This window comes from Acipenser ruthenus, chromosome 37, assembly GCF_902713425.1.
Source record: "Acipenser ruthenus chromosome 37, fAciRut3.2 maternal haplotype, whole genome shotgun sequence".
Taxonomy (NCBI): domain Eukaryota; kingdom Metazoa; phylum Chordata; class Actinopteri; order Acipenseriformes; family Acipenseridae; genus Acipenser; species Acipenser ruthenus.
The window spans coordinates 805,913-876,536 of NC_081225.1; the positions used below are offsets into that span (position 1 = coordinate 805,913).

Sequence of the window (70,624 nt, forward strand, 5' to 3'; positions counted from 1 at the left end):
GTTGGGTTTTTATTGGAGCAATCTAGGTAAAGTACCTTGCTCAAGGGTACAGCAGCAGTGTCCCCCACCTGGGATTGAACCCACGACCCTCCGGTCAAGAGTCCAGAGCCCATCACTCCACACTGCGCATACAGCTTTGAAGAATGATTAACCATGACTTCACTGGCGGCCTCGTTTGAGGCCCCAGGCTCTGACTCTTTATGAAAGTATATATATATATAAAATTCAGCACATTCAAAATATTTATTGCCTTGTCCACAGCGCCCCCTGGAGTTCGACACCACCGCTGAATTGTCTAATATATATATATATATATATATATATATATATATATATATATATATATATATATATATATATATATAGACAATTCGTTTCAGAGCTAGTTTTTATGTAGCTGGTAGCTGATCTGCACGAACCGATTATTCAGATCGAGCTCCGTACGCGTATTGATCAGGCTGATTCACCATTCAGAGTGAAATAATTAACGGCTGCTTTAAGAACATAAGAACATAAGAAAGTTTCCAAACGAGAGGAGGCCCCATTCAGCCCATCTTGCTCGTTTGGTTGTTAGTAGCTTATTGATCCCAGAATCTCATCAAGCAGCTTCTTGAAGGATCCCAGGGTGTCAGCTTCAACAACATTACTGGGGAGTTGGTTCCAGACCCTCACAATTCTCTGTGCAAAAAAGCGCCTCCTATTTTCTGTTCTGAATGCCCCTTTATCTAATCTCCATTTGTGACCCCTGGTCCTGGTTTCTTTTTTCATGTCGAAAAAGTCCCCTGGGTCAACACTGTCTATACCTTTTAGGATTTTGAATGCTTGAATCAGACCGCCGCGTAGTCTTCTTTGTTCAAGACTGAATAGATTCAATTCTTTTAGCCTGTCTGCATACAACAGGTTTGGGTTTGTGATGATCGCTGATTTGTTTTACTCTGTGGAGATCAGCGATCCACACAAACCCGAGCAGCTGTTTTTTTTAATTCACTCTTAACGGTTAATCAGCCCCGATCGACACCAGCGACCCTCGTCTGATTCTCAGCACCTGATTTCTGTGCATCCGGATAATCCAGTAATTGCTTCGTGCCGCGCTAGCTGGAATTTAAAAAAAAGTCATTGAAAACGCATCTTTATCTTAAAAAAAACAAAACATTATTTCTAGAATAATGACCTGCATTATAGATTTTTTTTTCGGGTTTGCTGTTTTAGTTTGAAGTATGAAACAGTGGATTATAAAGACGGTTTCGTTCTTAACCCCCTGAAGGTTCAGCAGAAATCCAGCGGTTGTTCTTCCAAAAGTTTTCTTCTTTTAAAAATCCATTTTCTAGCGACTCGAGGATCCCGAGGAGGAAAACTGACCCGTTCGGATGACCGGCCAGAACCGACCCGTCAGTACATCCGAAACCCGGTTTGTTTTCACGTGTCCCGTGAATATTTAAGATTATTATTTTTTTTAAAATCCCATTTTGACTAGTTAAACAAAGTTTGAGGTCCTGCATTGTGGTTCGTTCTTTTTTTCTGTTCTGTACTGTACAGTGCTGAGCGATACTTTTGTATAAAAAGCGCTATATAAAGGCAATAAATAACATAGAAATAAATTTAGGAACAACATTCCTTTAAAAACAGTCCTTAAATCATTTCAGATTTTGTTTTTTGATTGAATTCTCCCCCCTTTAGTTGTCTTCACTGTTCAATAATAAACCAGGACTCCAGCATCTGGATTTCCTCAAGAACTTTATTCACGTTTTTGATTTTTATGGCTCTTTACATTACAGGCACGAAAATCAGAAATCAGAAAACAAAACAAAATTAAAAGCAATGAACGAGCAATAAATAAACCAGGATCATCTGCATTGAAACTACAAGACCAAAAACACACGGGCGCGGATCACTGTGGATCACAGAGCGCTTCTCGAATGAAGAATCTGCGTTTGATAGCTGCTACTGACGAAGGCATCCTCTCTCTCTCTCTCTCTCATTTTTGTCTTTTAACAAAACCATCCCTCATTAAATGATGCTTTGATCTGATCATTCCTCCTCCAAGTAGCTGCTCAGGATCATGGCATGAATCGGGATGCAGATCGTAGCGGGACCTGCATATCGCGATACTGTATCGTATCGTGACATCAGTGCGTCACGACACCCCCACTTTTAATGCAAAAAAGTATTAGGCGTGGAAAGAAAACTCCTATTGCACAGCAGTGTCACCCAGTCCAGGTTTTACTAGCAGCTTGATCAGCCCCAGTGTGTCTAGCTAACAAGCTCAGGTGTGTCTTATTATTAAACTCCCAGTGAAACCAGGAATGGATCACACTGCTATGCAATGGGAGTCTTATTTCCATCCCTGCAACACTACTACAACTAATAATAATAATAATAATAATAATAATAATAATAATAATAATAATAATAGGCATGGAAATCACTCCTATTGCATAGCAGTTACACCCAGTCCAGGTTTTACTACCAGCTTGATCAGCCCCAGTGCATCTTGGTAACCTGGTTTGATTCACGTTTTTATTCTCTTGTCGACGCAGATTTGCCTTCGCAGCGCTGTGAACAGGGCTCTGCATGGCAGCAGGTCCACATGTGTTTATTCACAATGCAAAACCAGCAGCAACTAAACCCCCCCCCCCCCCCCCCCTCAAGGGTCTGCTCCCACAGCGCCCCCCTCTGGTCGCGATCAGAACTGCACGGCCCCCGGCGGGATGTCGAACATGGCGGGGTCAAACTGCTGCCCCTTGAAAGGGGAGCCCTCGGCATCCCAGCCTTTCTGCAGCATCTCGTGCACCTTCTGAAACACACGGGGAGGAGAGGGGAGAGGGGAGAGAAGGGGGAGGGGGGAGGGGGGAGAGGGGAGAGAAGGGGGAGGGGGGAGGGGGGGGTAGAGGGGAGGGGGGAGGGAGAGAGAAAGAGAGGGAGAGGGAGGGAGGGAGAGGAGGAGGGAAGGGGAGAGAGGGAGGAGGAGAGAGGAGGGAGGGACAGGAGGGAGGGACAGGAGGAGGGAGGGGGAGAGAGGGGGAGAGGGAGGGAAGGGGAGAGAGAGAGGGGGGAGGGGGAAGGGACAGGGAGAGGGATGGAGGGACAGGGGAGAGAGGGGGGAGAGGGAGAAAAGCACACAGGTTAAAATCAGTCTCCTGTGGTCTGCTAACACTTTAAACTGCCTGTGTTATAACTGCTCCTGTTACTCTCCTGTTAGTCTGCTTCCTCCCCATGCTTTATCAGCGCGTGTGCCCCCCCCCCCCTCACCAGCTCGTGGCTCTGTGGCTTGCCCTGCAGCTTGCGCTGGTAGTCGAAGGTGAGCCGGTCCAGCACGGCGTGCTCCTCCTCGTCCACGGTGGCCACGCTGCGCTCACGGTTGATCTTGTTCACGTCAATCGCCTGCTCGCCCTCCAGCACAGCCTGCCACCAGCACTCCCCCACCTTACTGAGACTCACCTGGGGGACAGAGAGAGAGATACCTGTCACCAGCGCTCCCCCACCTTACTGAGACTCAACTGGGGGAGAGAGAGAGAGAGACAGAGAGAGAGAGAGAGAGAGAGAGAGAGAGAGAGAGAGAGAGAGAGAGAGAGAGATACCTGTCACCAGCGCTCCCCCACCTTACTTAGACTCACCTGGGGGAGAAAGAGAGAGAGAGAGAGAGAGAGAGAGAGAGAGAGAGATACCTGTCACCAGTGCTCCCCCACCTTACTGAGACTCACCTGAGAGAGAGAGAGAGAGAGAGAAAGAGAGAGAGAGTAGTCAGAGAGAGAGAGAGGGAGAGAGAGGAGTCAGAAAGGGAGAGAGGGAGAGAGAGATTCAGAGAGGGAGAGAGAGATTCAGAGAGGGAGAGAGAGAGAGAAAGATTCAGAGAGGGAGAGAGAGAGATTCAGAGAGAGAGAGAGATTCAGAGCATGCATTACTGGCGGGCTTCCCTGCAGCAAATCCTTCAGCTGTCTTCAACCCAGCTGCACGCTAACTTCACACAACACTGCGCAACCTTAAAGGGTTAAAACACATAACAATAATAATAATAATAATAATAATAATAATCATCATCAAGCCAAGAAAGCATGCAGAGAGAAAACAAGAGAAAGAAAAAGTGTGTGTGGGTAGAAGCAAGGTGCAAATTAACAGGAGATGAAAAAAAAGAGAGAACCGGGACCCTTCTGAGCCGCTGAAGTGATAATGGAGACGTGGTTGTATTTCTGAAAGGAGAATCCGCCCCCTTAAAAATCAAACCCAGAATTATCTCCAACCCTTCGCCTACAGCCCCTTATCCTTGATTCCCCCTCCTCGCAGCGTTGCTTGTCCAGGGGGAAGGTGACCCTCAAGTGCCACCTGTCCTGCCCGCTGGGTCTCCTTTCTGAACGATGGGAAGCAGGCTCACCAGGACGCACTCCGCGGGCACCAGGCTCCACAGAGAGTTCTCCGTGTTGATCCTGTGAGTGAGTCTCCCGTCCATCAGCACCCTCTCGCTGCCTCCCTCCAGCACCGCCACGCGCAGGGAGACACTCTGGATATCCACCAGCACCTAGAACCCAGAGCGGCACAGAACGCTGATCAAGAACCTGCCTCAGTGTGTGTGTGTGTGTGTGTGTGTGTGTGTGTGCCAGTCCATGTGCATCAGTGTGTGTGTGCCTCGGTGTCAGTGTGTGTGTGTCTCGGTGTCTGTGTGTGTATGTGTGCCACTCCGCGTGTCTCAGTGTGTGTGCGTCTCAGTGTGTGTGTGTGTGTGTGTGCGTGCGCGTGTCTCAGTGTGTGTGCGTGTCTGAGTGTGTGTGTGTGTGTGTGTGCGTGCGCGTGTCTCAGTGTGTGTGTGTGCGTGTCTGAGTGTGTGTGTGTGTGTGTGTGTGTGCGTCTCAGTGTGTGTGTGTGTGTGTGTGCGTGTCTCAGTGTGTGTGCGTGTCTCAGAGTGTGTGTGTGTGTGTGTGCGCGTCTCAGTGTGTGTGTGTGTGTGTGCGTGCGTGCGCGTGTCTCAGTGTGTGTGTGTGTGTCTCAGAGTGTGTGTGTGTGTGTGTGTGTGTGTGCGTCTCAGTGTGTGTGTGTGTGTGTGTGTGTGTGCGTGTGTGTGTGTGTGCGTGCGCGTGTCTCAGAGTGTGCACGTGTGTGTGCGTCTCAGTGTGTGTGCGTGTCTAGCCGTCCTCACCTGCCGTCCCTTGACCACGTCCTTGGGGACGGGCACCCTGATCTCCAGGTCCGTGTAATCCTGGGACCAGGTGTAGTTCTCCCGCACTGCTCCGTTGTAGCTGTCTGGGTTTGCCTGGAACAGCTCCTGATCCCTGAGAGACAGAGACACAGACACACAGACACACTGGCGCTGAGACACAGAGACACGCTGGCGCTGAGGCAGAGTCGTGTCACACACTCCCTACTTCACTTACTGATTTCTTCATTTTTATTGTGAACTTTAACACAGGGATGGGAATCAGACTCCTCTTGCACAGCAGTGTGATCCATTCCAGGTTTTACTAGCAGCTTGATCAGCCCCAGTGTGTCTAGCTAACAAGCTCAGGTGTGTCTGATTATACTGTGAAACCAGGCATGGATCTGACTGCTGTGCAACGGGAGTCTTATTCCCCTGCCTGTAGAATCAGGCAAAACGATATCTATATTTAGGGCTTGAACTTTTCAGTTTTTATTTTCCAAATCTCTACCTCCCTTTAAATGTTAATTAGTCGTTGTTAAGCTGTCCTAATCAAGAGAAAGGTACTAATTAAAGACTGGGTTTCTTTGCCACAAATCAAGGAGATTTTAAATGCTAGACTTGTCTGTCGGTGTGCACTCCGGATCTCGTACTTTATACAGAAAAGAAAATTTGTAAAAAATAACAACAGCACAGCGATAACAATGCAATTAGGATCGAAGACGAGCGACTGACAGAATGTGTCTCGTCTGAAATAATGAAGCGAAATCAGAAATCAGGGTCGGGTCAAGACACGAAGGTAAAAACAAGTGATGTTGTTTTGTAATTAACAGTTTTAGCTCCGTTTATCTCTGCACACACTCACTGTTCTGGGTTGGCTGCGTCTGGCTTGAGTGGCTGGGATGAGACAGCGCCCCCTTGTGTCCCGGAGGTGTCATGGTCGCCGCTGGCACTGGCTGCAGGGTTGGGCGGCTGTTCTGACTGGGAGTGGGACTGGGGCTCTGCCTGTACTGGTTTCTCCTGCTCCAGTTCAGACTCCTCGGCTGTGGACTCCACTTCCACCACCACCTCCTCCTCCCCCACTGCAGGGGGCGCTGCTCTCCTCTCCTCCTCCTGCTGCTGCTTCCTCAGCCTCTCCTCCGCCTCCCGCACACTCCTCTCGTGGTCCTGCAGCGCCACCCTCTCGAAAGCCTTGAAGGTCTGAAAAATAAAATGCAGATCTAATCGTTTCTAGAGCTGTGGCTTCAGTCTACCCTGACCAAAACAGACACAATTCCCAGGGATGGCAATAAGACTCCGGTTCCAGCTTTACAATGCTTCCCTATGCTTTACCAGACCTCTCTGTGCTTTACCATGCTTTCACTGTGCTTTACCAGACCTCTCTGTGCTTTACAATGCTTCCCTATGCTTTACCACACCTCTCTGTGCTTTACAATGCTTCCCTATGCTTTACCAGACCTCTCTGTGCTTTACAATGCTTCCCTATGCTTTACCACACCTCTCTGTGCTTTACCATGCTTTCACTGTGCTTTACCAGACCTCTCTGTGCTTTACAATGCTTCCCTGTGCTTTACCACACCTCTCCGTGCTTTACAATGCTTCCCTATGCTTTACCAGACCTCTCTGTGCTTTACAATGCTTCCCTATGCTTTACCAGACCTCTCTGTGCTTTACAATGCTTCCCTGTGCTTTACCAGACCTATCTGTGCTTTACAATGCTTCCCTATGCTTTACCAGACCTCTCTGTGCTTTACAATGCTTCCCTATGCTTTACCAGACCTCTCTGTGCTTTACAATGCTTCCCTGTGCTTTACCAGACCTCTCTGTGCTTTACAATGCTTCCCTACGCTTTACCAGACCTCTCTGTGCTTTACAATGCTTCCCTATGCTTTACCAGACCTCTCTGTGCTTTACAATGCTTGCCTATGCTTCACCAGACCTCTCTGTGCTTTACAATGCTTCCCTATGCTTTACCAGACCTATCTGTGCTTTACAATGCTTCCCTATGCTTTACCAGACCTCTCTGTGCTTTACAATGCTTCCCTACGCTTTACCAGACCTCTCTGTGCTTTACAATGCTTCCCTACGCTTTACCAGACCTCTCTGTGCTTTACAATGCTTCCCTATGCTTTACCAGACCTCTCTGTGCTTTACAATGCTTGCCTACGCTTCACCAGACCTCTCTGTGCTTTACAATGCTTCCCTACGCTTTACCAGACCTCTCTGTGCTTTACAATGCTTCCCTACGCTTTACCAGACCTCTCTGTGCTTTACAATGCTTCCCTTCGCTTTACCAGACCTCTCTGTGCTTTACAATGCTTCCCTACGCTTTACCAGACCTCTCTGTGCTTTACAATGCTTCCCTACGCTTTACCAGACCTCTCTGTGCTTTACAATGCTTCCCTACGCTTTACCAGACCTCTCTGTGCTTTACAATGCTTCCCTACGCTTTACCAGACCTCTCTGTGCTTTACAATGCTTGCCTACGCTTCACCAGACCTCTCTGTGCTTTACAATGCTTCCCTATGCTTTACCAGACCTCTCTGTGCTTTACAATGCTTCCCTATGCTTTGCCAGACCTCTCTGTGCTTTACAATGCTTCCCTATGCTTTACCAGACCTCTCTGTGCTTTACAATGCTTCCCTATGCTTTACCAGACCTCTCTGTGCTTTACAATGCTTCCCTATGCTTTACCAGACCTCTCTGTGCTTTACAATGCTTCCCTATGCTTTACCAGACCTCTCTGTGCTTTACAATGCTTCCCTATGCTTTACCAGACCTCTCTGTGCTTTACAATGCTTCCCTATGCTTTACCAGACCTCTCTGTGCTTTACAATGCTTCCCTACGCTTTACCAGACCTCTCTGTGCGTTACAATGCTTCCCTATGCTTTACCAGATCTCTCTGTGCTTTACAATGCTTCCCTATGCTTTACCAGACCTCTCTGTGCTTTACAATGCTTCCCTATGCTTTACCAAACCTCTCTGTGCTTTACAATGCTTCCCTACGCTTTACCAGACCTCTCTGTGCTTTACAATGCTTCCCTATGCTTTACCAGATCTCTCTGTGCTTTACAATGCTTCCCTATGCTTTACCAGACCTCTCTGTGCTTTACAATGCTTCCCTATGCTTTACCAAACCTCTCTGTGCTTTACAATGCTTCCCTATGCTTTACCAGACCTCTCTGTGCTTTACAATGCTTTCAATATGTTTTATTACACGTTGCTAACCGCCTGTCCACAGTAAAATTTAGTTTAGTTTTTTGTGTCAGGTTAACAGAAATGCAATCGATTAAAAAAAAAAAAAAAATCTAACATTTGAAACTTTGCAGACGCTTCCGGTGACTCTGTGTTGTTAACGCAGTGAGAGATGCGTGCCGAGATCAGAGAACGTCCAAATAATAATAATAATAATAATAATAATAATAATAATAATAATATTAAGTAAATGAAAAACAGAACAATCCATTAAAACTCAACTGTCATTTCATTTACGAGTGACACCGTCCAAACAAAACTGAGGCCAGAAAAGTGTGTAAAAATGAGCGCGTCTTAATTAAAATGCGCATGTCGTTACTAATGTAGAGAACACGCCTGTACTAATAGCAGATGCGCATTGTAATATATTATAAATATCTTTACTAGTACTTTATATATCTGTTATTTCATTGATATCATGGTTTATGGATGACACACCTGCAGAATATCGCTTTTTCAAAATGTTTAAATACTTTTAATATTACTGCCGCTGGCGTTTCGTTACCTTGAGCACCATTTTCTCGGCTATGCCGGGAGGGAAGCCCATTTTGTCGGCTGGACTCGTCAGAAGTCGGTAAAAGTCGGTTTTTCGGTACAGAAACCCGAAATAAACCTGCAGGAAATTCTGGATGTCTCCGACGTGCTGCAGGATCCCCAGCAGCGCCGGGTCGTACAGATCCGTCATGAGCGCTTGAGAAGACATGTCGCTGAAAGAGCCGGGGTTTAAACTCAGGTATATATATATATTAATATAGAAGCAGACTGTTTACACTGCGGGACTCGCAAATTATCCAATGTTGTTTTTTTTTGTTCTTTCCTTTTCTTGGGTACTTCACCCTAAAACGACCGTGTAGAAACAACTAACAAATAGATCAAGGTACCGGGTCTATCTCTTTATAATCTCGTTAATATATATATATATATATATATATATATATATATATATATATATATATATATATATATATATATAAAATTGTGTTTCTAAATAATCCTAATTGACCAGAGTACTTTTGTTGAGACGGAATGATTTACAGGTTGCACACGGTCAGGGTAAACTACTGTCAATGGTAAACTAATAATAATAATAATAATAATAATAATAATAATAATTGCAGATGTCTGAAACAATGTAACATTCAGTGAATGCAGTTAGGTCGTGTGTTCTTACAGCGCAGATTTCCACAGTTCTGCGCAGACTCTCCGGGGCTGCTGCGTGACGTCACTCATCTCCACCCACAGCAAATCCGTGCAGATTCTGCGCAGTTTTGAGAAGTTACTGCGGGGGGGCTGGCGGGTCGATGCAGCGACCAGGAGCGACATGCAAATGACCAACACAACTATTTCATTGAATAGTGTTCATTTAGGAGATCACTCTTACTAGTTAAAAATAATGTAATTGTATGTAAAAATAATGTGATATCTTGTAACAACTGTAAGCCGCCCTGGATAAGGGCGTCTGATAAGAAATAAATAATGATAATAATAATAATAATAATAATAATAATAATAGTTAATGATTCCCCCCCCCCCCCCACACACCTAATTTAATGAGATTTCAAATAATAATAATAATAATAATAATAATAATAATTATTATTATTATAAATCCCTAGACAATTTTGTTTATTGATATTACCTTAAGATAAGTACATACATAAATAAATTAATACATAAATAAGTGTGTTGTCATGGCAATTGGTGATCAAAGAAATAATAAACTCAAATAAAACAAAATAAAATCAATAAAAAATGATGTCATAGCCTGAAAGTCATGACGTTTGAATTCATAATGAATTCGTGTGACGTCAGAACGACAGCAGCCGGCGCAGGCGCAGTTTCAGGAGCGGCTTTGAAATGAAATCATTTAGCGGAAGTGCGGTGTTTTCTTTCCCAGAAGAATACTTCCGGAGCAGTGCACAATGGCGGCGTCCTTGAGCAGCAAACCCTTGAATTTATTATCGGTATGAAAACGTTCAGAGTAAAGAATAAACTCTTAGTTCGTTTTGGAAGTACAGCAGCTAAACTATGTTTAGTTTCGTCTTGGAAAATACAATTTGACTGTTCGGATGCAAAACGGCAGTCAATGCTTTTACAAAATAAGATTCAAAATAAGACATACGTCAGTTTATTTATATATATATATATATATATATATATACAAACTATAAATATATATAAACTATAGGACATGACATAAATGATGTAAAGTTTGTAGTATTAGAACAGCTCAAATTAGACAATGCGACATATAGAAGAATAAAAGAAAGTAACTGGATAAATAGACTGAACACGATTATGCCAGCGGGACTCAACAGAAAAGAATGAACTAATTCACTTCAATAAATATATAATATTTAAATAAATAAACAAAATTCATTCAAAAGTTGTGCGCGCTGATGCGCTGGGGAGGCCAAATCTAGACTGATCCTCAGAGCCAGCATTGCATGATATAATAAAAATATAAGTTTATATAAAGTAGTGTTAATTAGAATTAATACAGATTCAAAGATAGAAGTAAACATGATGTCACAATATATAGAACACCATTACATCATGTAAGAATAAATCATGGATTTGAATGTAAACAATAACAAGTAGTTGTCACGCCGTCAAAAACCTATAAATACCTCCTATGTTTTGATTCAAACACAGGCTCCCTTGAGAAAGATCTGTACAACATATCGAAACGTTGGGCAGCTGGCTGATATGTTGTACAGATCTTTCTCAAGGGAGCCTGTGCTTGAATATATAACACGTATAATTATTCATCCAATAACCACTCCTGTAAACGACCGTGTGCTGTGCTCCGGTCTTTATATCACGATACAAACGAGACCTACCTTCTGTTGCGATATACTTGAACCCAAACCCAATACTGTCAGCGCAGTACAGAAGCCACAATAGTCTTAGGACAGAGGGAAGGAGACCACTCTTCCACACAGAGAGGGGTGATGGGTTGGGAATGGGTTACCTGGTCATGTTGCTGAGGTAGAAACACTGGGATGTTTTAACCTGACGAAGTTCTGAGATCAGAACCGGGCGAGCTTGGACGGTCCGGACGGGGTTCCTCGTCGGTCGTGTGCTTTCTTACTCTGTGTGTGTGTCTCTGTGTGCGCAGGGCGCTGTGAGCCGGCGCGCCGCTCTCTCCTGGTGGGATCCTCCCTATCGGGGCTTCCAGACCTCTGCAGCCTGCATGAAGGTAACGCATCGCCAGTGTTTTCTTTATCAGGAGAAATATCTGCATCTCCTTCTGTCATGTTTTTTTTTTTTGTAATTACATTTTTAGAAGTGTTAAGCCGCGTGTGTGTGAACTCTGGAGTTAGAGACTTCCCCCCGCCCCCTTTTTTTAAATTTCCTTTTTTATCTTATATATTTTTCTGTGTCATTTTGTGTAAAATTGAACAGCTTCTCAAAAGAACTGACTGACTGAATTCTGATACTTTTCAGTCAGCCTTTGTCCTTAGTAATAAGACAAACATTTTGGCTATAAAATCTTTCTCAGTGTCCTCACTATTGAAATCGTTGCAGGGATGGCAATCAGACTCCTATTGCACAGCAGCGTCACCCAGTCCAGCTTTTACTAGCAGCTTGATCAGCTCCAGTGTGTCTAGGTAACAAGCTCAGGTGTGTCTGATTATTAAACCCCTAGTGAAACCAGGAGCGGATCACACTGCTTTGCAGCGGGAGTCTTATTTCCTTCTTTGTATTGAACTTATTAGGTATAGCAATACTTTAGACGCTGAGAAAGACTTCTAGTGGAAACGTTTGCTATTGAATTCACACTGAAGACACTGCGAAAGACTTCTAGTGGAAACGTTTGCCATTGAATTTACACTGAAGACACTGAGAGAGACTTCTAGTGGAAACGTTTGCCATTGAATTGACACTGAAGACGCTGAGAGAGATTTCTAGTGGAAACGTTTGCCATTGAATTGACACTGAAGACGCTGAGAGAGACTTCTAGTGGAAACGTTTGCCATTGAATTTACACTGAAGACGCTGAGAAAGACTTCTAGTGGAAACGTTTGCCATTGAATTTACACTGAAGACGCTGAGAAAGACTTCTAGTGGAAACGTTTGCCATTGAATTGACACTGAAGACACTGAGAAAGACTTCTAGTGGAAACGTTTGCCATTGAATTTACACTGAAGACGCTGAGAAAGACTTCTAGTGGAAACGTTTGTCATTGAATTGACACTGAAGACACTGAGAAAGACTTCTAGTGGAAACGTTTGCCATTGAATTGACACTGAAGACACTGAGAAAGACTTCTAGTGGAAACGTTTGCCATTGAATTGACACTGAAGACGCTGAGAGAGACTTCTAGTGGAAACGTTTGCCATTGAATTTACACTGAAGACGCTGAGAAAGACTTCTAGTGGAAACGTTTGCCATTGAATTTACACTGAAGACGCTGAGAGAGATTTCTAGTGGAAACGTTTGCCATTGAATCTACACTGAAGACACTGAGAAAGACTTCTAGTGGAAACGTGTTTTTGAATTCACATTTCTAAACGTCTGTCGTTGATGGTGTTTGACTTGGCTGCGTGTCGTTGTTTCAGAACCGAGCGGCGCGGGTGCGAGTGGGTAAAGGGGACAGGCCGGTGACGTACGAGGAGGCACACCCGCCACACTTCATCGCACACCGCAAGGGCTGGCTCTCCCAGCACACCAGTGAGTCCCTCCCAGTGAACGCTGGGTGATCCTGCATGCATTTTACTGAAAAATCAAAAACGCACAAAAGAACATCTGTTTTCAAAGGTCTGGTTGAGCAGAGTTTGATAGAGCAGCACAAAGCAATTACTGTGATCTAGCTTTTCACAGGGCATGGTCGCTGGAGCCGATCGGGCTGATTTTACCATTCAGAGTGAATTAAGAGAGAGCTGCTGGGGTTTGAGTGGATCGCTGATCTCCACACAGTCTGAAGGGAAGCAGCGATCATCTCAAACCCCAGCAGCTGTTTCTTAATTCACTCTGAATGGTGAGTCAGCCCCGATCCACACCAGCTACCCTGCCCTGATTACTGTGGAGAGCTGGATCCAGGTTGTATTATTATTATTATTATTATTATTATTATTATTATTATTATTATTAATAGTAATTGGTCATTCAGCAGACTATTTTATCTATAGCGACTTCCAGAGACTAGGGGGATGAACTCTGCATCATCAACAATTGCTGCTGCTACTGCAGAGTCACTTCCAATAGGAGCTCGTTTGTTTTACGTCTCATCCGAAGGACGGAGCACAAGGAGGTTCAGTGACTTGCTCAGGGTCTCACGCACACAGTGAGTCAGTGGCTGGGATTTGAACCTCCTGGTCTCCAGCCCTTTTCTTTAACTGCTGCAGCACTGAGCCTCTTGTATGTCTACCGCCCCCCCCCCCCCCCCCGCAGGTAACCTGGACGGAGAGGGGGGCGCCGCCGAGCGGACCGTCGAGGACGTGTTCGTCCGCAGGTTCATCTTCGGAACGTTCCACGGCTGCCTGGCGAACGAAGTGGTGATCAAGCGGCGTGGCAACGTGCTCGTGGTCTGCGCGGTCTTCCTGCAGAGACTGCCGCCCCAGAAATTCTACTTCCTGCTGGGGTACAGCGAGACCCTCCTCTCGCACTTCTACAAGTGTCCCGTGAAACTGGAGGTGCAGACGCTGGAGGGGAGGGTCCCGTACAAGTACCTCTGAGGGGGGAGGGGGGGGGGCTGGACTGCGTGTTTCGCAGGCGACAGAAAGACTTTGCTCCGGTCCCTGAACTGTGGAACTGAACCACTTCAAGCTCTCTGACCACTTCTAATAAAACCTGCCTGTTGGAGACTTTGCTGTTTTTTCTTCATGTAAATAAACCTGGAGTTGTGCAGAGGACTTCTGTGTTAGTGCCTTGTTTGAGTCTGCCAGTGGCACTCTCACACTCACACCCAGACTCGAAAACACACACCTCAAAAACACTCACTCACACCCAGACTCAAAAACACACACCTCAAAAACACTCACTCACACCCAGACTCAAAAACACACTCACACCCAGACTCAAAAACACTCACTCACACCCAGACTCAAAAACACACACCTCAAAAACACTCACTCACACCCAGACTCAAAAACACTCACTCACACCCAGACTCAAAAACACACACCTCAAAAACACTCACTCACACCCAGACTCAAAAACACTCACTCACACCCAGACTCAAAAACACTCACTCACACCCAGACTCAAAAACACACACTCACACCCAGACTCAAAAACACACACTCACACCCAGAATCAAAAACACACACCTCAAAAACACTCACTCACACCCAGACTCAAAAACACACTCACACCCAGACTCAAAAACACTCACTCACACCCAGACTCAAAAACACACACTCCCAACCACCCAGACTCAAAAACACACACTCACTCCCAGACTCGAAAACACTCTCACACTCACACCCAGACTCAAAAACACACACTCACTCCCAGACTCAAAAACACTCACTCACAACCACCCAGAATCAAAAACACACACTCACTCCCAGACTCAAAAACACTCTCACAACCACCCAGAATCAAAAACACTCTCACACTCACACCCAGACTCGAAAACACAAACTCACACCCAGACTCAAAAACACTCACTCACACCCAGACTCAAAAACACACACTCACTCCCAGACTCAAAAACACACACTCACTCCCAGACTCAAAAACACACACCTCAAAAACACACACTCACTCCCAGACTCAAAAACACACACCTCAAAAACACACACTCACTCCCAGACTCAAAAACACACACCTCAAAAACACACACTCACACCCAGACTCAAAAACACACACTCACTCCCAGACTCAAAAACACACACCTCAAAAACACACACTCACACCCAGACTCAAAAACACACACTCACTCCCAGACTCAAAAACACACACTCACTCCCAGACTCAAAAACACACACCTCAAAAACACACACTCACTCCCAGACTCAAAAACACACACTCACTCCCAGACTCAAAAACACACACTCACACCCAGACTCAAAAACACTCTCACACCCAGACTCAAAAACACACACTCACTCCTAGACTCAAAAACACACACTCACTCCCAGACTCAAAAACACACACTCACTCCCAGACTCAAAAACACACACTCACTCCCAGACTCAAAAACACTCTCACACCCAGACTCGAAAACACTCTCACACCCAGACTCAAAAACACACACCTCAAAAACACACTCACACCCAGACTCAAAAACACACACTCACTCCCAGACTCAAAAACACACACTCACTCCCAGACTCAAAAAAACACTCACACCCAGACTCAAAAACACACACCTCAAAAACACACACTCACACCCAGACTCAAAAACACACACTCACTCCCAGACTCAAAAACACACTCTCACACCCAGACTCAAAAACACACACTCACTCCCAGACTCAAAAACACACACTCCCAGACTCAAAAACACACACTCACTCCCAGACTCAAAACACACACTCACTCCCAGACTCAAAAACACTCTCACACCCAGACTCAAAAACACACACTCACTCCCAGACTCAAAAACACACACTCACTCCCATACTCAAAAACACACACTCACACCCAGACTCAAAAACACTCTCACTCCCAGACTCAAAAACACTCTCACTCCCAGACTCAAAAACACACTCTCACACCCAGACTCAAAAACACACTCACACCCAGACTCAAAAACACTCACCTCAAAAACACTCTCACACCCAGACTCAAAAACACTCTCACACTCACACCCAGACTCAAAAACACACACTCACTCCCAGACTCAAAAACACACACTCCCAGACTCAAAAACACACACTCACTCCCAGACTCAAAAACACTCTCACACCCTGTGGCAAAGTGCCCGCCCCTGTGTGTATTTTGTGTGTTATGTGTTGTATGTTGCGTGTGTAAATGTTGGTGTATAGATTGGTACACGGGATATAAACGGGTCTGTGTTTCACGTGTGTTTAAAAGTGTAGATTTGTATTTAGGCACGAGGAGGGCACAAATCACTTCACGTGCTGGTTAAATGTAATATGTGAGCACGGGGTTGCACAGAATTAATTCACGTGCTGGGATTCAAGTGAATAATTAGTAATTGAATCCCAGCACAACAGTATAAATAGGCACATTTTTAGTCACTCGGGGTTAGGTGTTCGGAAGAGGAGAACGGGAGAGAGAGAGAGAGGAGAGTTAAAATCATTAGAAGTAAAGATCGTAAATATAAGTGTTTGTTCTCACCGTGTCTGTTTGTCTGTCCGTGCACCGTTTGTTTAGTGTTAGTCGTTTTGTATGTCTGTTTATTTTGGCGCAAGTGCCGTGTCCCGTTTCGTGCTGTTTTGAAACCTTTTATTTGTTAATAAACGCTGAGTGCAGCCATTGCACTCAGCTCATCATCACCACCGTCTCTGTCTGTGTTTGAATTCCTTTCTGGTCTGACGCAACCCACTCTGGCCGTCTTTGTGACACACCCAGACTCAAAAACACACACTCACTCCCAGACTCAAAAACACACACTCACTCCCATACTCAAAAACACTCTCACACCCAGACTCAAAAACACACACTCACACCCAGACTCAAAAACACTCACTCCCAGACTCAAAAACACTCTCACACCCAGACTCAAAAACACACACTCACTTCCAGACTCAAAAACACTCTCACACCCAGACTCAAAAACACACACTCACTCCCAGACTCAAAAACACACACTCACTCCCAGACTCAAAAACACACACTCACACCCAGACTCAAAAACACACACTCACTCCCAGACTCAAAAACACACACTCACAACCACCCAGACTCAAAAACACACACTCCCAACCACCCAGACTCAAAAACACACACTCACAACCACCCAGACTCAAAAACACACACTCCCACCCAGACTCAAAAACACACACTCACAGCCACCCAGACTGAAAAACACACACTCACAACCACCCAGACTCAAAAACACACACTCACTCACAACCACCCAGACTCAAAAACACACACTCCCACCCAGACTCAAAAACACACACTCACAGCCACCCAGACTCGAAAACACACACTCCCACCCAGACTCAAAAACACACACTCCCAACCACCCAGACTCAAAAACACACACTCACACCCACCCAGACTCAAAAACACACACTCACACCCAGACTCAAAAACACACACTCCCACCCAGACTCAAAAACACACACTCACAGCCACCCAGACTCAAAAACACACACTCACACCCAGACTCAAAAACACACACTCACAACCACCAAGACTCAAAAACACCCACTCCCACCCACCCAGACTCAAAAACACACATTCTCACTCCGACTCAAGCACACACTCTCACTCCCACAATCTCACGCACCCAGTGTAATTAGTGGAGCACAATTGTAATTGAACAGAGATATCATTTTAATTGCAATCTGCTGTAATTGTACTTGGTGTTGCCCCTCGGTGGGTGGCGTTCACGTGAGGAGCTGCAGCGTGGACACGTGCACGTGGTACAGGAAGTCAGGGTACGACGCGCCGCCGTTGGGGCTCCTGTCCTCCACCAGGAGGCGCCGGAACACAGCCTCGGACTCGTCACCCTGCTTCACAAGAAACAACTGAGAGAGAGAGAGAGAGAATGATAGAGGTGGAGAGAGAATGATAGAGAGGTGGAGAGAGAGAGAGAGAATGATAATGTTCCAAAAGTGGGTTTTACAAATTCAAAATTGAAAAGAAAAACCATCTAAGTTGAACAACGTTTAAAAAATATGATTATTATTATTATTATTATTATTATTATTAATAAACATTCATGTTTTCAATTAATGTTTAAGTCTTCAGTTTCTCTTGTTGCCTGATCTCTTAAAAAAAAAAAAAAATGCACTTCCTACTTTTATTATTTTTGTCGAGTTGAAGCAGAAACTCTTTTTATTGAGTGCACATGAGGACAAAAAACAAAATAAAAAGGCACAGATATTTCCAGACGGCCTCAGACTGGGAGCTGGGAGCTCTGGGAGGCTCCAGCGTGATTTCAGACAGCGTGTGTTAACATACAGCGCTGAGATCAGGCCAGGACTGAGAGGGTTAAAAAAGTGAGCCTGTGCTTTACCTTCATGTGTCGCGCTCTGTGTTCCTGGAGGGTCTGGATGGTGCCCCTCACACTGCGGGACAGGGGGGTGTCCAGGACAGGCAGGGAGCACTGCGGGGGACGGGGAGGAGAGCATGGAGAGAGTGAGAGAGAGAGAGAGCGTGCAAGGCATTGTAAGCAAATTTGATCGTCCATATTCATATTGTTAGAATGGGCAGCAGTGTGGAGTGGTGGTTAGAGCTCTGGACTCTTGACCGGAGGGTCGTGGGTTCAATCCCAGGTGGAGGACACTGCTGCTGTACCCTTGAGCAAGGTACTTTACCTCAATTGCTCCAGTAAAAACCCAACTGTATAAATGGGTAATTGTATGTAAAAATAATGTGATATCTTGTAACTATTGTAAGTTACCCTGGATAAGGGCGTCAGCTAAGAAATAAATAATAATAGAATATTGCATGTATGATACATTCAATTGAGAGACATTGAGCGACTTTTATCCAAGGCGACTTACAGAGACTAGGGTGTGTGAACTATGCATCAGCTGCAGAGTCACTTACAACTACGTCTCACCCGGAAGACGGAGCACAAGGTGGTTAAGTGACTTGCTCAGGGTCACACAGTGAGTCCGGGGACCTCCTGGTTACAAGCCCTTTTCTTTAACCACTGGACCACACAGACCACACAGTACAGTGAGGAGGGGTCATAAAAGGGTGTGTTTTGGAATCTACAAAACTGAAGTGAATGCATTTTCCTTCCAGCATACATAAGAACATAAGAAAGTTTGCAAACGAGAGGAGGCCATTCAGCCCATCTTGCTTGTTTGGTTGTTAGTAGCTTATTGATCCCAGAATCTCATCAAGCAGCTTCTTGAAGGATCCCAGGGTGTCAGCTTCAACAACATTACTGGGGAGTTGGTTCCAGACCCTCACAATTCTCTGTGTAAAAAAGTGCCTCCTATTTTCTGTTCTGAATGCCCGTTTATCTAATCTCCATTTGTGACCCCTGGTCCTTGTTTCTTTTTTCAGGTCAAAGAAGTCCCCTGGGTCGACATACATAGTGTGTAAGGACTGTGAGGCTGTGCTGGGTTTGCTCAGGGAGTGTGACCAGTGTGCAAGACTAGTGTGAGAGACTGCGAGGCTGTAATGTATCAGTGTTAAATACTGTGGGTCTGTGGTGTGAGGGTGTGGGAGGCTGTTTCCTGCACCATGCTGCTCACCGCTCCGCAGCGCAGGTCTCGGGAGGAGGGCACGTTGAAGAGGCTCTGCACCAGCTGGGGGGGCACGCAGCCCCCCACCCACAGGAAGAGACCCCGCCCGTCCTCCGCCAGGAACACGCGGTCAGGGGCCAGACTGCGCTGAGAGCATCGCACTGCCGACCAGGGCTGGCCAGACACGGGCTGGGGCACAGAGACACGGGGAAAGAGACAGGGGAGGGTTAGAGCAGCACAGAGAGAGACAGGGAGAGAGACGGGGAGAGAGACAGGGAGAGAGAAACACACAGAGAGACAGGGAGAGAGACACAGAGACACAGGGAGAGAGACAGGGAGAGAGACACAGGGAGAGACACAAAGGGCACAGAGAGACAGAGAGAGAGACTCCCTCCTGCATTGTGACTCACCAGGGGGAGGAGCCTGGGGTAGAAGTGGGCGGCGGTCTCGGCGGTGTCCATGGCGACGGCGAGGCTGCGCTGGTAGACTCTGTCACTCAGTGCGCTGTGAGGACCCGGCAGCAGGACCTCACTCTTCCTCAGGCAGTTCAGATAGACGGGCAGGACCTTCAGGAACTGGGGCAGCACCAGCTGAGCAGAACAAGCAGAGAGAGCAGAACACTGACACTGCACTGAGAATACACACACACTGACACTGCACTGAGAATACACACACACTGACACTGCACTGAGAATACACACACACTGACACTGCACTGAGAATACACAAACACAGACACTGCACTGAGAATACACACACACTGACACTGCACTGAGAATACACACACACTGACACTGCACTGAGAATACATACACACACACTGACACTGCACTGAGAATACACAAACACAGACAATGCACTGAGAATACACACACACTGACACTGCCCTGAGAATACACACACACTGACAGTGCACTGAGAATACACACACACTGACAGTGCACTGAGAATACACACACACTGACACTGCACTGAGAATACACACACACACTGACACAGCACTGAGAATAGACAAACACTGACACTGCACTGAGAATACACACACACAGGCACTGCACTGAGAATACACACACACTGACACTGCATTGAGAATACACACAAACACTGCACTGAGAATACACACACACACACAGACACTGCACTGAGAATACACACACTGACACTGCACTGAGAATACAAACACACACACACAGACACTGCACTGAGAATACACACACACTGACACAGCACTGAGAATACACACACACAGGCACTGCACTGAGAATACACACACACACTGACACTGCACTGAGAATACACACACACAGGCACTGCACTGAGAATACACACAAACACTGCACTGCACTGAATACACACACACTGACACTGCACTGAGAATACACACACACTGACACTGCACTGAGAATACACAAACACTGACACTGCACTGAGAATACACACACACTGACACTGCACTGAGAATACACACACACAGACAATGCACTGAGAATACACACACACTGACACTGCACTGAGAATACACACACACAGGCACTGCACTGAGAATACACACAAACACTGCACTGCACTGAGAATACACACACACTGACACTGCACTGAGAATACACACACACTGACACTGCACTGAGAATACACACACACACACACACACAGACACTGCACTGAGAATACACACACACACTGCACTGAGAATACACACACACTGACACTGCATTGAGAATACACACACACACACTGACACAGCACTGAGAATACACACACACTGACACTGCACTGAGAATACACACACACTGACACTGCACTGAGAATACACACACACACACACTGACACTGCACTGAGAATACACACAAACACACAGACACTGCACATAGAATACACACACACACACACTGACACTGCACTGAGAATACACACACACTGACACTGCACTGAGAATACACACACACAGACACTGCACTGAGAATACACACACACACACACTGACACTGCACTGAGAATACACACACACAGACACTGCACTTAGAATACACACACACACACACTGACACTGCACTGAGAATACACACACACTGACACTGCACTGAGAATACACACACACAAACACACAGACACTGCACTTAGAATACACACACACACACACTGACACTGCACTGAGAATACACACACACTGACACTGCACTGAGAATACACACACACACACACAGACACTGCACTGAGAATACACACACACTGACACTGCACTGAGAATACACACACACTGACACTGCACTGAGAATACACACACACTGACACTGCACTGAGAATACACACACACTGACACTGCACTGAGAATACACACACACTGACACTGCACTGAGAATACACACACACACACACAGACACTGCACTGAGAATACACACACACTGACACTGCACTGAGAATACACACACACTGACACTGCACTGAGAATACACACACACTGACACAAACTTACATTCAACAACAAACGTTTCCACTGGAAGTCTCTCAGTGTCTTTTTCAGTGAGTGCGAGTGTGTGTGAGTGTGCGAGACAGCGTGTGAGTGCAAGGCTGGTACTCCGAGTGCTGGTTCTGGGACAGGACGTCCTCTTACCTGCCCTGCTGACACGGCGCTGGTGGAGCCGTGCTGCCGGTAGCTGGCCAGGGTGCGAGTAAGCTCAGAGAGCAGGGCGTCCCGGAGAGAGAGAGGGGAGGAGTGCAGCACAGCCGAGTACACTGGAGAGACAGAGACAGGAAGGACAGAGAAACAGGGGCAGTGTGACAGGGGGATGGAGAGACATCGAAAAAACATTCATAAACAAAGCTGCCTTCAGCAGAGTTTGCAATGCAGGCTGTTCCTCTCCGCTCCCCGGCCGCACTCACCCTTCTTGCAGTAGAAGGCGAGCAGAGTCTCTGCCTGGCTGTTCCTGAAAGTGTCCACCAGGTGGCAGGAGCAGTTCAGAGACAGGGTGTGGACGCGGGTCCTTCTCTGGCCACTAGGGGCGGTGTAGGACAAGGCACACTGCAGGGCACGGAGGGGAAAGTTTTGGAATTGATTTAATTATATATTTTTTATTCACTCAACTTCATGGGAAAAAAGATACACAGGGTTAAGACCCCAACCCCGCCCCCAACCCCGCCCCCAACCACACCCCCAACCCCAACCCCACCCCCAACCTCAACCCTACTCCCAACCCCACCCCCAACCACACCCCCAACCCCACCCCCAACCTCAACCCTACTCCCACCCCCAACCTCAACCCCAACCCCACCCCCACCCTCAACCACATCTTCAACCCCGCCCCCAACCCCACACTCAACCCCACACTCAAACACACCCTCAACCCCACACCAAACCTCAACCCCACCCCCAACCACACACTCACCCCCACCCCCACACTCAACCACACCCTCAATCCCACACCAAAACCCAACCCCACCCTCAACCACATCTTCAACCCCGCCCCCAACCCCAACCACACCCCCAACCCAACCCCCAACTCTAACCCCTCCCCCTGTGTTACCTGGATCACCCCCCCCTTTAGCCCCTCCCCCTGTGTTACCTGGATCACCCCCCCTCTCTAGCCCCTCCCCCTGTGTTACCTGGATCACCACCCCTCTCTCTGGGTCAAGCTGGCCCTGGTGAGTGAACTCCACAGCGAAAGCCTTGTCCGAGTCGATGGCTCCCAGTGCCAGCTCACTGGGGCCCCCTGTCCCCACGCTCAGGGGCCCGAAGCAGCCAGACACCGTCAGACCTGAAACAGAAGAACGCAGAGCAATCTGCCATCTGGTATCCTGTGTGGAGAGGTCCCATTATAAGAATTCAATACAGTTTTCAACCCATGCTTTACCCATGGCTCTACTGTGCATTTACCATAGTAATCAACGCAGGGATGAGGATGAGACTCCTACTGCAGAGCAGTCTGATCCATTCCTGGTTTTACTATGAGTTTACCTGAGCTTGTTACCTAGACACACTGTGGCTAATCAAGCTGCTAGTAAAACCTGGAATGGGTGACACTGCTGTGCAATAGGAGTCTTATTTCCATAATGGTTAGCCATGTTTTTTAATATGCTTTACCAGACCCCTCTGTGCTTTACAATGCTTCCCTATGCTTTACCATACCTCTATGTGCTTTACAATGCTTCACTATGCTTTACCAGGCCTCTCTGTGCTTTACAATGCTTGCCTATGCTTTACCATACCTCTCTGTGCTTTACAATGCTTCACTGTGCTTTACCAGACCTCTCTGTGCTTTACAATGCTTCCCTATGCTTTACCAGGCCTCTCTGTGCTTTACAATGCTTCCCTATGCTTTACCAGACCTCTCTGTGCTTTACAATGCTTCCCTATGCTTTACCAGACCTCTCTGTGCTTTACAATGCTTCCCTATGCTTTACCATACCTCTCTGTGCTTTACAATGCTTCCCTATGCTTCACCATCCCTCTCTGTGCTTTACAATGCTTCCCTATGCTTTACCAGGCCTCTCTGTGCTTTACAATGCTTCCCTATGCTTTACCAGACCTCTCTGTGCTTTACAATGCTTCCCTATGCTTTACCAGACCTCTCTGTGCTTTACAATGCTTCCCTATGCTTCACCATCCCTCTCTGTGCTTTACAATGCTTGCCTATGCTTTACCATACCTCTCTGTGCTTTACAATGCTTCACTGTGCTTTACCAGACCTCTCTGTGCTTTACAATGCTTCCCTATGCTTTACCAGGCCTCTCTGTGCTTTACAATGCTTCCCTATGCTTTACCAGACCTCTCTGTGCTTTACAATGCTTCCCTATGCTTTACCAGACCTCTCTGTGCTTTACAATGCTTCCCTATGCTTTACCACACCTCTCTGTGCTTTACAATGCTTCACTATGCTTTACCAGACCTCTCTGTGCTTTACAATGCTTCCCTATGCTTTACCAGACCTCTCTTTGCTTTACAATGCTTCCCTATGCTTTACCAGACCTCTCTGTGCTTTACAATGCTTCCCTATGCTTTACCACACCTCTCTGTGCTTTACAATGCTTCCCTATGCTTTACCAGACCTCTCTGTGCTTTACAATGCTTCCCTATGCTTTACCACACCTCTCTGTGCTTTACAATGCTTCCCTGTGCTTTACCAGACCTCTCTGTGCTTTACAATGCTTCCCTATGCTTTACCAGACCTCTCTGTGTTTCACTGCAGTTATTTTGCTGTGCTTGTTTAGTAAAAGCACATCACCTTTAATTGAACACATGACAGTTCTAAAGGTAACACCCTCTCTTTTTTTAATGAAATCAATTCTACCTTTACTGACGTGGATCTTCATCACCGCATCAAACCCGATCTCTCTCTGGAAATTCCTCCACAGATCCATTCGGAACTGCTCCCGGTCCGCCTCCTCCTGGGAACACAAACCCGACAAACACGGGAGTCACTGACAATCACAATTCTAATAGCAGTGACTGCAGGGTTGTTTTAAATTGCAGTTACGATGTATTCTGTTCAATTATAGTTGCCGTGACAATCACACTGCAGTAAGTCCAATAATAATTCCAATTACACTAAAACGTCGCCTGACCTCAGCACCACGTTACTGGATCCTCAGCTGATGCGCTATCCTTGCACTATTGCACTGCTAACATGTCACTGTAGATATAACTTGCTGGGATCCTAACTGGCTGCATCCTAGTTCATGTTGTATTCTAGTAGCATTATTATTATTTGCACTTGCTGTAAACTACACTGTTTAAATATGAACCTTGCATTGTAACCCTGTGCTGCCCTGGAACACCTTGAACAAAGTCTGCCAAATAAATACATAAATAAATAAATAATAATAATAATAATAATAATAATAGAGTTACCTGCAAGCTGCTGTACATGTAGACTCCGCCCCCGCTGATGTCGGAGGCGTGTCCCAGCGAGGCCACACCCACAGGTTCCTGTGAGAAAAGGAAGAGGTCCACGCTGCAGCCGTGAGCCACGCAGGACTCAGCCACGGAGACACAGGAGCCACAGGGCTGGAAGACAGACTGAGACACGGGACGAGGGACCGGAGTGAGAGAGAGGGAGGGGGAGAGAGAGGGAGGGAGAGGGAGAGAGAGGGAGGGGGAGAGAGAGGGAGGGAGAGGGAGGGAGAGGGAGATCTTTTTTGCTATTTATTTCTTTTAAGCTTACACTCTCCAAAGGAATGGACGGCAGGAAGCAGGCCTTGCTGACAGTCCGGTTTGTTTACCTTGTCCTTGGCTGCGCCGAAGATCCCAGAGTCCGTCCTGCTGCCAGGCCTACTGTCTCCAGCAGGGGGCGTGGTGTGAAAAACCAGCAGCTTCCCTGGACAGCCAGCATCCTGAGAGAGAGAGGGAGGAGAGATAGAGAGAGAGGGAGAGAGAGGGAGAGAGAGAGAGAGAGAGAGAGAGAGATGGAGAGAAAGGCGGTGGGGGGGTTATTAAATTGACTAAATTAACCCATGCCCCCCCCACCCCCCCAGCCTCCCCCTGTGTGTCTCACCTTCAGTAGTTGCATGCCAGCCTGCAGCGCGGGTTCAAATATCACCACAGCCTCCCGGGTGTCAGCGAAGAGCGACGGGATCTGAGCCAGCAGACTGGGGGGGGTGGGGGGGGGGCACACACAGGGGGGTTACATTCGGGGGGGGGGCACAGGGGGGTTATCAAAGGCCAGATAATACAGCTTGTTACCTATACACACACACCGATCAAACTGTGACACTGCTGTGCAATAAGAGTCTTATTACCGGGCTTGCTTTCGATAGGAGTTTAATCAGACACACCTGAGATCGTTACCGACACACGGGCTTCAGGGAGTTCCAGGAAAATAATTCCATCAAAGCAAGGTACTTTACCTAGATTGCTCCAGTAAAAACCCAACTGTATAAATGGGGAATTGTATGTAAAAATAATGTGATATCTTGTAACAATTATAAGTCGCCCTGGATAAGGGCGTCTGCTAAGAAATAAATAATAATAATTGTTAACACTCGTGGAGACGGGATGGGACACACACTCAAAAAAAAAACTCCTTAAGACACGACCGCTGAAGATGTGCTGCAAAATCTCTGTGCATGCGACTTGCTTAAAACCATTCTGATTTGCAATGCAAAGAGGTTTTTCTGAGTGCGTGTCGCGTCCCATCACAGCGCTAGCAGTTGTCTTGATAGGCCTGTAATATAGAGAGCAGAGATTTCTGCTCCTTCTCATTTTTTCCTGAGAAAAGATTGCAGTGATGTCACTGCGGTGATGTCACAGCGGTGATGATGTCACTGCCCCAATGGAACGCCCAGCCCTGTCGCAGTGTTAGTGTCTCAGACCTGTCAACGATGTCCCTGCAGTCCTTGACAGGCACCAGCAGCCCCTCCACTAGGGGGAGCTCCAGATCTTCTGTCTCCGTGACGACCAGCATGTGAGGGCGGGACAGGGTGGGGCTTAGGCTGTACAGGTGCAGCGTCCTGTCGTAGGTCACGACCCCCACGCTCAGCTCCGATTCGTCCATCCCGGAATCCCTTCAACCAATCAGAAGAAAAGAGGGTAACGATATAGTGATGTCACAGTATAATACAGATCACGATATGATATGCATCATGATACATGTGCTTCTACTAGGGGAGACCTTTATGCTTTACCAGACCTCTCTGTGCTTTACAATGCTTCCCTATGCTTTACCAGACCTCTCTGTGCTTTACAATGCTTCCCTATGCTTTACCAGACCTCTCTGTGCTTTACAATGCTTCCCTATGCTTTACCAGACCTCTCTGTGCTTTACAATGCTTCCCTGTGCTTTACCAGACCTCTCTGTGCTTTACAATGCTTCCCTATGCTTTACCAGACCTCTCTGTGCTTTACAATGCTTCCCTATGCTTTACCATCCCTCTCTGTGCTTTACAATGCTTCCCTATGCTTTACCAGACCTCTCTGTGCTTTACAATGCTTCCCTATGCTTTACCATACCTCTCTGTGTTTTATTACACTGTGCTGTGCTTTTACTACTAAATAATTACTTTTCCATTTTTTTTTCAGGTCACAGATAACAACTGACCTGGGCAGTTTGTCCAGCAGTGTCCGGAGTTCCTCACACACCAGGGAGACTGCCCCCTGCTGGACCGCTTGGACAGACACATCGATGAGGAAGATGAAGGCTGGCGCTCCGTCCTCCTGATGATGATGATGATGATTATTATTATTATTATTATTATTATTATTATTATTATTATTTATTGGTCATTTAGCAGACGCCTTTATCCAAAATGACTTATAGAGACTAGGGGGGTGAACTCTGCATCATCAACAACTGCTGCTGCTGCTGCAGAGTCACTTCCAATAGGAGCTTGTTTGTTTTACGTCTCATCCGAAGGACGGAGCACAAGGAGGTTCAGTGACTTGCTCAGGGTCTCACACACACAGGGAGTCAGTCAGTGGCTAAGCTGGGATTTGAACCTCCTGGTATGGAGCCCCTTTCTTTAACCCAGCAAGCCTCCCACACAAACACAGGGTGAGAGTCACAGTCCGGGCAAGCGCTGACAAGCTTTGACTGCTTTCGCTTGTTTTCAGAATTATATTACCCTGTGAAGGACCCTTGCAGACTCGCGTCCAGCACTGCAGCGAGGTTCCTGTGTGGCTCCGTGGCTGCGTGGCTCCAGGAACTCATAGGAGCCTCGGCTCAGCTCCGCACGGCTCAGCCAATCCACTCTCCTCCCACTGCGGTCCGTGTGGGTGTAATACTGCCAGGGGACTGCAGGGGGCAACGCAGGAACAGCACGGTTATTGTTTAACACGGAGTGGGTGTTGGGTTTCAATGAATCCCGGTCCTGGAGGTGCCACTCCACTCCAGGTTTAACAGATAAAATGAAAATCTTGAGGGTCTGGATGGAGGTTGAATTTAGAACGCTCTTCCACTCCTGGTCTTTGTTCCAGCCCTGTTAGGTTCATTAAACCTCCATCCAGACCCTGAAGGCGTTCGGTGTCTCATTTGAACTGTAAAACCTGGAGCGGATCAGCGCTCCAGGATCAGGACTGGAAACCCCCCCTGCTCTAAGGCAGTGCTTAGCAACCCCGGTCCTGGTTTTCATTCCAACTGAGCTCTCAATTAATCAACTAGTCCCTTAATTGAACTGATCGTTTGCTTAACTAGAGCTTTTTAATTGTTCTCAGCCCCTCCCCCCGAGTTGTGTCAGACTGACCCTCAGACAGCGAGGCACAGAATGGGCAGTAGAACCTCTGTCCGCAGTCCTGGAAGTCCATAAAGGGGTTCATGTGCGCCCCACAACTGCTGCAGCGTACTGGACCCCCCAAACCAGGGTCCGAGACAGGCAGGGGGGGCTGCAAGAGAGGGGGGGGGAGAGACTTGGAATCAATTACAAGATACGAGAAGGAGGATCGCTCGGTGTGACACACAACATGGGACTGAGAATGATTCAGCTTGCAAAGGGGCGTGCTTGAACTGCAGTCCATCAGTCATGTGATCTCATTGCTGTTCCAATCACAACTCCGATTCTGCAGCTGTGCTAAGGCTCTCTGCCTCACCTCCCCACGAGCCAGCCTGGCGAAGGGCTGCACGATGGCAGCCAGGGGCAGCTGGGAGAGGAGAGCCGCCTGGGGGGAGCTGGGGAAGGAGTAGGAGGTGCAGCGCAGGAATCGGGGGCTGGCATTGCCTGAGAGAGAGAGAGTGAGAGGGGAGAGGAGGAGGGGTGGAGAGAGGGGGAGAGGAGGGGGGAGAGGAGGAGGAGAGAGGGGAGAGAGGAGTGGAGAGAGGAGGAGAGAAGGGAGAGGAGAGAGAGGAGGAGAGGAGGAGGGTGGAGAGAGGAGGAGAGGGGAGAGAGGAGGAAGAGAGAGAGGAGGGGTGGAGAGAGGAGGAAAGGGGAGAGAGGAAGAAGAGAGAGAGGAGAGAGGGCAGAGGATAGAGAGAGAGGAGGAGAGGGGAGAGGAGAGAGAGAGGAGGAGAGAAGGAGAGAGAGGAGGGGTGGAGAGAGGAGGAGAGGGGAGAGAGGAGGGAGGAGAGAGAGGGGAGAGGTGAGAGGAGGGGTGGAGAGAGGGGGAGAGGAGGAGAGGGGAGAGAGGAGGGAGGAGAGAGAGGGGAGAGGTGAGAGGAGGGGAGGGGTGGAGAGAGGGGAGGGTGGAGAGAGGGGGAGAGAGGGAGAGAGGAGTAGGGGGAGATTGAGAGAGGAGAGAGAGAGAGAGAGGGATACATTATTATATCAACAGTTTCATCCATAACTACATGACAAAATGCATCAGTGCAATTATTATTAATATTATGATTCTGTGTTTCAGTGACAGGGACGCCTACCCCGGTCCTGCACTGTGCAGTGTGTGCTGGAGAGAGGAGGAAGCTGCCCCCTAGTGTCTGTGACAAAGAACTGCGCCCCCCACAGCACCTCATCATCATGCAAAACCTGCACCTGGAAAAGAGGGGAACAAATAAAAACAACAGAGAAGAAACGAGAGAGAGAGAGACAGAGAGAGAGAGAGAGAGAGAGAGAGAGAGACAGAGAGAGAGAGAGAGAGAGAGAGAGACAGAGAGCAAGAAACAACATGAACCATTATTATTATTATTATTATTATTATTATTATTATTATTATTATTATTATTATTATTTATATGAACTCACCACATTGGGAATCAAATCTGGATCCAATCCATACTTCGATTCTGTCCCTGAGTTTGGTTTAGGAGATGCCTGCAAGGAAACGAGACATAAAAAAAAAAATAAATAAATAAAAATCAAATAACAAATTGTTTGCCGACAGCAGCATCTCCTGGGTCTGTGACGTGCAGCTCCTCACCTGGTCCTGATCGCTGCTGCCCCCCGGTGGTGAGTCCGCGCCGGTGCAGGGAAGCCTCTGAAGGGAGCTGTGGGGATCTGCAGCCCAGGAATCGGAGCGCCCCGCGGGGCAGGGAGGGGGCGGCACAGCGCTCGGTCTCCACGGCAACTGGGCTGGGCTGGAGAAGCAAGGGTCAGTCCATTCTTGATATTTCCTGCGACCTTCAAAAAAAGGAAAAGTAATTATTTAGTAATAAAAGCACAGCACAGTGTAATAGAGCACAGAGAGGCATGGTAAAGCATAGGGAAGCATTGTAAAGCACAGAGAGGGTAAAGCATAGGGAAGCATTGTAAAGCACAGAGAGGTCTGGGAAAGCATAGGGAAGCATTGTAAAGCACAGAGAGGTCTGGTAAAGCATAGGGAAGCATTATAAAGCACAGAGAGGTCTGGTAAAGCATAGGGAAGCATTGTAAAGCACAGAGAGGTATGGTAAAGCATAGGGAAGCATTGTAAAGCACAGAGAGGTCTGGTAAAGCATAGGCAAGCATTGTAAAGCACAGAGAGGTCTGGTAAAGCATAGGCAAGCATTGTAAAGCACAGAGAGGTGTGGTAAAGCATAGGGAAGCATTGTAAAGCACAGAGAGGTGTGGTAAAGCATAGGGAAGCATTGTAAAGCACAGAGAGGTCTGGTAAAGCATATTAAAAAAACAGGGTAAACTAACCCTTATAAAAGTGTCCCACAGTAAAGGCACAGCACAGTGTAATAAAGCACAGAGAGGGTAAAGCACAGTAATAAACATTGCAGACCATGTAAACTGTGGTGCATGCAGAGTATAACCAGGGAGATAAGCAAAGGGGAACAACTGCATAAACACTGTGCATAAACACTGTGCAAAAACACTGTTCAAAGATACAGCGTTAAACATTTCTAAGGGATCTCGCCGTCCTTCCACCTAGTGCAGCTCGTGATGTCATCAAAACACAAAGTGCCCACCAGCATCAGCCACGCTGCCCGCTGGTTGGGGGCGTCAGAGCAGAGGGGGGGTCCGAAGAGCTGGCATGCAGCCCCGCCATCGAGCGAGCCAGCCCCCCCATTCCCAATCCCTCTGAACTGGGAGCGCAGGACCAGTATGCAGAGGGCTGGCTTTCCCAGTGCGACATTGGAGAAGGCTGAACAGCAAGGGATCCTTCAGAACTGCTTGATCTCCCTGCTGGAGGAATTCAGAACAAACACTTGAAATGTTTTTACTCATTTCAAAGACAATACAATCAATACGTTGCTTGGTGGTCCAGTGGCTAAAGCAAAGGACTTGATACCAAGAGTTTTCAGATCTTAAACAGTTGCAGAGTTACTGATAAAATGTTACAGCCAAGTTGAAATCTGTTTAAGAGCTGAGAACAATGAAAAAAGGTCTAATTAAGCACATGATCAGTTCAATGAAGGGTCTGGTTGAAAACCAGGAGACACAGGGAGTCCCCAGGACCGGAGTTGGCCACTGTGCCTTCATCCAGGCGTAGCCAATCACGGTCCTGGAGGGCTGTTCCAGTCCTGGTCTTTGTTCCAACTCTGTTCGAAATTGTTTAACTGAACCAAACAAACCTCCATCCAGACCCAGATACACAGAGGAATACACTGGAGGGGATTATATCTGCGTGACAAATTAATAGGAACGCGATGGGACAGCTGGCCTCTAACACGAAAGTGTGAGCTACATATTGAAGGTGATTCTATTATTATTATTATTATTATTATTATTATTATTATTATTATTATTATTATTAGCAAACACCAATAGCGAAAAACAAACTGGTAATATAACTGGAATTTGATTTTTAAAAAGCGTGAGTTTCAATGCTCACTTAAGTTTGCCCTCTCAGTAAAACTCTAAACGCTCGAGTGAACGTGCGAGCACTCGAGTGCTGACTCTGAAATGTATTCGGATGAGATGTAAAACAAACGAGGTCCTATTGGAAGTGATGATGCAGAGTTCACCCTCCTAGTCTCTGTAAGTAACTTTGGATAAAAGCGTCTGCTAAATTACTAAATAATAATAATAATAATAATAATAATAATAATAATAATACGGTGGTCCGGTCTCGATATTTAGATCACAGGGTACACAGCAGCACAGAGGATGTTATTTAGACGCTATTAATAATATTAGATATCGGTTCTGCACCCCGACACCCCAGCCCAGCACGTTTTGAGACAGGTTACCGTGGTTTGTCCCCGGATCGTAGCGCTATTGTCCCGGGGAGATGATCGCGTTGCTTTCCCATCCTGGTCGCTTGTTTTAGAACACGGTGTTTTTCTAGTGCTGCAGAATCGAATCCTGTTTCCTCTTTAATAAAGTACAGATTTGCTTTTTGCCTCCCCAAACTGCTCGATTATTTTCTTTTTAAATCCCCGGATGAATTCGTATATATATTTTCTTTTACAATCACGAGCCTCTCTGCCCTATAATAAAGAACACGGCTCCGCCCCTCCCAGCTCCTGATGACGTAACACACACGTGTCTAAAAGCAGGTTCAGCTATACGTGGACTCCTAGTGACGTCATTGCGGGGCGGAAAGATTACGCGCCAATATAAAATATAACTAATATAATGTCAGTCGGGTGATGGAGGATTTTAATTATTTTAAAATGGTCAGGAAGCTGCAGGGCTTTCGGAGCGGTGGGACACGGGAGGCGTCTTGTGCTCAGTTTTCATTTGGATTGTATTGTTTTTTACAGTGTGTTTATTAATTAGGTATTGATCTGTTTTATAGGAGAAATCACTGCTTGGTGTTTTTAATTAAAATCCGTTTTTAATGAACACATGGTGTTTTGGGGGGATTTTAGTGCTGATGTGCTGGGGAGGTTTCGGTTGGTCTCCAGAGCCAGCAAGAATCTTAATTTTGTTGTGTTTTACCTTATTGTATTTTAATTGGAATCATTAATGAAGGATCTGAAAAATAAAACAACTTGGAATTGAAATTATTCTCTCCTCTCTCTCTCTCTCCCTCCCTCTCTCTCTCTCTCTCTCTCTCCCTCCCTCTCTCTCCCTCTCTCTCCCTCCCTCCCTCTCTCTCTCTCTCTCTCTCCCTCCCTCTCTCTCTCTCTCTCTCTCTCTCTCTCTCTCTCTCTCTCTCTGCAAACACTTCTTCAAATCCTTCAATCTCTCTTAATGAATGGTTGGGAGCGCTGCGTCTTTTCAACAAGTCCAGACTCTCAGTCATAATCCCCTCTGGAAGCGGCACGGATGCGTGCGCACGCACACGGGTATTACAACACGCAACCAATCGCCTCTGTCTGCTTTTGTTTAGTCGGGCTCACACACACACACACACACACACACACACACACACACACACTGTTAGAATAACTGGGTTACAGTTCCGAGCAGCGCGATGAACACAGCAAATTAATACGATAGTATCCCATCGTGCATTGTAGTTTATTTTAACATAATGTGTTATGCTTCATATTAATACAGGTGCACACACACACTGACACACACGCACACACACACACACGCACACAGACACACACACAGACACACACAGATACAGACACAAATACAGACACACACACAGATAAGACACAGATACAGACACACACACAGATACAGACACGCACACAGACACACACACTGACACACAGACGCACACACACACACTGACACGCACACACACACACGCACACAGACACACACAGATACAGACACAAATACAGACACACACACAGATAAGACACAGATACAGACACACACACAGATACAGACACGCACACAGACACACACACTGACACACAGACGCACACACACACACTGACACGCACACACACATACACAAGTAGGGCTTGAAGTTTTCAGGTTTTATTTTTAATCGGGTGACGTCCTTCTAAACAAATTGCGCTGATTCTGTTTTCATAATTAAACTCAGAAAAAAAAAAGCTGTTAATTACAAAACCGTCTTTGCTTTTTTACCTTTATATCTCGCCCGCGCCTAATTCTGATCCCCTTAATTTTATTTCAAACAGAGAATTGCTCATCCCGATCCTATTATTTTTTAAACTCGCGTTTCATTTTTGTGTGCTTTTGTTACTTTCTCCACTATTTAACAGAGATGTCTAGACAGAGCATTTTGGGATATTGGAGAATACACCAATGCAGTTGGGTATCACAGCGTCCACACTTCAGATAAACCGCAATACCTGATGCGATTAGAACAGGACTCGAGACTGCCCCCTGTGGTGGCATCGAGTACGGCATTCAACGTAGCGAGGACGCTACCCGTATTTAGCACGGTTTAAAAGGCAACTAACACGGGTTAAAGGCAAAGTGTGGACAGGGCCTTAATTAACCCCACAGATAAAAACACCACGGGGGAAATTCGTTTTTAAACCATTAAACGGATTTTCTAGTAAAACCATCCGAGAGCTTTTGGGACAGAAAGGAAAGCGATGAAAATCAGTTTCTCTCTGATGACAAAAACACACACTTGATCACCTGCCTGTGACTCAATACCACAGAGAAGCCAGAGTTCACAGACACTGAGCTGCGCAGAGCTCTCCACTGGGGGTCACCGGCGCTTTTCTAGGCTGGTGAAAGTTAAATAGGTTCATTTTCTCCTGGGTCAAGCTAAACTAGCAATTTAAAAAATACTGAACAAAAAATACAACGTGTGTTTAGTGTTGGTGTCTTGCAGAGTGTCAGTTGGTTTTATGTATTAGGCTATATAAAGAATAAAATTCGAGCTACTGTACGTAATCAGATAGCGAAAAGGGTTCTGTGACGTCACACAGGACGAGTCCGCAGCCCGAGTCCTCTTATGATGTCACAGAACTCCGAGTGGTTTATGCAATCTGATTCGCGGTAGCTTGTATTGTATTTCGAAAAATGCCAGAAAAAAAGAAACACAAGCAGATAAAAATTAAACAAATCTTTTCTTTACTAAAAATCACAAGCTGCTTTTTTTTTAATAATAATAATAATTAGTAACATCTCTGACTTTTTGAGATGTTAAAAATGCAGCTATGCCCCAAAAATGCTCCGGAGGCTGTAACTCGCGTGGATGGCCTCTGGGTGGCGCTGTAGTTTTGTTTACCGGCATGGTCTTGCAGATTGACAGTACCGGCCAGAATTTCAGAGATCTTTCGCTGCTTGTGTTTCAAGAAGGCATGAATAAATATTTCTACAGGTCGCAGTTCACGGATCACTTTTTTTTATTTAACAAATAAGCTTTCTATTTGAAAATTGTCTACTTTAACTTTCAAAGCACTTTGAAACTGTCAAAACGTTTTTACCAAACGTTCATTCCATTTACGTCAGATCACGCCTGTAAACAGAAATACCGACGCGATCTGTCCTCACAATAGGGATTACAGTATAGCACTGACGTCACAATAGGGATTACAGTATAGCACTGACGTCACAATAGGGATTACAGTATAATACTGACGTCGCAATAGGGATTACAGTACAGCACTGTCGACAGCAGTAGCCTGTAATCATAGAATTAAGAATAATGTTTTATTAGGGAAATATCAGTTACATTGGTATTATAAATTAGTAGATGGCTGGGATCTGTTCCAGCACTCTGGGCTGTAGGCGGGGTGCTGTGCTCAGTGAAGAAAAGGATTTGAATCACGAGGATGTGATTTTAACACACATTCAGTGGCGTGTCAAGACGCAATGGACTGGGGTAGCAGAGTCGTCGCTGTCAGAGCTTTGACTTTCCCATTGGTTGCTAAAGCAGGGCCTTCAAGTGAGGCAGAGAATACCCTGGGAGAGTTATGGCCCGTCTCTGCTCACTCCTGATTGGTCGCCTGTCTAAAAAAAAAAGGACATTCTTCGACTCGCCTATTGGTGAAACTCACTCAAGACCTTCAACTGAAACAGAGAATACCCTTTTTTCTAGCGTCTGATAGTTGTTTTAGACATGTGGGGGAAATGCAGATCTCTTATTGGCTGATCACATCCCCTTCAGGAAACCCCTAGACTCTTAAAAAACCTCTAGCAAACCCTGTAAGTCATCTTGGATAAAGGCGTCAGACAAATGTAAATGTTTTGTGTGGTTATTGAATTGCTTAATTTAGGATTGTTTTTCTTCTGATAATAAAGATGAATACTCATAAGTTTCATATGGTATTAAACCCTGGGATCAGCTGCCTAGCTGCCCTGTTCTGTTCTGCATCTTCCTGCTCCATGTTGTTTTAGTGCAATAAAACAGGCTTACGCACAGTGACATATTGCAGCGAGTTTCAGTGAATTCATCGCGTTTCATTTTAAGGATTCTCTTAATCAACTGAGCCGCCCACTATCACTATTTCCCCCACCCGAGTCTGCATTAAATCCACCCGTGACCCAATCAGTATCCCCCCCCATTGTCTGGAATGGGAGTGCTCAGCAGCGCCATCTGTCGGTTTGTCACAATACTAGGAAAGTGACATGCATTGACATTTTAAACCAGTAGATGGCAGCAAATCGTAAGGGGAAGGTGACATGAAGTATGTTGTCGACTGAAAGCCGAGGGGACACTAGTCTATGTGTTGCTAGAAAGAATGATGAAAGCAATACTTTATCAAAAGGATTGATTTTGTAGACGCAGCATTACGTCATAGGCCAAAGAAAGTGATGTAAAAAGTCATCTGACTAGCTTCTTCGCTGGCGAAAAAAAAACCTAGAAAAATGTTCACAAGTACATTACATGATGTAAATTAAGTTCATATAGTTTTTATTTATTTATTTATTTATTTATTTATTTGCACATTATTAAAATTCTAGGTGATGCTAAACGTTTGGTCGTAGCCTTTAAGTCTGAGTGAAGTTATCCGGCAACAAACTCCTCAGCCCCAATGGTACGGCTTGCCAAAAAAAAAAACGGAAACACTGCTCATTTGAAAACTAAAATACATTTATTTTTTTTAATGAAATAATAATATTGATGTTAAAAAAAAACAAAACATAAGTCCGTCTCTTCTGTGTGACGCTGTGGTTTTTCTACAGGGGCCGGTCCATATTGTATTCACACGGGTTCAGGCTGGGCGCCTGGTTCGACATCAGTCCGTATCCGAAGGGCGGGTGCTGCTTGGCGCGCAGCCTCAAGTTCGCCAGGCTGGTCGGGTCACTGCCGTACAGGTAAGGAGACACGGTCGTGCCGTACGAGGACGTGGGGACAGCCGAGCTGAGCGCAGCCTCGAGTCCCGCGGGAACTGAGGCCGGCATCGCGGAGGCGAGGGAGGGAGGAGGCGGGGGAGGGAACAGCGTCTGCGGGTGCGTCGGGAGCGCGTTCACGTTCATGGGATTGAAGAATGGGAAGCTGGGTTTGGTCGGAAGGCTGTTGCTATGGAAACCCTTGGCGGCCCAGTTGCTGTACGGGGAGTATCCGGCGTACATGTCGTCATAAGGCGAAACCAGTCCGCTGAACTGGGAGCTGAACCCGGGCTTGCAGATGTCCGCCGGCTGGTGTCGCTCTTTCTTCCTCCATTTCGCTCTGCGGTTCTTGAACCAAACCTGAGAAGACAAACAGAAATACGTAAATCAGGATTATTATTATTATTATTTATTTCTTAGCAGACGCCCTTATCCAGGGCGACTGACAATTGTTACAAGATATCACATTATTTTTACATACAATTACCCATTTATAGAGTTGGGTTTTTACTGGAGCAATCTAGGTAAAGTACCTTGCTCAAGGGTACAACAGCAGTGTCCCCCACCTGGGATTGAACCCACAACCTTCCAGTCAAGAGTCCAGAGCCCTAACCACTACTCCAGAAAACAAACAAAATAAAGAATCTTACATTCTCCCACATTCAATTTACCTATTTTAATTGATTTATTACTGTCGTTTGCTGCATTAAGCTCGTGTGGGTCTATATAAAAACCTGAACCGGGTCAAACTGCTCTGCTATTATTATTATTATTATTATTATTATTATTATTATTATAATAATAATAATAATAATAATAATAATAATAATAATAATAATAATAATAATAATAATAAGGGCAGCAGTGTGGAGTAGAGGTTAGGGCTCTGGACTCTTGACCGGAGGGTCGTGGGTTCAATCCCAGGTGGGGGACACTGCTGCTGTACCCTTGAGCAAGGTACTTTACCTAGATTGCTCCAGTAAAAACCCAACTGTATAAATGGGGAATTGTATGTAAAAAATAATGCGATATCTTGTAACAATTGTAAGTCGCCCTGGATAAGGGTGTCTGCTAAGAAATTAATCATAATTATTATTAAGCTGACAGAATTCTTGTAAACCTGGGGGTGGAGTGTTGTATTGCTAATTACTGTGTGCTATAATCAGATATATCCAGGATGCCAAAAATAATCTTCAAAATCCACAAAAAACAAATGGATTGATCTCCTGACACTGCTGGCCCTGAACACTGAGTTAATAGCGACAGCTGGATTCCCTCCAGAAGGGCAGCGACGTGTTTAAATAAATAATGAACTGTCGTTATGGTTTCTTGCTGTACCTTTAAGGGGTATGACTTCATGTTTTGTCTCTTTCTATAAACTGCCCTGCCCAGGTAGATAGGTGTGTGGGTGAGTGAGTGAATGTGTGGAAGATATAATGCTCTCTTTTCATTGTCGATTAGCACAGACTTCATACAAGACAAAGGCACTGAAAGAAGATTTCCTGAATCATCACTTCCAAATCCCTTTGGGTTACAGACAGGGCAGGCGTCAGGGAGGGAGGGAGGGGGGGGGGGTGCAAGGGACGCAACTGCAAGGGAGTCTCCAGCTCTGTATAAAAGTTTTGCATCACCCTATAGAACGGACTCATGTTGCTTCATAAAGTTGCATGAAAAATGTTATGTTGATATATTGAATTAGATACTGCTTTGTAGTTTTCCCAGATACTTAAGCAAAAATGGAAAAATGTGACATTTCAAAATCTAACGTGACATACAGCTGTACTACGACACTTTCGCAATATTATTATTATTATTTGTTTATTTAGCAGACGCCTTTATCCAAGGCAACTTACAGAGACTAGGGTGTGTGAACTATGCATCAGCTGCAGAGTCACTTACAACTACGTCTCACCCGAAAGACGGAGCACAAGGAGGTTAAGTGACTTGCTCAGGGTCACACAATGAGTCAGTGGCTGAGGTGGGATTCGAACCGGGGACCTCCTGGTTACAAGCCCTTTTCGTTAACCACGGGACCACACAGCAATATCATGCTGTAGTTTCTTTTGATTACATGATGTTAAATAAAAGATCAAAATTATGTTTATATAGTTTTTTTAATTATGTCTTCATTCTAAAATTCTAGGTGATGCTAAATGTTTTGTTAATTTTTTTTTTTTGAGTCTCACTTAATAACTAACCGTAAAAAAAAAAAAAAATACTGGCGCCAACCGCCGACGGCAAAACTGTTCCACTGGGATTAGAAAAATAAACCGCAGCAGGGTAGGATTGGGGGACTGACAATCAAAACTCAAATTCAGGACTTGGCTGGTCTAGTGCATGAACATTAACCCGTTAGCGCCACCTAGACCCCAGACTGGAACCCAGGCCTCCAGAGGAAGGTGAAAGGCTGGTCTAGTGCATTAACATGAACCCGCTAGCGCCACCTAGCACCCCCAGACTGGAACCCAGACCTCCAGAGGAAGCTGAAAGGCTGGTCTAGTGCATTAACATTAACCCTCTAGTGCCACCTAGCCCACCAGACTGGAACCCAGGCCTCCAGAGGAAGCTGAAAGGCTGGTCTAGTGCATTAACATGAACCCGCTAGCGCCACCTAGCACCCCCAGACTGGAACCCAGACCTCCAGAGGAAGCTGAAAGGCTGGTCTAGTGCATTAACATTAACCCTCTAGTGCCACCTAGCCCACCAGACTGGAACCCAGGCCTCCAGAGGAAGCTGAAAGGCTGGTCTAGTGCATTAACATTAACCCACTAGCGCCACCTAGCCCCCCAGACTGGAACCCAGGCCTCCAGAGGAAGCTGAAAGGCTGGTCTAGTGCATTAACATTAACCCTCTAGCGCCACCTAGCCCACCAGACTGGAACCCAGAGCTCCAGAGGAAGGTGAAAGACTGGTCTAGTGCATTAACATTAACCCTCTAGCGCCACCTAGCCCCCCCAGACTGGAACCCAGGCCTCCAGAGGAAGCTGAAAGGCTGGTCTAGTGCATTAACATTAACCCTCTAGCGCCACCTAGCCCACCAGACTGGAACCCAGGCCTCCAGAGGAAGGTGAAAGGCTGGTCTAGTGCATTAACATTAACCCTCTAGCGCCACCTAGCCCCCCAGACTGGAACCCAGGCCTCCAGAGGAAGCTGAAAGGCTGGTCTAGTGCATTAACATTAACCCTCTAGCGCCTCCTAGCCCCCCAGACTGGAACCCAGGCCTCCAGAGGAAGCTGAAAGACTGGTCTAGTGCATGAACATTAACCCTCTAGTGCCACCTAGCCCCCCAGACTGGAACCCAGGCCTCCAGAGGAAGGTGAAAGGCTGGTCTAGTGCATTAACATTAACCCTCTAGCGCCACCTAGCCCACCCAGACTGGAACCCAGGCCTCCAGAGGAAGGTGAAAGGCTGGTCTAGTGCATGAACATTAACCCTCTAGCGCCACCTAGCCCCCCCCCAGACTGGAACCCAGGCCTCCAGAGGAAGCTGAAAGGCTGGTCTAGTGCATGAACATTAACCCTCTAGCGCCACCTAGCCCCCCAGACTGGAACCCAGGCCTCCAGAGGAAGCTGAAAGGCTGGTCTAGTGCATGAACATTAACCCTCTAGCGCCACCTAGCCCCCTAGATTGGAACCCAGGCCTCAAGAGTAGTTTTCTCCAAACTAAAGCCTAAACCAGTGCTGCCCAAACCCGGTCCTGGAGAGCCCCTATCCAGCATGTTTTATAGGTAACCTTTAATCATTAATTTCTTAACACCTGGAACAATTTCATTGTGATCAATTAAGCAGGTGATTTATTCAACAAAGTCATTTAGAGATCATTTGGTACAAAAAATGAACTACCCTTTTCAGCCCTCAATGGCCTGGATTACATGCTGAGAAAATGTCATGACTTATCTGTCAACTGTCATGACTTATTTAAGGTGGTACGGCTGAATTATAATTTTAGATCATTTTGGTTTGTTTAATTTAACAATCAGTGCTTTGAAACTTCATGCTGAATTTGATTTTTGTATAATGTATTACATTTGTATTCAAACATAAACCAAACATAAACCAAAACTAACTAAAAATGTAATCCAGACCATACCACCTTAAATAAGTCATGACAGTAAACAAGTCATGACATTTTCCCAGCATGTAAACTGGCCCGATGACCAGTTCCCTTAACTGAACAAATTATTTGCTTAATTGATCAATAACTGTTCCCAATCTTTAGAAATTAGCGATTTAGGGTGACCTACAAAACTTACTGGATAGGGGCTCCCCAGGACTGTGTTTGGGCAGCACTGGCCTAAACAAATCGGAATGGGAGTGGGTGAGGCGCGGGACGGGGGGTGCAGTGGAAACGCGTCTCACCCTGATTCTGGCCTCGCTCAGGCTGGTCCAGGCTGCGATCTCCTCCCGCGTGCTCATGTCCGGGTAGCGGTTGTTTTGGAAGGTGCTCTCCAGCTCCTGCAGCTGCTGGCTGGTGAAGTGCGTGCGCTGCCTCCGCTGTTTCTTCTGCAGCCCTGCTGCCTCGTCGCAGCTCGACTCGGAGCCCGACTTGCACCGCGAGCCGTCTAAACAGAGAATCAACGCTATTAGAAACACGACAATATAGCTCCAAATTAGGGCAGCAGTGTGGAGTAGTGGTTAGGACTCTTGACTGGAGGGTCATGGGTTCAATCCCCGGTGGGGGACACTGCTGCTGTACCCTTGAGCAAGGTACTTTACCTAGATTGCTCCAGTAAAAACCCAACTGTATAAATGGGTAATTGTATGTAAAAATAATGTGATATCTTGTAACAATTGTAAGTCGCCCTGGATATGGGTGTCTGCTAAGAAATAAATAATAATAAATTAAGTATTTGTGTGCATCCCATTGTAAGTAATGTCATTTTTTTAAGGTATTCTTTTTTTGTTGGCTTTTAAAATAAGCAATGGCTAGTTTTGTTGATATTGCCTTGTAGTGGATGTTTTACATCTCAATACTAACTATTCTGCAGTAGAACATGAGAAAGTTTACAAACGAGAGGAGGCCATTCAGCCCATCTTGCTCATTTGGCTGTTAGTAGCTTATTGATCCCAGAATCTCATCAAGCAGCTTCTTGAAGGATCTCAGGGTGTCAGCTTCAACAACATTACTGGGGAGTTGGTTCCAGACCCTCATAATTCTCTGTATAGAAAAGTGCCTCCTATTTTCTGTTCTGAATGCCCCTTTATCTAATCTCCATTTGTGACCCTTGGTCCTTGTTTCTTTTTTCAGGTCAAAAAAGTCCCCTGGGTCGACATTGTCAATACCTTTTAGGATTTTGAATGTTTGAATCAGATCACCACATAGTCTTCTTTGTTCAAGACTGAATAGATTCAATTCTTTTAGCCTGTCTGCATACGAAATGCCTTTTAAAACCGGGATAATTCTGGTCGCTCTTCTTTGCACTCTTTCTAGAGCAGCAATATCCTTTTTGTAACGAGGTGACCAGAACTGAACACAATATTAGAGGTCTTACTAATGCATTGTAAAGTTTTAACATTACTTCCCTTGATTTAAATTCAACACTTCTCACAATATATCCGAGCATCTTGTTGGCCTTTTTTATAGCTTCCCCACATTGTCTAGATAAAAAATTGTCTAGATAAAAAAATAATTGGCGACCACTATGACAGGACAGGTTTTGTTTTCAGATGAGACTCCAGTTCATTAGGTGACAAATACAGTTTATATTAGACAAATAATTCTCTCAAAATGAAGTTTGGGATCATTATTTTACTTAAAATGAAAACAAAAGTTGCAGAAATGTAAATAGTCAGTTCGTTAAAGACATTCTTTCATTCTTTTCAGTTCTGTGTTAATTTTTCTTTCTTTCAAAAAACGAATAAAAACACGAGGACGCTTTGCACTTTAGTTAATACTGAAGGGATTGTCTACGAGTAGAGTTAACATACCTGATGGGGAAAAAAAAACAGTGACCTGTCAACTATCTGTTCTGTTTTAAATGCACACACTACTGCTGTCAATCGATCTTCATGTCTAAAGCGGTGCTGATGCTGAAATTCTAATAGAAGCGCCTTTCACCATGTGAGTGACTTGCAGTTTGTGAGTCTGGGAACGGATCCACTGCGGATCTGCTGAGCTAGTCGCGACATGTAAAGGTTTCTGCCTGAGTAACATTCTTGTTTTTTTCCTTTGGCAACGAAATATTTTATTGAAGCGCTGGTTTTCTGATTCGTCGCTGGCTTGTTGGTGTTTTGTGAGCTCTCCTGCCTACCACAAACGTCATCAGTCTTGCTCCAACGTCCCACCGTTAAAATCAGTCCTTTATTTTACCGGACGGGGCGGGCTTGTCTCAAGTGCAGCTATCGTAGATAGTCAAGGGTGATCTTGCCTCAACTCGCTGAATGCATGCCTGCCAGATGGTTCCCCTGGGTCATAAACCGTACTCCCTGCAGACAGCGCATGCCTTTTGCAGAAATTAAAGGTTTGCTGATGTGAAAGGGGTTAGTTAAAACTGGAGTTCGGAGCAAAATACCGGAGAAAAATCTGTCCCGGGAGGGAGTTGTCTGGGAGAAGCGCCCAAAAAAAAGGGAGCGTCCTGGCAAATAAGGGAGAGTTGACAGGGCTGTATTGTTCCTAAAATTAACAAGTGGTTTGAAACACGGGGCACGGGGAGGAGGGAGAAGGAGGGAGGAGGAGGAGGAGGGGGAGGAGGAGGGAGGAGGAGGAGGAGGAGGAGGAGGGAGGGAGGAAGGGGGGTAAAACTTCCTGGTATCAAACCCCTTGCATGAACCACTGGACCCCCAAATCTATATGGTCTAATGTTTTGCGTCACTCTATAGAATAAACTAATTCTGCTTCATAAAGTCGCATGAAAGCTGCTGGATAATGTGACGTTAACATATTGAATTGCTTTGGAGTTTTCCAAAAAACTGACACAGAAAAATGTGAATTCTTTTTAAATCTAACACGAAACACTGCACTATACTATTATGTCTTCCGGTAGACTTTTGCGATATCATTTAGTAGTTTCTTTGATTACATGATGTTAAATAAATTATGTCTCAATCTTAAAATTTTAGGTGATACAAAGCGTTTGGCTGTAGTCTGAAGTTATCGGGCAACAAACACCGCACCCCCTTTCTAAAGGGGGAACATTTCGGGGGACCGTTCTGCTTGAGAGACGTCTCGCTCGTTAAAATATCGCGCGTGTTTTTAAAGCGGAGACGATGATCTCTTCAGGGATACGAGGGCGATTATTCCGAAAGGGATCCGTATTCACGTTTTTTTTGTAATCGCTCTTATTTGAAATCGTTCTTATAGATTTATCTTACTTACTGCTTGATCTTAAGAGAATTTATATGCAATTTTTTTTTTGTTTTACTATAAGTTAAACTGCTCTTGGTCAAAATCGCTCTCAAACGTATAATTATTTACTGTATTTATATTCTCTTATTTAAATTTGCTCATGTTGCTACTGACTTTGTATTATTTTATAGCTGCTCTTATCTGTATTGTGATATCTTGTAACAACTGTAAGTCGACCTGGATAAGGGCGTCTGCTGCTAATAATAATAATAATAATAATAATAATAATAATAATAATAATAATAATAATAATAATAATAATAATAATAATAATAATAATAATAATAATAATAATAATAATAATATGAGGCTGTGTGGTCCAGTGGTTAAAGAAAAGGGCTTGTAACCACGAGGTCCCCGGTTCAAATCCCACCTCAGCCACTGACTCATTGTGTGACCCTGAGCAAGTCACTTCACCTCCTTGTGCTCCGTCTTTCGGGTGAGATGTAGTTGTAAGTGACTCTGCAGCTGATGCATAGTTCACACACCCTAGTCTCTGTAAGTCACCTTGGATAAAGGCGTCTGATAAATAAACTAATAATAATGGTAAAACATGAAAATAATTCCAGTGGTTTCAATGCATGAAAGGGTTAATGGTGATTTTGCTAGGGACAGGGTGTATCAATCGATAGGGTATTTTTGCAGTAACATAGTTCTGGGTCGATTGATACGCCCTGGCACCATCGCCCGTGGATATCAGTCTATTATCAGCCTGCAGTAAAATGTAGTTTATCATTGAAAACCGTGTTGATAAAAACCCCGTTATCGTGCATTAGAAAGAAAAGACCTTCATCCTCACATCAAAGGTAACAAAGACGGTTTCTTTTTTCTGTCAATAATTAATCAAAGCGAGTTTTAACGAGTTGTTTTCTATCATAAACAACAGAATTGCTTTATGACAATGTGTGGATGATGGCGGGTTAAATGTAGAATACAATGATATATTCAACTATTTCATTATTATTATTATTATTATTATTATTATTATTATTATTATTATTATTAGTTATGTAATGCATTTTATATTATCGGTGTTTTATAATGGTTGATCATACACTCTAAGAAATATATAGTTAATAATAATAATAATAATAATAATAATAATAATAATAATAATAGACCCGTTTTTTCCAGTAATCCAGGCTTTAATGAAATGTAATCAGACATCACGTTCTGTAAGCAGGTTGTGTGGAATAGTGCAAGATTAGCGGCAGGAAAGAGATTCGTGAATTCGGCCCGTTTTCAGCAATTCTATTGAGGTACGAAATACAGTGGATACCGCCGGTAAGGTGACATATTTAATGAGACTGAATTAACACATCTTTCCTTCTTTCTTTCTCTCCTCTTTCTTTATTCCCTCTTTCTTTCTTTCTTTCTTTCCTTCTTTCTTTCTCTCCTCTTTCTTTATTCCCTCTTTCTTTCTTTCTTTCTTTCTTTCTTTCTTTCTCTCCTCTTCTCTTTCTTTCTTTCTCTCCTCTCCTCTCTTTTTTCTTTATTCCCTCTCCTCTTTTCTTTCTTTCTTTTTTCTTTTAATTTCTTTCTTCTCTCCATCTCTTTTTTCTTTCTTTCTCTGTCTCTCCTCTTCTCTCCTCTTTTTAATTCAATCATTATTCTTCCTTCCCCCTCTTCTCTTTCTTGCTCTCTTTCTTTCTTTCTTTCCCTCTTTCATTCTTTCTTCCCTCTCCTCTTCTTTCTCTTTTTCATAGATTCTCTTTTTTCTTGCGATGTTTTTGTACATTACTGAATGTTCTTAATTTTATTTTATTTTTTTAAACGACATGCTTTCATATAGTCAATAGTCTCCTGAAATAAAACCATTTTCACAGCGTTTTGCTCAGGTTTGTAAAAAACACTCCACGTTGTATTATTATTATTATTATTATTATTATTATTATTATTATTATTATTATTATTATTATAATAATAATAATAATAATAATAATAATAATAATAATAATAATAATAATAATAATAATAATAATAATTACTTTTTTGTTGATATATGTTAAATAACCACAACTTTTTTTCCAAATAAATTGCTTTGACACATTTGAACATTTTCCACAAGCTTAGCCTGATTAAGGCTGAGATTTTAAGTACCTACAAAGTCAAAACAAAGGCATTATTCTTAAAAACAATTTGCTCTATTTTCAGAGCAATAAAACACAACACAGGGCCCCGATTCAGCGACGATCACATCCGAAGGGTAAGGACCGGAAGCGCTGTTTCAACGCGTTCAGTTCTGTAAAACACAGCGTAGCAACAAACCCGTATTCAGTGACTGTGATCGCTGATAGACCAACATACTCAAACAAAGCGCCCTCAGAAAGTGATGCTTGAAATTACAAATAATCTCTGCTCAAAAAATTGGGTGTAACCGTCCTGCAAGAGAAAACTGCCCTTCTGGGAAGCATAGGCGTAGTTTACACGGGGGACACGGGGACACGAGAGACACGGGGAGACATGTCCCCCTCACTTTCATTATTGCAGGTACAATAATTTAGTTTAAGGAGCCGATATAAGTGCTTATAAACAATCTATAAACATGTTATTCATGATGCTATGAACAATTATAGAATATGAATAGAAACTATAAGAATATTATTATACACGTTTGTCATTTTTTTTTTTTTGCGCTATTGTTTATAATCGCTTGTAACAGAGATAGCCTGTCTGTCTTTTCAGGTCTGTTTGTCTTTCTAGCCCTGTCTGTCTGTCTGTCTCTCTGTATGGAGCTGTTTTGTTTTTTGCAATACAATTATTAAACGTTTGCCATTGTTTTTAATCACACATAAAGGCTCCCTAAAATTCAGCGTTACCGAATAATCTGTATGCATGCATCAGCTATACACGCACACGCACACGCACACACACACGCACACACACACACGCACACACGCACACACACACGCACACACACACGCAAACACACGCACACACACACACACACACACACACACACGCACACACGCACACAAGTACTGACACACTGACACACACACACGCACACACGTACTGACACACTGACACACACACACACACACGCATACGCACACACGTACTGACACACTGACACACACACACGCACACGCACACACACACACGTACTGACACACTGACACACACACGCACACACACACGCACACACACGCACACACACTTTTGAAACCAAATTCACGCCACTACTGGGAAGAGTAACTGATCGAAGTTATTTTATAACAAGAATGAAAAGAAACGCCACCTCCCTGAGCAAACAGAGTTAATAAACTGAGCTGCTCTGTGTGTGAGGGGGGGGGGGGGGGGGGGGGGGGGATCCGGAGAACAAGAGTGATGTTATAATCTCCATTATATATGTGTATATAGCGAGGTTAGAGATGTAAACTTTCTGCCCAGACCGTCCCGAGCTTTGATAACGAATCAGTTTATGTGCGTTTTAAACTTTCGCATCTCTTATCTGGTTTTTACATTGTGAAAATGTGAGACCGCTTTGTGCTTTAATCAGGCGTCTTAAACGACTTCTAAAAAGTCTCCTGCGTTTTATCACGTGTGGCTCCGTGTTCCTTTTCTCTGACTATTTTAAATGAATCGCACGTGTGGTCTAGTAAAGCAATCCATATATATATATATATATATATATATATATATATATATATATATATATATATATATATATATATATATATATATATATATATATACATGCATCCCCTAGAATCTTATTATTGAGACAATATTTTTTTAAAAAATGATATCATTTAGATCTTTTATTTAACATCATGTAATCAAAGAAACTACAAAATTATATTAGCTTAAAAAATAAAGTCTACCGGAAGCCATGATAGCAGTACAGTAGTATTTCATGTTAGATTTTGAAATGTCACATTTTTTCAACGTGTCAGTTTTTCGTGAAGTATACGGGAAAACTCCAAAGCGCGGTGCAATTCAATATGTTAACATTATTCAGCTTGTTGCATTCGACTTCATGAAGCAAAATTAGTTATTTCTATATAGAGGGGGATGCAGAACTTTTGTCCAGAGCGGTACATTTTAAATCACAAAGGTAGCGTCAGTGTACAGGCAGCTCACGGCTGAAGGCTCCGTGCCAGTTAGCATTGTGTTGTCAGCCGCTACTTCAATCATATTCTTTATACTTTGTATCTATTAATATAAATCTATTTATATATATATTTGGTATCTTCATACGTACCTCCGCTTTCACTGTTTGGCGTCCCGGTTAATTCTCTCAGTTCCACGCTGCCCCGTTCTGTCATCCTGAGAGCTGCCCTCCTTATAGTAAATTATAAATATTGAAGCTACTGTATATTTATGAATAGAATTTATATAAATATATGTATAGGGAGCCAAAGTTGAAACGCGTTGTCTCAAATCGATACAGGGAGTATTTCTGAAAGCCAGTCCCGGACAAAATCACCAAATCCGGCGTTATTGAGACGCTTCCCACGCTCGCTTGACGTCCTGCGGCAGACTTGTGTCGAGTCTTGGGTGAGCCGCGGCTCTGATAGTCCTGTTCTGTTCTGTATGGGAGGGGCGCGGCAGGAGCGCCTCTAAAGCGTGTGGGAACAGAGGGGGGGGGTGGGCAGGGGGCGGGGCTTGATTGGCACGGGGTCGAGGAGTGGCTAACGCCAGTGATGCAGGCTTCTGATTGGATCAGAAGGAATTTGGGAGCAACGGTGCGGAAACTCCATACTCAGATGATAGTGTAATAATGTACACTGTGTGATACTCTATCTATCTATCTATCTATCTATCTATCTATCTATCTATCTATCTATCTATCTAATAATAATAATAATAATAATAATAATAATAATAATAATAATAATAATAATAATAATAGAAACTAAAGTGAGTTTATATAACCTGTTCCATGAGGTTTATGTTTGAATTTTTGCACCAGTATAAAACGATGGCAAAAGTGCGCTTGCATTTATCCCAGTAAAAAGAACTGAGCACGGTGGTCAAATACTGAACAAAAACTAGTAAAACTAATGAAATGATGTGTGCAGAACAGTCCTTAAATTAGCCCGATTCACATCCTTGCAATGAACTAATTATTCATCTAGATATATCTGTATATCATTAAAAAACATCAAATCTATCTATCTATCTATCTATCTATCTATCTATCTATCTATCTATCTATCTATCTATCTCTGTGTGTGTGTGTGTGTGTGTGTGTGTGTGTCTGTGTGTGTGTGTGTCTGTGTGTGTGTATACAGTACACGCCGCTTATTAACAAACTTTCGGTTCTCAGCAAAAAGTTGTCATTAACCGAAAGTTGCCAATAAGCGAAAAGCCCCCGTTTTCAAGTGTATTTATATGAAACGATATATACTGAGGTGTACAAACATGGCTCTGAAATACATGTGTTTTAAATGTTAGTGTTAAAAAATGAACGCGAGAAACACGAAATACCCAAACATAGAACTGTTTACTTCACTCGCGTATAAAACAAACGAAAGGCAGTCGGCTTAAATCGTACTACACAACGATGTGCTACCATTATCCTTACAATGAGTAAAGCAAACGTATAAAAAATATATGTGTTGTACTTACAATCCAATCTAAAGAACACACTTTTTAAATAAGAAATTGTCCAACGTTGTCTGCTTTTTGCAGTGTGGCATATCTTTATATGTTACGGCCAATGTCCGAAACTCGGCCAATGACGTCAGTGCCCGTCCACTGACGTCATTGGCCGCGGATGCTGTCCTAAAGCATTGTTTATAGCGGTGCATTGCAGTCTGTCAGACTGCAATGCTGCAAGTAGCGACATTGAAAAGAAAAAAATTAAATGGTGGTGTTGTTATAAAAAAGTGTTCTTGCAAAACGGAGTGTTATCAATGTAAAGCTAGCTAATAAAGGATGTCATTCTCAGCGTCACGGGACTCTGTCATGCGGCAATAGTGGCCTACACTGAAAATATATTTTTTTGTGTTGTTATAAAAAAAAAAAAGTTCTTGCAAAACGAAATTGTACCAATAAGTGTACTTAAAAAAAAAAAAAATCTAACGGTAAAAAACTGTGTAACTGTCACAGTAACCTGTCATGCTGCAATAATACACGCTCAAGAAAAAATGCTGCGTAAAAAACAAAAATGAATAAATCGTGTTGATTTTAACACTAGCTCTGTGTGGTTGTTTCTATTAAATTCAACACATTTGGTGGAATACAGCTGTGTTGTATAAACTATAAAACACTCCTACACGCTCTACTTTGGTTGAATAAAGCAATATATATATATATATATATATATATATATATATATATATATATATATTTAGTCGTAGTAATACAATTTTTTTCAAACTTGACCAACTACTACTGGGTAATGACATCAATGCCCGGTCAATCTGTCATTGGCCGCTACTCTTGGGCAATGACGTCAGTGCTCGGTCAGTGCTGTCATTGGCCGACTTCGGACATTGGCCGTAACACACATCATATCAAATCATTTCCAGTAAGGCTATAGGGTGGGAATGGTATTACTGTCTCCTCACTCGGACCCCTTACTTAAATCCCCGGGTATCCCAGAATAGATCATCGTCTCCTCTTTAAAAACATGCTCAATATTTTAAAGAGAAAAGGTCTCTCAAGTAGAAAGGTCCCCCGAAATGTTCCCCCTTTTTCTATTAACTTTGTACTTTATAATAATCCACCCGACACAGGCGGATCAACTTAGTTACAGAAACGAGCTGTTTCGTTCTTCAGTGTAGAACCATTACCAGCTCCGTTTTTATTGCGTTCCTCGTGTGAAAGAGAGCGAAGGCGCGTTATTACACGTCCTGTTACAAAACCGCGTTCTCTCAGCCTTACGCGCAGTTATTAATAACGCCTTTATAAAAGGGATCGGTTTTAACATCGACGAGTTTCAGAATTTTACATTGTAAGCAGAGGGCGGGAGAGTTTCATATTCTGAACGCGGTGGATTCATTAAATATAAATACTACTGTATGGGGCTCGTATTCAGGATCAGACAGTATTTCTTTGGCCGTTTAATAAGCATAAAACCACACAGTCGCAGTTATGGGTAACGCTAGTTATTAAGGTCTCAATAGATATCGGTTAGTCTTGGGTTTTCAATAAGGCTGTTCGGGTTGGGTTTAGGGTTACACGCTGGTTTCAGTGATGCGTGTTGTTAGACTCGCCCATCTTTGTGTATGACGACCAGCCTGTATAACTGCCCTGGATTTAAATAAGCCCCGTGCTCTAAACATGAAAAGCAGAATTATACCCCTGCAATTACTGCTGCCCTGGAAAGTAAATATTGAAACACTTTTTAGCATTAGTGTATTTTACAGTGTACAATGGCTTATTTTGATAGTGTGTCTGTCTCAGTGTCTCTCTGTGTGTGTGTCTCTGTATCTGTGTGTCTGTGTGTCTCAGTGTGTGTGTGTCTCAGTATCTGTGTGTCTCAGTGTGTGTCTCTGTGTGAGTGTGTGTCTCTGTGTGTCTCAGTGTGTGTGAGTGTGTGTGTGTGTCTGTGTGCGTGTGTGTGTCTCACTGTGTGTGTCTCAGTATCTGTGTGTCTCAGTGTGTGTCTCTGTGTGAGTGTGTGTCTCTGTGTGTCTCAGTGTGTGTGTGTGAGTGTGTGTGTCTCAGTATCTGTGTGTCTCAGTGTGTGTGAGTGTGTGTGTGTCTCAGTGTCTGTGTGTCTCAGTGTGTGTCTCTGTGTGAGTGTGTGTCTCAGTATCTGTGTGTCTCAGTGTGTGTCTCTGTGTGAGTGTGTCTCTGTGTGTCTCAGTGTGTGTGTGTGAGTGTGTGTGTCTCAGTATCTGTGTGTCTCAGTGTGTGTGTGTGAGTGTGTGTGTCTCAGTGTCTGTGTGTCTCAGTGTGTGTGAGTGTGTGTGTCTCAGTGTCTGTGTGTCTCAGTGTGTGTCTCTGTGTGAGTGTGTGTCTCAGTATCTGTGTGTCTCAGTGTGTGTCTCTGTGTGAGTGTGTGTCTCTGTGTGTCTCAGTATCTGTGTGTCTCAGTGTGTGTGAGTGTGTGTGTGTCTCAGTATCTGTGTGTCTCAGTATCTGTGTGTCTCAGTGTGTGTGAGTGTGTGTGTGTCTCAGTATCTGTGTGTCTCAGTGTGTGTCTCTGTGTGAGTGTGTGTCTCTGTGTGTCTCAGTGTGTGTCTCTGTGTGTGTGTGTGTGTATATATATATTGCAATACTATTAATAACAACACTATTCTTCTTCTTCTTCTTCTTCTTCTTCTTCTTCTTCTTCTTCTTCTTCTTCTTCTTCTTATTATTATTATTATTGAGTGTTCAGTAATTTGTTCATTTCTAGGCGATGGCCAGTAACCTTTGCTGACCTCCACAAATCCGCATTTAATTGCCTCTGAAACCGCGTGTAATCCACAGCCCCCCACCCTATACCACGGGCATGCTAGAAAAGAGCACCACAAAACACTGCCGGTCACTCGCTTCTCTCTCTCTCTCTCTCTCTCTCTCTCTCTCTCTCTCTCTCTCTCTCTCTCTCTCTCTCTCTCTCTCTCATTTGCTGTTCTATAGCTGGCCTGCCTGCCCTGAAGTCTTCATTAGCGGGGAGGTGACGGGAGGGCGGCTGGGAGCGGGTCGGGTTGTTTGCAGAGGGGGGCTTGTTCAGAATGGGGCTCAGATTGAGACTCTATACAGCCCCCTCGCTTTCTTTGTGTCCTCTGCACCGTCCGCACTTAATATTCTTAATTGCTGCTTAATAAACGAGGGGTTTATTTCTCATACCTCACAATCTGTGGAGACTCGTTTTTGAGTCAGTGGCTGAGGTGGGATTTGAACCGGGGACCTCCTGGATCAAGTTGCATCAGGAGGGTAAAGAACATTTTATTTTTTTAAAATAAAATAACTTTGGTGCAGCTGTTATGGCTGGGCAAAGTGAACTGTGCAGCTGTGCGGAATTGGATTGTCTAGAACCTTCCCCCCGCCCCCCCCCAGGGAAAACAGAAGCACATATCACCCACCTGTCGACCCAGGACCCCCCCACGCCCCCCCCCCCCCATCTCGTTCCTAAACAGAGCAGAGAAGAAGTCTGTAGAAGTCATTCATAATGTACAGAGCCCAGGCTAGCCTGTCCCGGGCACACTCATAGTATCTGGGGAAGCTACAAAGCGGTGTGGAATTAATCTGCTAATTCTATAATGTGATACAACGCTTCTGGGCACGGCTGGCGAAGTTATGAGGGCGCCGTTGGGCAGACAGGCTGGCATTGGATTGAAAGATAATTGGGCGCCAACGAAAGTGAACTCAGATCAAGCAAACTCAGTTTGTCATGACGCGTCTTCGTGGAATCTCACTGCAGCAGAAATCGACAGAGCTTTCTTTTGGCTATTTCTGGACTCTTGGGTGGGGTTTGACAAACACGGGGGTTGTTTTAAGATTCCAGGACCCCCCCCCCCCACCCCCTTCCCCCCCTTCTGTCGGAGGTATGATTGCAGCATAATCCCAGCTAAGACCAGTAGAATTAAACGCCTCTGTTAAGTGGGGTGGGCGGGGTGTGTTTGTGTATAGGGGGTGGGGGCAGGGGGTAGAGGTATTGCTTTTGGATTCCTATGACAATGGGCTGGCTGGATTAGCTAAGTCAAGTCTGCACTGGTTTATTTATTTTTTTCTTCTGTTTTTAAAATAACATAAAATGATCCGTCACTGTGAAAGCCCTGGCAGGACAACACAAACAAGAAACGCTTCCCACAGTAAAAGCACTGCACAGTGTGATACAGCACAGTGACAGCATGGTGAAGCATAGGCAAGCATTGTAAAGCACAGAGAGGGATGGTAAAGCATAGGGAAGCATTGTAAAGCACAGAGCGGTCTGGTAAAGCATAGGGAAGCATTGTAAAGCACAGAGAGGTGTGATAAAGCATAGGGAAGCATTGTAAAGCACAGAGAGGTCTGGTAAAGCATAGGGAAGCATTGTAAAGCACAGAGAGGTCTGGCAAAGCATAGGGAAGCATTGTAAAGCACAGAGAGGTATGGTAAAGCATAGGGAAGCATTGTAAAGCACAGAGAGGGATGGTAAAGCATAGGGAAGCATTGTAAAGCACAGAGAGGTCTGGTAAAGCATAGGCAAGCATTGTAAAGCACAGAGAGGGATGGTAAAGCACAGGGAAGCATTGTAAAGCACAGAGAGGGATGGTAAAGCACAGGGAAGCATTGTAAAGCGCAGAGAGGCATGGTAAAGCATAGGGAAGCATATCATCTATTCACGCAGAAAACGTTACAGGAATCGATAACCTGATCTGACAGCTAGAACGCAGATCAGGATGCGATCCCAGCGAAGATTTTTAGCCAAAACATCAGGCGAAACTTTGAAAAGACATCTACGCTTTTGCAAAATAGCGACACGGAGAGGAAACTTAACATGACCCGTGTGTGCACGCGGTGACGGGAGGGGGATATTTAACAGACCCAGAAGAGACGAGCAGAAGAAAGTTTCACGAACGAGAGGAGGCTGTTCAGCCCGTCCGCGCTCGTCCGGTTCCGAGCAGCTGATTTCTGAGATCTTCGTCAAGCCGGGTCTTAAAGGATCCCAGTGATTGACAGCGTGACTCAGGAACCCATGGTAGCCCCTTCCATCCCCTCACCACTCTCTCTCTCTCTCTCCCTCTCTCTCTCTCTCCCTCTCTCCCCCTCTCTGTGTGAGGAAGTATCTCCTTCCCTCTGTCCTAAGCCTGCCTCCACTTCATTTGCACGCTGTGACAACGCCGCAGGTTCAATATGAACTTTAAAATGAAGAAATCCAAAAATTTAAACAGCCACTGAAACTAGAAGAGAGTCTCTTCTATGCAGCTGCAGCCACGCCCCCTTTCCAGGTGTTATTGTTTCCCTTCCCTCGCTGCACCCTGAGATATTTAATCAGAGTGATAATCAGCCTCCCTAATGATGCAATTAACTGGAAAAACAACCTGCCCCCCCCGGTCCCACCTCCCCCTGTTTTGGCTGCCTGTTCTAATTAAGACAGCCGATCTGCACCCAATTAGCCCCCCATCCGCAGGCTTGTGTTAAACAAACAGACCAAAACTCCTTTCTGTCAGCCGGGCCTTTTAGAAACACGTGGAAGTGCTTTAGGGGATTAGCGAGAGCCCTGTGCGACGTGCAGGTCTCCCTCCCTCCTTCCTCATCGCTCCCTCCCTCCATCCATCCCTCTCTCCTTTACCCTCCCTCCCTCCATCGCTCTCTCCCTCCCTCCCTCCATCGCTCCCTCCCTCCCTCGCTCTCTCCCTCCATCTATCGCTCTCTCCTTTACCCTCCCTCCCTCCATCGCTCTCTCCCTCCCTCCATCCTTCTCTCTATCCTTTCACTGTGTTTATTACACTGTGCTGTGCTTTCGCTGTGCTTTATTGCAAGTGCTGTTGGATCTCTGCTGGATATGCTGCATATATATATCTATATATATATATATATATAATGAATTCAATAGAACCAGGGGTGAGTGTGACAGCCTGCCTGGTGTTAGACCCCCCCCCCCCCCCCACCCCCGGCGCTCGGACACGACGGCACATTCCTGCAGTGTTATTGGAAGAGTCCCCGAGTCCCCAGGCAGCCCTGCACACTGACTGACAGCTGCCAATCAATGAGCAGGGAAGTGTGTGTCCGCCTGTGCCTCTCTGTCTTTGTGAATGGCTTTGAGTTTGTGTTTTTGTGAGTGTCTGTGTGTGTGTGTCTCTGTGTGTGTGTGTGTCTTTGTGAGTGTGTGTGTCTGTACCTCTGTGTGTTGTAGTAAATAATAGTACATAAAAATATAGTGAGAGTCAGTGAGAAGTCCCCACAAATATAGGAATGCAAACGTGTGTGTGTGTGTGCGTGTGTGTGTGTGTGTGTGCGTGCGTGTGTGTGTGTGTGTGTGCGTGTGTGTGTGTTCCCTATGCTTTACCACACCTCTCTGTGCTTTACAATGCTTCCCTATGCTTTACCAGACCTCTCTGTGCTTTACAATGCTTCCCTATGCTTTACCAGACCTCTCTGTGCTTTACAATGCTTCCCTGTGCTTTACCAGACCTCTCTGTGCTTTACAATGCTTCCCTATGCTTTACCATACCTCTCTGTGCTTTACAATGCTTCCCTATGCTTTACCAGACCTCTCTGTGCTTTACAATGCTTCCCTATGCTTTACCAGACTTCTGTGCTTTACAATGCTTCCCTATGCTTTACCAGACCTCTCTGTGCTTTACAATGCTTCCCTATGCTTTACCAGACCTCTCTGTGCTTTACAATGCTTCCCTATGCTTTACCAGACCTCTCTGTGCTTTACAATGCTTCCCTATGCTTTACCAGACCTCTCTGTGCTTTACAATGCTTCCCTATGCTTTACCAGACCTCTCTGTGCTTTACAATGCTTCCCTATGCTTTACCAGACCTCTCTGTGCTTTGCAATGCTTCCCTATGCTTTACCAGACCTCTCTGTGCTTTACAATGCTTCCCTATGCTTTACCAGACCTCTCTGTGCTTTGCAATGCTTCCCTATGCTTTACCAGACCTCTCTGTGCTTTACAATGCTTCCCTATGCTTTACCAGACCTCTCTGTGCTTTACAATGCTTCCCTATGCTTTACCAGACCTCTCTGTGCTTTACAATGCTTCCCTATGCTTTACCAGACCTCTCTGTGCTTTGCAATGCTTCCCTATGCTTTACCAGACCTCTCTGTGCTTTACAATGCTTCCCTATGCTTTACCACACCTCTGTGCTTTACAATGCTTCCCTATGCTTTACCAGACCTCTCTGAGCTTTACAATGCTTCCCTATGCTTTACCAGACCTCTCTGTGCTTTACAATGCTTCCTTGTGCTTTACCAGACCTCTCTGTGCTTTACAATGCTTCCCTATGCTTTACCAGACCTCTCTGTGCTTTACAATGCTTCCCTATGCTTTACCAGACCTCTCTGTGCTTTACAATGCTTCCCTAAGCTTTACCAGACCTCTCTGTGCTGAATTACACTGTGCTTTATTCCACTGTGCTGTATTACACTGTGCTGTGCTTTTACTGTGGGACACTTGTATAAGGGATAATATGCATACATTTTCAGCTATAATTGAATACACATTGCTTGGTTTTGAATGAATCCTCCAGGCACGGATCATTCTCGATTATTACCTATCCTAGGAGATCGCTGACCGATCCACAAAGCTGCTGTTCGTCTCCCTGCAATTCGACGCCACGCGTCGGGTTTCCTTGCTCAGCGATCGACCCGCCCACTTTCCCAACGCGCTTCTGCAAGCGGCTCCTACAGCACAGAGCGACGGCATTTACAAACATGCGTGCAACTTGTGAGCCCACCCACCGAGCCTGTCCCCGCTCACCCAGCGCGCCACACCCCCAAATAATAAAGGCTTAGGCACTTAATTGGGTATTATCGGTTTGCTTGCTACGGCCACGCCCCCCCCCCCCCCCCCCTCCCTCCAGGAGAGACCGCAGACAGGCTTTTGTTGTTTTCGGAACGTCACGATTTAGAGTATAGAGTTTCTGAGTCTGGCTTAGATCTGTGTGTGTCTCAGTGTGTGTGTGTGTGTCTCAGTGTGTGTGTGTGTGTCTCAGTGTGTGTGTCTCAGTGTGTGTATGTGTGTGTGTGTGTGTGTGTGTGTGTCAGTGTGTGTGTTCTTGTATGTGTCTCAGTGTGTGTGTCTCAGTGTGTGTGTGTCTCAGTGTGTGTGTGTGTGTCTCAGTGTGAGTGTGTGTGTGTGTGAGTGTGTGTGTGCGTGTGTGTGAGTGTGTGTGTGCGTGTGTATGTGTGTGCGTGTGTGTGTCTCAGAGTGTGTGTGCGTGTGTATGTGTGTGTCAGTGTGTGTGTGTGTGTGTGTGCGTGTGAGTGTGTCTCAGTGTGAGTGTGTGTGTGTGTGTGTTAATTGCATTCTTGCAGTTACAGGTTTACCTTGTAGAAAGTATCCAGTATATTTGCTCAGTGATTTTCCACAGTACTTTGGCAGCTCCCCCTGTTTCCCCGTTTCACTGTGTGCTCTACCATACCTGCACTGTGTGCTCTACCATACCTGCACTGTGTGCCATACCTGCACTGTGTGCTTTACCATACCTGCACTGTGTGCTCTACCATACCTGCACTGTGTGCTCTACCATACCTGCACTGTGTGCTCTACCATACCTGCACTGTGTGCCATACCTGCACTGTGTGCTTTACCATACCTGCACTGTGTGCTCTACCATACCTGCACTGTGTGCCATACCTGCACTGTGTGCTTTACCATACCTGCACTGTGTGCTCTACCATACCTGCACTGTGTGCTCTACCATACCTGCACTGTGTGCCATACCTGCACTGTGTGCTTTACCATACCTGCACTGTGTGCTTTACCATACCTGCACTGTGTGCTCTACCATACCTGCACTGTGTGCTCTACCATACCTGCACTGTGTGCCATACCTGCACTGTGTGCTCTACCATACCTGCACTGTGTGCTCTACCATACCTGCACTGTGTGCCATACCTGCACTGTGTGCTTTACCATACCTGCACTGTGTGCTCTACCATACCTGCACTGTGTGCCATACCTGCACTGTGTGCTTTACCATACCTGCACTGTGTGCTCTACCATACCTGCACTGTGTGCTCTACCATACCTGCACTGTGTGCTCTACCATACCCGCACTGTGTGCCACACCTGCACTGTGTGCTCTACTCCACGTTGCTCTGTAATTAATGTACAGAACCAGAGTAAACACTTTTAAGGCCATTTGTTTTTGTTATGGGAGTGGGTTTGGCTGAAAAAAAAAGTCCCTGAAAAAACGGACAAAGCCCTGAAGAAGGCAGGAAACCCCAGAGCACGTACCAGCGAGAGGAGGGCGTTCGGCCAATCAGGGCTCGCTTCGTTCCTATCAGCAGATTGGTCTCTAAACTGCTGGAAATCCAGCTAGCTACTAAATATCTCAGTTTAAACATGCATATGCTCCAGAATAATTAAGATTATAAAGAATAATAATAATAATAATAATAATAATAATAATAATAATAATAATAATAATAATTGAGTTAATCTTGCTAGTCCCTTTGTCTGTTAATTGGCCCGGGGATAATTAAAGATTATTTTAATAATTTAAATTAAGTGAATGTCTCTGTAAATCTAGCTATCCCCTAATACAATATTCTCAGTTCTCACACAAAAATATTACTTTTTTAAAAATACTTTTTATTAGTAAATCTCGCTAGCTCCTAATATTCTCAGATTAAACACTCATATGCTCCAGAATAATTAAGATGTAGTGTGCCCCCCCCTCTCCCCCCACCCCCACTTTTACACTAATTCCACAGAGAATTCTGAACAAGAATTTGTCCTTAATCCAAAAATGGCCAGAGGTGTACAGTTACCCCCTAAATCTAACCCCCCTCTCTGTCCTGGCTAGACATGGGGGCAGGTTCCATTGTCCTGTGCATTAGCAGAGCCACTTACAGGCTGGGGGGTAGATACAGCATTGGGGTGGGGCAGTAAGGAATTTCCTATTTCCAAATGGAAGTGTTTTTTCTTTCTTATGAATGGTTTGAATGAGTTTGTGTAAGAAGGGTGGCGCGCAGGCGTTATTATTTCACACTGTGCTCAGGATAGCGGATACAGGCTGTAAATAGATCACCGACCAACGTGCAATAAGTGGGCTTCTGTCGCCCTCTGCTGTCTAAACTGAAGAATTGCGCCTCATTTGGAAGAATCGTCTTAAGGCAAGATCGCTTCAATGAAGCACAGAATTTGAACGTGTGTTTGGATAGTGTGTGTGAGATAGATAGATAGATAGATAGATAGATAGATAGATAGATAGATAGATAGATAGATAGATAGATAGTTAGTTAGTAACTGCAGTGTACAAAATTGAAGGCTTATGAAAGAAAATGTTTTTAAAAAACGTACACAAAAGGTTTAAAAGATTAAAGTTTTTTTTTTTTTCAGGACGTTTCGGGCATAGGACGTATTCGTTTTTAAAGCAACTATTTAAAAATGAATATGCAAAATTGAGATACTATTTAAAAATCAATAAAGCCTTCCTGTTGTCGTTTCGGGGATGCGTAATTAACGCACAGCAACTTTCTCCTTAAAACCAGACAGCTACCCCCTCCCTAGCCCCTCCCCGGACCCCCTGAACCAAAACCACGTCAGCCCCGAGGAGTGACATCACAAGAATGGATTGTCCGCAGCGCCGCACGTGTTGTGACCACGCCCCCCTCCTGTACCTCACACAGACTCAGCCTCTTCTTTGCAGACTGCAGCAGTCAAGGTGCGAGGTGAGGTGAAGGGAACAGCATTCAACAGTTTGAAGAGGACGGTCTATAGCTGAACCGCGATCGCGGGGAGGCGTATAACGTTAGATTGGGATTAGGAAAGGGAACGGTAAGCATAACCACATAGAGGACTAGACTGGGCTTGCATACAGGTAGTATAGCTTGTAGGTGGTACAGCTCTGGTCAATTTTGCCTCCCCCTATAGAATGAACTCATTTTGCTTCATAAAGTCGAATGAAACCTGCTTTAGGTAATTGACGCTATTATTATTATTATTATTATTATTATTATTAGGCAGCTGCCTTTGTTACAGGGCAGCACAGGGTTACAATGCAAGCTTCATATTTAAACACAGTGTAGTTTACAGTCAGTGCAGATAATAATAATACTACTAAAATACAATATGAACTAGGATGCAGCCAGTTAGGATCACAGCAAGTTATATCTACAGTGACATGTTAGCAGTGCAATAGTGCAAGGATAGCGCATCAGCTGAGGATCCAGTAACGTGGTGCTGAGGTCAGGCGAGTCCAGTGTATATTACATTATTATTATTATTTATTTCTTAGCAGACGCCCTTATCCAGGGCAACTTACAATTGTTACAAGATATCACATTATTGTTACATACAATTCCCCATTTATACAGTTGGGTTTTTACTGGAGCAATCTAGGTAAAGTACCTTGCTCAAGGGTACAGCAGCAGTGTCCCCCACCTGGGATTGAACCCACGACCCTCCGGTCAAGAGTCCAGAGCCCTAACCACTACTCCACACTGCTGCCCATATTAAGATATCATTGTACAATATCCATTTGTAAGAAAAAATACAGCCTAGGCAAAGTATTAACCCTCCTTTCTGTGTCCCAGGGCGACCCCCCCCTGCCCACCTGCCCCCCCTGCCCCCCCATGCAGCGCAGTGAGAGAGATGGCCTTCCTCACCACCTTCTTGCTGCTCCTGTCCGGTGGGCTGCAGCGCCCCCTGCTGGTGGGAGACGTGCATGACAACCCTGTATTCTCACAGAGGCAGGCGGAGCAGGAGCGGTTCCTGAGCTCGGAGATGGCGCGGCTGCACAAGGAGTTTGACCTCAACAGCCAGCCAGACCCCGTCCCCGAAACCCCGAACCCAGAGCCAGAGACAACTACCGGGCCGACTCCGCCGCGCGTCGAAGCCTGGGGCCCCTGGAGCTCCCTGGCTCTGCTTGTCGGGGGGGCTTTCCTTCTGATGGAGGTGTGGAGGCAGGAGCCCCAAGAGGAGGGTCCGTCGGAGTTGAGCGAAGAAGAAGAAGAAGAAGAAGAAGGAGAAGATTTGGAAGATGAGCCGCCACTAGGGGGCTGCGATTTCGTGGTGGGCTTCGTGGACGACCTGCTGGGTTCCTTCCGCGGGCTGTGCCGGCCCGGTCTCGACCCGGCTCCGGGGGGCTGCGTGGGGGTGGGGAGCATGTTCGAGAAGTGGGGGTCCCGTTCAGAGCCCCGCTGGGACCTCCTGGTCCCCCTCGAAGCCCCGGATGGGTACGCCTTCAAACACGAAGCTGTGGACAGCGGGAGTGGGGGGGAGCTGCGCGGCAGGATCGCGGTCTACCGGGGCTGTACCTGCAACAGCCTGGGGGGGGCACTGTGTCTGGTGCACAGGAACACAAAAGCCTTGCTCCTCAGAGGAAAGCCCGAGCTCTCTCTGGAGTCCTCGCTTTGCTCTGGGATTCACCTGGACGTGTCCAAGGTCCTAGTGTGGTTCGGGGCTAAACTCAGGAGAGCCTGGGGCGAAGTCGCCCACAGATACGATTTCGAGGTGTCGTTCTCCGGTGGCGGCACCCCCCCCTGCAGGATCAAGCTGACCCACCCTTCCCGCCGCTCCCTCTGGATCAGCCTCACCCCGGCCGTGCACTACCCCGGTTCGGAAGTGTACCCCTGCGCCACGCCCCTCCGAGCCCCCCTGGTGGACTGGCTCCTGTCCCTCGCCGTCTACGAGCTCCATTACCTGAACACCGCGGCGCAGCGGCTGCCGAGACACAGCTGCCACCTTGAGTGCCTCCGAATCCTGGCTGCCCTCCGGGACCGCAGTTCCTCCTCCCCGCCACAAGAGGGCGCCGCCGTCCTGACGTCGTACCACTTCAAAACGGTCCTGATGCACCTGCTTCTGCTGAGGCCGGCCTCTCTGTGGGTCCGCGGGCGACTGGCGGAGCAGCTGGCAGACGTGCTGCTAATGCTGGGTAGGTGTCTGGACCGGAGGAGGCTGCATCAGTTCGGGGTCCATCCTGGGGAGATGGGAGACCCCCTACGACGCGCCCCGCCTGTCAATCTCTTTCGCCCCCTGCTGGACGACCGGGGTCTGTACCTGCGGGCGCTGGTGGAGTATCGAGAGCTCCTGTCGAGAGCGAAGGCGCTGGTACCACAGGGAGAGAAGCAACGCAGCGTGCTGGAGCAGAGACAGTGAGACTGGATGAGGTGACAGGAAATCACTCAGGAGTTTGAAGTGTTTGTTTTTCATTCTTCATCATATTCTTCATCTTCTAATTATTATTATTATTATTATTATTATTATTATTATTATTATTATTATTATTATTATTATTATTATTATTATTAATTAATTAATTATTTTAAAAGGAAACTTTGTTATTTATTTATTTTTTATTTTAGTTCATTATACAAATCCAGCCAGGCCTGACTAGAGCAAGTCTTTGAAATTTGCATTTATTTATAATAACTGGTGAGCAATTCTTTTCACTGGGCTCTTCCAGTTGATATTTCCTGTAATAACGGAAACACGCGCTCATTAACAGAGCGCGACCCCAGCGAGCCGTCAAGCTGAAAGGAATTCCACAATAAGCAACACAGGAAAAAAATGCTCACCAGAGATTATAAACAATACTGCATGTGATAGTGTGTGATAAATGACAATTGAATAACGTAGCATCCTACCCCTCGGGGTGTGCATTAAATTCTCACATTGCACTCTACCTCCCCCTGCAGGATGCTCTGTGTATTTTGTTTCACTCATTCCAGCCCCCTCCACGCCCCGTTACTCAGGGACCACAAACACAGAGAAGGTTGGAAAACGCAGTCAACTCGGAAGATTTCAGTATCTACCTCATGAGAACATCAGGGAGTCGGGAATAGCGACAGGACAGACGATCATCGGGGAGCGCGACAGGACATGCTGCAGCAAAACACAAACAGACAAACAAACAACAAAGAGACTGATGCGAGACTATCACAATAAAGCTACCAGTCTTTAACCACTGAGCGAGGCTTTACCATGCCTCTCTGTGCTTTACAATGCTTCCCTATGCTTTACCAGACCTCTCTGTGCTTTACAATGCTTCCCTATGCTTTACCAGACCTCTCTGTGCTTTAGAATGCTTCCCTATGCTTTACCAGCCCTCTCTGTGTTTTACAATGCTTCCCTGTGCTTTACCAGCCCTCTCTGTGCTTTACAATGCTTCCCTATGCTTTACCATACCTCTCTGTGCTTTACCAGACCTCTCTGTACTTTACAATGCTTCCCTATGCTTTACCATACCTCTCTGTGCTTTACAATGCTTTCCTATGCTTTACCAGACCTCTCTGTGCTTTACAATGCCTCCCTATGCTTTACCAGACCTCTCTGTGCTTTACAATGCTTCCCTATGCTTTACCAGACCTCTCTGTGCTTTACAATGCTTCCCTATGCTTTACCTGACCTCTCTGTGCTTTACAATGCTTCCCTATGCTTTACCAGACCTCTCTGTGCTTTACAATGCTTCCCTATGCTTAACCAGACCTCTCTGTGCTTTACAATGCTTCCCTATGCTTTACCAGACCTCTCTGTGCTTTACAATGCTTCCCTATGCTTTACCAGACCTCTCTGTGCTTTACAATGCTTCCCTATGTTTTACCATCCCTCTCTGTGCTTTACAATGCTTCCCTATGCTTTACCAGACCTCTCTGTGCTTTACAATGCTTCCCTATGCTTTACCAGACCTCTCTGTGCTTTACAATGCTTCCCTATGCTTTACCATGCTGTCACTGTGCTGTATTACACTTTGCTGTGCTTTTACTATAGGACATGTTTATAAGGTAAATTACGATATAAACCTTCCCTATTTTTGACTATTTTTCTTTATCTCAATATTTTTTAAAAATAATATTCTTACTCGATATATTTTTACCCTTTGTTCTTGGGGAAAAAAAAATCATCAATGAATTATGCTAACTTTACCATAGGCTTTGCGAAAAGTAAAGCGTTCACTTTGCCATCAGTAAACATGGGACCCTTCGGGAGATTCCCAGACTAAGTTTTCACTTCACTTGCCCAAAATGTGCGTAAATACGTCCAGACACGGGGCTCGGAGGGGGTTCAGGACCTAGGACGATATAAAGAAGGATAGGAAAATGATGTCACAAGTGGGCGGAGTTAGTAAACAGCCCAGCATTTCTGGAGCCCGTAGAGAACTTTAACAGCGCGCTTGCCCTGGCAAAATGTTTCTTAACATAATCAAGCATTAATTCGCATGAATAACAGTCAGTCTCTTTATATTACTGTTATTGAAAACAACTACCGGTATACCCTGGCGCTGCAACACAGCACCGCCGCAATGCATATTCAGGACAGAGTGGGCTCCAGAAATGGCGCCTGCAAGGGAGCGCCGAACTGCATCACGGGATCGACTGTCCTATCCTGCTTTATAATAGAGCCAGCGCAGGGCGTTCGATTCGCGACGTCACCTGCGCGGCGTCGAGCTGACGTGCGCGTGCGCGTGCGCAGACGTATCGGCGCGAAAATTTAAAAACAGTGAAGCCAGTGGCCGGCAAAAGAGATCTTAAATAAAGCAGTATGTTTATATTTAAACGCGCTCCTTATTAATTGTTGTTGTATATTGTTTTACTGATATATATATATATATATATCCGGATACGAGATTCCCCGAAGTCGAGTAAGACAGAAACAATAAGGTAAGTCTTTGCGTTTTGTTGATAAATTCCGCTACGCATTTTTAAATAAAAAGTGATTCAGGCGCGTAGAGTTTTATTTATTTTTAAACATGGTTAAGACGTGGCTCGGTCATAATCAATATTATAATCAACTTCGGTTGTAATATTGGACTAGACTTTGCCGTTTTATAAGTAAATAACGTCATCGGACGGTAACTTCCTGTACGGTAGCACCGCGCTTCATAATTATTTTAATATTTCGTGTTACCTGCGTTTGTCTGTCTTTGTGAATGATTTATATTAATTGATAACAGTGTTTTCAGAGTGTGTAATATCGATAAAACTACTGCGCTGCAGATTCATTTCAGACACGCCCGCCTGCGATGTTTAAAATATATTATTATTATTGTTATTATTATTATTATTATTATTGTTATTATTATTATTAAGAGTCTTTAATTGCACAATGAAATTGTGAAAACAATTCTTCAGTAGTTTATAAATAGGGCACTTGTACTACAGTATCGCGGTACCAGTATTAAGCTCTTTGACAGCGCATTTATTGAACAGGATCGATACACGGCTCATTTTGGGTAGGTTTGTTTTAATAATAAGATCATTTTAAGCTACAGCTACGTCCACATGATTTGAATCTCCCTATGCAGTTAACTAATTCTGCTTCATGAAGTCGAATGAAACCTGCTGAATAATGTTAGGCTATTGATGCAAAACTAAGGTTCACTTCAATAAGCGATCCAGCATTTTGACGTCATACCTCACTAAGACTTCAAACATTAACACACACTGACTGTTGATCTCTGATCTAACTAGACTTGGACATGAATTTGCCCAGATCAAGTTAACAGATATTTGGGACTCTGTAACTGATAGGGATGGGAATAAGACTCCCGTTGCACAGCAGTTTGATCCATTCCTGGTTTCACTGGGAGTTTAATAATCAGACACACCTGAGCTTGTTACCTAGACACACTGGGGGCTGATCAAGCTGGTAGTAAAACCTGGAATGGGTGACACTGCTGTGCAACAGGAGTCTTATTGCCATCCAGAAAGTGAAAGACTTATCATGTTCACCATGTGTAGAGACAGTCAGAGAGACACAGACACATGGTCAGAGAGAGAGAGAGAGACAGACACACAAACAGACACACACAGTCAGAGAGAGAGACCCACAAACAGTCAGACAGTCAGAGAGACGCAGTTTTATTGTCATCCCTGAACTGTGCTCTCATGCTATTTCTTGTTTTATTTTCTCTCCCCCCCCCCCCAGCGCTGCAATGAGCGTCTCATCGACGCCCCAGTCCGGGCCTCGCTCGCACGTCGTGGCCGATCTCGTCTCGGAGACGCGGTTCGTCTCTCCGTCCACCCAGCGCCGGCATGTCCAGCAGACCAGCACCCCGCTGCTCGCCGGCTTCCCCGGCAACGATGACGAGCTGGAGCGAAGGCAGCGGCGAAGGTCAAGGGTCATCGACCTGCATCTCAGCAGCCTGGACACCTCGCTGGCAGAGTCCCCGGCACAGCGGTGAGGAGAGACAGAGAGAGAGAGAGAGAGACACAGAGAGACAGAGAGACAGAGAGAGAGACAGTCACGCAGAAATAGAGATTTGCCCCAAAATCCTTCACCAGATGAGTTTTACTATTGCATGTGCTTTTGCTCAGAAGCGTGTTCAGCATCTGTTCAAGTCAGGGAGGGGAATACTGTAAGAGGCATCAGACAGACACAGCATTAATCTGTCAATGGGTGTGTATTGACCCAGTGCATTGTGCATGTAGAAACACACACACCATTAGACTCCCGTTGCACAGCAGTTTGATCCATTCCTGGTTTCACTATGAGTTTAATCAGACACACCTGAGCTTGTTACCTAGACACACTGTGGCTAATCAAGCTGGTAGTAAAACCTGGAATGGGTGACACTGCTGTGCAATAGGAGTCTGCAGCATAGTCAAACCGTACAACAGAGTTAAAATAGTATTTTAGTTTTTTTTTCCCTGTATAGAAAATGTGCTACTCAGTAATTCAATTAACCAGATAATTCAGTTACTGGATTAATGCGTCTTTAGTCATTTTATTTATAGAAACATCTTCCGTTCTCTTTGTCAAGCGAGACTGAGTATATTGTACTATAAATAACAACACCTCAGATAGCAGGGATGGCAATCAGACTCCTATTGCACAGCAGCGTCACCCAGTCCAGGCTTTACTAGCAGCTTGATCAGCCCCAGTGTGTCTAGCTAACAAGCTCAGGTGTGTCTGATTATTAAACTCCTAGTGAAACCAGGAACGGATCAAACTGCTATGAAATGGGAGTCTGATGTCCCATCCCTGTACTCTCCTGGGTTCAGGCAACTTGTGTCTGTATGTTTAGGTGGAATTAAATCTTATTATTATTATTATTATTGTATTTTCTCCTCTTAGGAGTGTGACAGGGACGCCTGCATCTGTCCCTAAGCTGTCCAACGCACAGATTTCTGAACATTATTCTACCTGCATCAAACTGTCAACCGAGAATGTGAGTGGAGTGGAGCGCTGCTTTACAAATATACTTGGAGCGTTGATTTGACACACACAGCTACGGCCAAAAAGGTTTCGCATCAAACTAGAAGTTTAGGATTGAAACGAGACAGAATACAATTAAAAATAAATACATAATCAACTATATACAGTATATGCAAACATGTGAACGGTTCCACTTGGAAAGGGGTGTAATTGAAATGTAATTGGATGGTATAATTACAATTACGCAGGTGTGTGCTGAGGTTCCATTACAATTAGTTACACTGGTGTTGCGGTTCGTTTGCGAATTGCACAGACAGTTGTGTTTGATCGAGGTCAGCTGTTGTGTTAAGCAGAAGTGTGTGCGTCTGCCTGCGTGTTCCTGAAGTTCTGTGTCGCTTTTGCTAGAAAATCACCACCCGGAATGCGTTTGGGCTGCACCTGATTGATTACATGTCCGACATCCTGAGAGAGAAGGACTCTGAGCTCACCAACTTCAAGGTGGGAGGAGCAAGTGTTTTGAACTTGGTTTTTATGTTTTTGTGTTTTTTAAACTGCAAGGAGGAGTGCTGAACGCTTTTTAATGCTTTTTATCTCAACGCTTAAACGTTAAAAACATAGGTGTGGGAATCTTTAAATTATTTTTTGTAATCGTTGCTAGCAACTCGATGCACTACTGCAATAAAATACTGCATGCGTGTAGAATCTGATCAATTCATATTTATGTTTTTTATATATATTTTTTTTTACATTTGGAATTATTATTATTATTATTATTATTATTATTATTATTATTATTATTATTGTTCCATGGCAGTACAGGGTTACAATGCAAGCTTCATATTTAAACACAGTGTAGTTTACAGTCAGTGCAAATAATAATAATACTACTAGAATACAATATGAACTAGGATGCAGCCAGTTAGGATCACAGCAAGTTATATCTACAGTGACATGTTAGCAGTGCGATAGTGCAAGGATAGTGCATCAGCTGAGGATCCAGTAACGTGGTGCTGAGGTCAGGCGAGTCCAGTGCAGAGCAGGAGGGGCGGAGCAGGAGATCTACAAGCGCAGAGTAAACAGGTAGTTAAATGTTAAGAGAAACAGTTGCAGGATCTCTGGTGTGGTTGTTGTGTTTCTTAACTGGATTTACAGCCCTGCTTCTGTCTCTGTGTGTGTTGCCTGTGTGCAGGTAGCTGCAGGTACCCTGGACGCCAGTGCGAAGATCTACGCTGTGCGGGTCGATGCGGTCCACGCAGATACATACAGAGTGCTGGGAGGACTGGGAAAGGACTCCAAACCAGGGCCAGGTGGGCACCACACAGCCTGGCACTGCCCAGAGCACAATTACAACAGGATAACTATGTGAGGTTTGGCATTCCAGCGGTTAAAGAAAAGGGCTTGATACCAGGAGGTTCAAATCCCAGCCACTGACTTACTGTGTGTGACCCTGAGCAAGTCACTGAACCTCCTTGTGCTCCGTCCTTCGGATGAGACGTAAAACAAACAAGCTCCTATTGGAAGTGACTCTGCAGCAGCAGCAGTTGTTGATGATGCAGAGTTCACCCCCCTAGTCTCTGTAAATCGCTTTGGATAAAAGTGTCTGCTAAATGACTGTCTAATTAATAGTGATAATGGATTACCAAGGTTAGAGTCGTGCTGATCAGACAGAATCACTGGGATCCTTTAAGACCCGGCTTGACGAAGTTCTGCGATCATTCGGCCGCTCGGAACCGGACGAGGCTAGACGGGTCGAACGACCTCCTCTCGGCAGCACGTGTTCTTATATTTTATAACCCAAAAGAAAACTGGCTTCACAAAAGTCTTCAAATACAAATTAAAACATGCTTGCGTTAGTAACACATTATTAGCAAGGGCACTGGGGCAATTTAATTGGTCAATCTGGCTCGCAAAATAAAAGCTATGGCGATCAATACTTGACCAGCTGTTGCAGAGGTTTGTACAGGGATGGGAATAAGACTCCTGTTGCACAGCAGCGTCTCCCATTCCAGGTTTTACTACCAGCTTGATTAGCCCACAGTGTGTAGGTAACAAGCTCAGGTGTGTCT

At 45.2% G+C, this 70,624-nt stretch overlaps 6 protein-coding genes across 12 annotated transcripts in view; 3 read left to right on the forward strand and 3 right to left on the reverse strand.

Annotated features, from left to right (window-relative positions):
* Positions 1-1,717: 1,717 nt before the first annotated feature.
* Positions 1,718-9,084, reverse strand: LOC131706782 (nudC domain-containing protein 3-like). The gene is made up of 6 exons (XM_059008513.1): positions 8,887-9,084; positions 5,991-6,325; positions 5,129-5,261; positions 4,370-4,513; positions 3,250-3,438; positions 1,718-2,794 (listed from the first exon to the last, which is right to left on the reverse strand). The coding sequence occupies exons 1-6, from the start codon at positions 9,082-9,084 to the stop codon at positions 2,684-2,686; spliced, it is 1,110 nt and encodes a 369-aa protein (XP_058864496.1). The 3' UTR covers positions 1,718-2,683.
* Positions 8,979-14,240, forward strand: LOC131706783 (small ribosomal subunit protein uS3mA-like). 2 transcript variants are annotated; one of them, XM_059008515.1, is made up of 4 exons: positions 8,979-9,114; positions 11,503-11,583; positions 12,948-13,059; positions 13,780-14,240. In XM_059008515.1, the coding sequence occupies exons 2-4, from the start codon at positions 11,578-11,580 to the stop codon at positions 14,061-14,063; spliced, it is 402 nt and encodes a 133-aa protein (XP_058864498.1). In that variant the 5' UTR covers positions 8,979-9,114; positions 11,503-11,577; the 3' UTR covers positions 14,064-14,240. The 2 variants fall into 2 exon arrangements, with proteins under 2 accessions (XP_058864498.1, XP_058864497.1); XM_059008514.1 differs by lacking the exon at positions 8,979-9,114 and adding an exon at positions 10,209-10,345.
* Positions 14,241-17,772: 3,532 nt separating this feature from the next.
* Positions 17,773-31,348, reverse strand: LOC131706765 (protein transport protein Sec24C-like). Of its 6 annotated transcripts, none has more exons than XM_059008471.1 (20): positions 31,154-31,337; positions 30,453-30,652; positions 30,278-30,346; positions 29,956-30,067; positions 29,193-29,320; positions 28,850-28,988; positions 28,232-28,401; positions 27,709-27,824; positions 26,984-27,175; positions 26,167-26,260; positions 25,895-26,005; positions 25,524-25,691; positions 24,964-25,060; positions 23,279-23,430; positions 22,559-22,697; positions 22,290-22,411; positions 20,087-20,266; positions 19,686-19,865; positions 18,491-18,580; positions 17,775-17,981 (listed from the first exon to the last, which is right to left on the reverse strand). In XM_059008471.1, the coding sequence occupies exons 1-20, from the start codon at positions 31,311-31,313 to the stop codon at positions 17,859-17,861; spliced, it is 2,742 nt and encodes a 913-aa protein (XP_058864454.1). In that variant the 5' UTR covers positions 31,314-31,337; the 3' UTR covers positions 17,775-17,858. The 6 variants fall into 6 exon arrangements, with proteins under 6 accessions (XP_058864457.1, XP_058864456.1, XP_058864454.1 ...); XM_059008472.1 differs by having other exon boundaries at positions 17,777-17,999; positions 25,524-25,601; positions 31,154-31,331; XM_059008470.1 differs by having other exon boundaries at positions 17,777-17,999; positions 31,154-31,331.
* A 5,962-nt stretch (positions 31,349-37,310) lies between these two features.
* Positions 37,311-49,432, reverse strand: LOC117966083 (pituitary homeobox 2-like). Its single transcript, XM_034911498.2, has 3 exons — positions 49,118-49,432; positions 41,925-42,127; positions 37,311-37,927 (listed from the first exon to the last, which is right to left on the reverse strand). Exons 1-3 carry the CDS (start codon positions 49,179-49,181, stop codon positions 37,415-37,417), a joined length of 780 nt encoding a protein of 259 aa, XP_034767389.2. The 5' UTR covers positions 49,182-49,432; the 3' UTR covers positions 37,311-37,414.
* A 12,622-nt stretch (positions 49,433-62,054) lies between these two features.
* Positions 62,055-63,777, forward strand: LOC131706747 (inositol 1,4,5-trisphosphate receptor-interacting protein-like 1). The gene has a single exon (XM_059008431.1). The coding sequence runs from the start codon at positions 62,055-62,057 to the stop codon at positions 63,558-63,560; it is 1,506 nt and encodes a 501-aa protein (XP_058864414.1). The 3' UTR covers positions 63,561-63,777.
* A 2,038-nt stretch (positions 63,778-65,815) lies between these two features.
* The window catches only part of LOC131706766 (condensin complex subunit 2-like), a 16,851-nt gene continuing 12,042 nt past the window's right edge, over positions 65,816-70,624 (forward strand). The window contains exons 1-5 of the mRNA XM_059008476.1: positions 65,816-66,061; positions 67,329-67,580; positions 68,478-68,571; positions 68,964-69,056; positions 69,748-69,865. Of these exons, the coding sequence (XP_058864459.1) occupies positions 67,336-67,580; positions 68,478-68,571; positions 68,964-69,056; positions 69,748-69,865 (550 nt within the window). The 5' untranslated portion in view covers positions 65,816-66,061; positions 67,329-67,335. The remainder of the gene's footprint in view (positions 66,062-67,328; positions 67,581-68,477; positions 68,572-68,963; positions 69,057-69,747; positions 69,866-70,624) is intronic.

Coding starts and splice junctions, on each gene's coding strand:
- LOC131706782 (XM_059008513.1), bottom strand. CDS start 9,084: ATGTCTTCTCAAGCGCTCATGACGGATCTGTACGACCCGGCGCTGCTG. Junction 5,262..5,990: donor GACGCAGCCAACCCAGAACA/GTGAGTGTGTGC, acceptor TCTGTCTCTCAG/GGATCAGGAGCTGTTCCAGG. Junction 4,514..5,128: donor ACGTGGTCAAGGGACGGCAG/GTGAGGACGGCT, acceptor TCTGGGTTCTAG/GTGCTGGTGGATATCCAGAG.
- LOC131706765 (XM_059008470.1), bottom strand. CDS start 31,313: ATGCACAGTGTTTATGCAGTTGTTCCCCTTTGCTTATCTCCCTGGTTA. Junction 30,068..30,277: donor CAGATTTGATTCCCAATGTG/GTGAGTTCATAT, acceptor CCTCTTTTCCAG/GTGCAGGTTTTGCATGATGA. Junction 26,261..26,983: donor TGCAGGGACATCGTTGACAG/GTCTGAGACACT, acceptor CACCCCCCCCAG/TCTGCTGGCTCAGATCCCGT.
- LOC131706747 (XM_059008431.1), top strand. CDS start 62,055: ATGGCCTTCCTCACCACCTTCTTGCTGCTCCTGTCCGGTGGGCTGCAG.
- LOC131706783 (XM_059008514.1), top strand. CDS start 10,304: ATGGCGGCGTCCTTGAGCAGCAAACCCTTGAATTTATTATCG. Junction 11,584..12,947: donor CCTCTGCAGCCTGCATGAAG/GTAACGCATCGC, acceptor TCGTTGTTTCAG/AACCGAGCGGCGCGGGTGCG. Junction 13,060..13,779: donor CTGGCTCTCCCAGCACACCA/GTGAGTCCCTCC, acceptor CCCCCCCCGCAG/GTAACCTGGACGGAGAGGGG.
- LOC117966083 (XM_034911498.2), bottom strand. CDS start 49,181: ATGACAGAACGGGGCAGCGTGGAACTGAGAGAATTAACCGGGACGCCA. Junction 42,128..49,117: donor GCCAAACAGTGAAAGCGGAG/GTACGTATGAAG, acceptor TTCTCTGTTTAG/ACGGCTCGCGGTGCAAGTCG. Junction 37,928..41,924: donor TGAGCGAGGCCAGAATCAGG/GTGAGACGCGTT, acceptor TTGTCTTCTCAG/GTTTGGTTCAAGAACCGCAG.